This window comes from Alosa alosa, chromosome 24 (assembly GCF_017589495.1).
Source record: "Alosa alosa isolate M-15738 ecotype Scorff River chromosome 24, AALO_Geno_1.1, whole genome shotgun sequence".
In the NCBI taxonomy this organism is placed as follows: domain Eukaryota; kingdom Metazoa; phylum Chordata; class Actinopteri; order Clupeiformes; family Clupeidae; genus Alosa; species Alosa alosa.
Genome location: NC_063212.1, coordinates 27,523,389 through 27,595,477, shown reverse-complemented (window position 1 = coordinate 27,595,477; position 72,089 = coordinate 27,523,389). Strand labels below are relative to the sequence as shown.

General features: G+C 43.1%; 1 protein-coding gene, 1 long non-coding RNA gene and 1 pseudogene across 3 annotated transcripts; 2 read left to right on the top strand and 1 right to left on the bottom strand.

The window, feature by feature from the left end:
• Positions 1-29,391: 29,391 nt before the first annotated feature.
• Positions 29,392-45,351, bottom strand: LOC125289636 (C-type lectin lectoxin-Lio2-like). Of its 2 annotated transcripts, XM_048236592.1 has the most exons (6): positions 45,294-45,351; positions 40,277-40,323; positions 31,395-31,769; positions 30,823-31,152; positions 29,876-29,967; positions 29,392-29,781 (listed from the first exon to the last, which is right to left on the bottom strand). In XM_048236592.1, the coding sequence occupies exons 2-6, from the start codon at positions 40,311-40,313 to the stop codon at positions 29,641-29,643; spliced, it is 975 nt and encodes a 324-aa protein (XP_048092549.1). In that variant the 5' UTR covers positions 40,314-40,323; positions 45,294-45,351; the 3' UTR covers positions 29,392-29,640. The 2 variants fall into 2 exon arrangements, with proteins under 2 accessions (XP_048092549.1, XP_048092550.1); XM_048236593.1 differs by lacking the exon at positions 29,876-29,967.
• A 2,827-nt stretch (positions 45,352-48,178) lies between these two features.
• On the top strand, positions 48,179-49,146 carry LOC125289529. The gene is made up of 4 exons (XR_007192645.1): positions 48,179-48,302; positions 48,376-48,449; positions 48,532-48,605; positions 49,116-49,146. It is a non-coding gene; the product is annotated as an uncharacterized LOC125289529 (long non-coding RNA).
• Positions 49,147-49,235: 89 nt separating this feature from the next.
• Positions 49,236-57,048, top strand: LOC125289340 (annotated as a pseudogene).
• The last annotated feature ends 15,041 nt before the right edge of the window (positions 57,049-72,089 follow it).

Genomic DNA, 72,089 nt, shown 5'->3' with positions numbered 1-72,089 from the left:
CCACCATTGAAAAAGCTGTTGGTAGCATCGGCTAACTAGCGCCAGATTTTGGAGTGCAGGGGACAAGCCGAGATGGCCTATGAAACATACGTTCACACGCGGTATCATGTTTCAACACACTTTAGGTCAATATCACACCGGAATTCTCCTTTAAAAGTATTGATACTAATAAAATTAGGTATTGTGACAACTGCTAATAGCTATTGCGACACTTTTGTAGTATCGGTGCACCGTGCAACACTAAATTAGACGATCTCTGATGTTACGCAACCCCCTGTTGAATTTTCACATTGTTGTTGTTTTTCCCCCATTTCTCCTTGCTTGCAGGCTAGTAGAATTAACATTTAAGACCTTCGTTTAAAACATTAAGACTTCGGCAACAGAATTTAAGACTTTTTCAGACCTTAATTAAGGAACATGACATTTAAGACCGTTTAAAGACTTTTAAGACCCCGCGGCTCCCCTGCATTATGTCAGGAATACCAAAAGTACTTCTATACGACTCTGGGCTATACTTCCCTGTCCATAACTCAGAATTGGTTGTGCCATATTTTCTTTTTCCTATGAACAGCACAAAGTGATTTCCAACAAGAGCTATGGATCAATTCATACCGGATTTGTCCTTTAAGTGATTTGTAAACAAGTAGGAGTGCTTTAGGGTCAATCCGGTAAATCAAAGACAATGACTCAATATTACATCTAAATTAGCCCAAAACATTTAGCTCTGATCACTCAAGAGACACTGACAATTGTCAAGAACAAAAACAAAATACAGAAAATACAGTATACACCATACAACAAATATTGTTGGTGAGTTAATCATTTTGGCCATGTCATTTTTTTTTACTTTTGATGCATGTTCAGCCCATCTGTAAAATATCTTAACATTTCGCCTCTATCATTTCTATGACAATGTGATTTTGTAACTTTCGTAGCTACACAGTTTGACGTTAACTGTATAAAAGTTGAATACTTTTACTGCAATAGAGGCCTACCCTTTATAAAAAGCCCACCAATAATGCTCACCACAATTGGAAATAATTTAAAATAAGAGAAAATTACCCCAGCTTCATGGATGTTTTGGAACCTCCAGCCCTCGTAACAAAAGCCTCTTTGACCTTTGTGGATTCCACAGCTGTCCATCCGCAGAGCGTTCCACAGTGCATAACGTAGGCTGCAAATAAAAAGCAAAATCAAGCCATCAGTGTGGTAATAATAGCTCTGAAACTGACAGTTCCAGTCATTGATTTTGACTAGCTGAAACGTGTTCCTTTCTGTTGTAATTCCCAAGTTAACCTTACACAAGGTTACACATCCTTGTGTACACATCCCTACGCAAAGAATGGTAAAAAATGAAGTTGTTACAAGCTGTGGCCAATGTTCCACTTACCATTGTGTGACAGTCTACATAAACTTTATTGGTGTAGGGGTGTCTTTATAAAACCATCAACTGTGCATAAGATAAGACAACCAGGCTGAAATGACTAAAAGAGGAATACAATAATCTGTTGGAAATTTATCTTAATGCCTCAATTAAAAAATGAGGAAAAAATCCAACCTTTAAACACACGAATATTCTTTGTGAATGAACCAGGTATCGTAAATTAATAAATGTTATTCCTTAAAATACAGGAGGCATAAGTAAGGAACCCCCTATGTTAAAATCCCATAGAGGCAGGCAGATTTTTATTTTTAAAGGCCAGTTATTGAATGGACTCAGGATACTATGCATCCTGATAAAGTTCCCTTGGCTTTTGTAATTAAAAGATAGATACAGTAGATAGCCCCACATCACATACCCTTCACCATACCTAGATAGATCATGGTTTTATTTCAGTTAGGCTAATAGCTGGTTTGATTTGCATGCTACAGATTCTATTAATTGCAAAAGAAATGTTGACTGGTAAGTTATTCATGACCGCAGATGCTGACTTGCTTATCTCGATCCCTCGACCGCCTTAACGCTACTTTCCTAGTTTACCTGGGTTACAAGAATGCCCTTTCACTCCTGTTACAAAAGTAATTTATAGCAGGTTAAACAAAAGTGAAAACATATTGTGGGGAAAAATATACTTACCATTTTGGTACACTGTTTGTTCAGCAATTTGATCTGATTGTCTAGCGTAGTCTTCCATTTTTTTAAGAAGCTGCCGGCCTCTTTTCAGTGGCATTGAGCTGGAACCAGTTTAAACCAGTGGCAATAACGTTAGCTTCGTCATCTTGACTGACATCCAAAAGACATTTTAAAATTCCGTGCATTTTGGCTACAGCATGGCTTAACACCATTCAAAACATACAGACTAAAGTTGTATAAGGCAAAGTAAGCTAGCAACGTTAAATTGTCTAACATTAGCTTTATATACAAGCGGCACAGCCAGTGAAGTAGCTAACATTAACTAACTAGCTAACTTTATGTGCTGCTTCGTCAGGTTGTTCAATGATATATTGAGTCTAAAAATATGCAAGAACGTTAGCAAATTACCAAAATGTTAGTGTACCTTCTCTGAGTTTTTGTGGTGGCAAGTTCTGCACAATCCTTCATACCCACACACCGTTTCACTGGGCGCCAAATCTAGACTGCATTTTCTGGAGTCTTCTGCGCGCAAGTTTATCACGTCCGACCATCATAGACCTCTGGAGTCTAACTTGATTTCTCTAACTTGCTAACAAGTCGCAAGTTATCTCTGGGGTAGCAAAAATCAAATTGTGCCGCCTTAACGTACCATTGATTATAATATCTACTCGGAAGGTTGAAGACAAAAGTGCGTTCAGGAAAACGTCTGCCTCTCCGATTTCGTCGTCTCCCTGGCCTGAGCGAGAATTTAACAGGTGATCTCCTTATATGGGCATAGATGGTAGTTTTTTTTGTAAGCGAACTTCAGAGGTCTGTCAGAGCATCGTCATGTGTGGTGATCACATCACATGGTTAGGCCTACTGTTTGCAAATGTGAACTTGAAAATATGTGCAATTAAAACAAATAAGCCAATGAAAATCATTTGAGAATTGTTGTACAGCTAGAAGTTGTCCTCAGTGTTCCGTACAGTGTTCTACCCTCAAAAGACACGGTATTACGTACTCCACACTGTTCCATACAGTTGATCTTTTTTGAAAAAGGATATAATCAAGCATGTCCAGTTTAAAAAAACGTACGTCTCCCTGGAAACCTTGTGTTGTCTCCTTTCGATTTTTCGTCATTCAACGGACATTGAAGAAACAACACCCTCTACAGCCAAGTAAGTATGTCTACACCCACACTTTCACACCGAAGATTTCTCAAAATGGCACCGGGGAGGGTTTGACCTTTGTCCCTAAATGACGTGGGGGAAGTGTTTAAACAAATGTAGCGAATATATGTTATAAGATATGTCCGTGTTATAGATCAAAGGTTAATGTAGACATGTTGAAAAACCTGTATCGGTTTGTATCTAGTTTTCTAGCATAACATTAACGGACAGTTTTTACATATTTTCATGGATCATACATGACATTAACGTTACTGAAGTCCGCGCGATTTATAAGACAAGTCTTGCATGATGAGACAGGGATGTTGTTGATATTAAGTAGCTAGCTAGCGTTGTTTGACAGCCAGATAAGACTATGCTGTAATCACACATAGTAAAAGTTCGTATCTAGTTTCCTAACAGACAATTTTTAAAATGTTTTCATGGGTCATACGTTTGTATAACCTGACACTCGCCAGATGAATTTCGCTCGAGCTAGGCGGAACGAAATTCATCTGGCGAGTGTTAGGTTTGTATGGAGGATAAAGGTAAACCGACTGCGGTCAATGCTGCCATCGTGTGGTGCTTTTCGGTGTTTTTTCCAGGCACTAACAGCAAAACTACAAAAACACATCTAAATCTCTCGTTTTAATTCAACAGAGAAAGAAAGTATTTGTTATGCTCCAGCAAGGTGTAAGATACAAGATGTAATCTAATAATAATTACTATAATTATTACATCAATATACTAATATAGTAAAATTAATAAAAAATAATAAATTATTTTGTTTGTGCCTTTATGTACTTTTTACAGAAAAATGCCACGTCAAAAGACATACACAGAAGAGGACATGGAGAGGGCCTTAAGGGCTTTGGAGGAGGGGGGCAGCCTCACACCACCCTCCAGGACCGGAGGAAGGAGAGATATGCCCTCCAGCCCCACCCCAACCGGGCGTTGATGCCGGACGAGGAGGAGGCCCTACTTCGCTACATTTTCTGGATGGCAGCCCACGCCTTCCCGATCACTAAGTCGGTGGCGTTGGTGCTGGCCATCCAGATCTGTAAGGCGTCGGGACGGCCCAACCCATTTGTGAACATGGAGAAGGGCCTGAGTAAGATGTGGTGGAGCCGGTTCCGAGCTCGCCACCCCACCGTAGCCCACTGGAAAGGGAGCGGCTCCATGGGGCTACGGTGGAAAGGGTGGACGAGCTCTTCCACATCTGCCAGGCCCTTTATGACCAACATGAACTCAGCGGGACCCCTGAACTGATATACAACTGCGACGAGACGGGATTCGGCGACAAGGGCCACTCCAGGCAACGTATCCTCTGCCACAAGGGGCAGAGGTGCGTTTACGCGCAGCAGGTGACCACAAGAGAACACATCACCGTTCACTGCTGCGCAAACGCTGCTGGGGAAAGCATACCCCCTTTTGTCATCTTCAGGGGGAGCTTCCCCAGCACAGCCTACGGCCTGGAGGGGCCCCAGAACGGTGTGTCGGAGAAGGGGTACATGGACAGCGACCTGTTCCTGAAGTGGCTGGGGCTCTTCGTCAAGTACGCCCGGCAGGAGCGGCCCCTCCTCCTTTTCATGGATCAACATGAGGCTCATGTTGGGACGGGGGTGGTCGACTTCTGTCGGGCCAACAGGATCGAGGTGGTGTGCCTGCCAGTGCACATCACCCATGTGCTCCAGCCACTGGATGTGGTGGTGTACGGCTCCCTAAAGGCGGCGTTCTCCAGGCTGGCGCGCAACATGGGGCTGGTGAGAGGCGACCTCGTCATCGGCAAGCGGCAATTCTCGGCGGTGCTAAAGTACGCGCTGGAGGAGGCCTGTACCCCCCATAACATCATCAGTGGGTTCAGACAGACAGGCCTCTTCCCGCTGAACAGGATGGAGGTGGACGAGTCAAAGGTGAGTTAGGGAAAAATGACAGTCTACAATCATGAAAAGTTCATCAAGATCAATTTTACAGCATTTACATACATTTCTAACAATGTCTTAATTTTGTGCTTTTTTTTTGTTGCAGCTCGTCAAAGGCCTCCAGGACCGTTCAGCGGGTGGGGAGTGTTTTGACGCCCCGGAGGACACTGACGAGGACATGTCCACCCCTCCTTGCACCGTCGAGGGCGCCGCTGCCCCTGCCGCCTCCACCAGCACCACAGACAACAACTGCGCCGCCAACGCCGCCTCCAACACCACCACCGACGCCATACCCGCCACCAACGCGATACCCCCTCTCCACCACCGTAGCAAACACCTGCGAAGTCCCCACCACCACCCAGTCTCGTCGCCACGGGGTCCCGCTGCCACGACCACCACCGCCGTCCCGACGCCTTGGGGCCTAGTTGCTTCCTCCTCGACCACCACCACGGCCGCCGGTGGGACCACCACCGCCGCTTCCCCAACCCCCTGGTACGTTCTGGAGTCATCCCGGCGGTTCCAACCACTGGTACCACGCACAGTGCGTTGATGTCATCTTGGTACCAGAGGGTGAGTGGTACTGCCCCACGTGCCACAATATGGCGGCAAGGGAGGTGGCCATGCAGCTCGAGCTGTATTGTAAATATGTACATTTGTAAATAGTTCTAATTTGTAAATAGTAATTTGTTATAATTTTGTTTGTTTGTTATAATTTAGTAGATTAGATAAATAGTAGATTGTTAATGATTGTTCATCAATAAATTTGTTCTTAATTGTTCTCCAATTTTGTACTCAATTATTCCTAATATTTTGTTCTCAGTTTTGTTCTATATTGTTCTGTCTTGTTAAATGACCTGTTCCGGTGAAAATGGTGACTTTCCCCGCTGCGCCTAGCGTCCCCAGGCGGAAAACCAACCTTGCAACATTGAGACTACCGTCCCAGAAAGAGAAGTGAGAAACAAGAAACCTTACCTTGTAACATCCACATAGTTCTACCAAACTTATGCTAACCGTTCGCTAGCTTGTAAACAAATCCATGTGCTTTATCACTACCTTTTCCCACAGTTTGAAATAGCACTTTATTCACTACAAATGTTGCTGTGTTCCTGGTCTTACAAGGCCTACTTGAAATTGCACTTTATTCACTACATCCACTTTGCAGTTGTCTTTGATGGCACAATGAATGTCCTATGCTGTGATGCGTTTCATTCACATTGAACCAGAGTTGTCTTATGCCACACCCGGGTTGGTTCTCAGACGAGGCACAGTTTCTGTTCCTATATTTCTGTTACAAGCACTTGATACACTTTGAAATTTAAATAACATATTTCACTACTGCACCCAGAGTGAGTTGAGGAGTTCCTCAATTTAAAAATGATCCTAACCACGTAATTAATCAACAAAACGCTTCATTAACGATGTAATCTTAAAAATAACAAATCTACATTGAACGATGTAAAAATCACCGTCTACGGTGTAAAGTGTTTGTTTAATTTGTGTCCAAAAGTTACGTATGAAACACTGTTATGACTCCGCGAATAAACGTACGGAACACTGTGGCTGTGGCACACAGCGCATCACACTCAATCATCCTGGCGTAAGTGTAATAGCGCGCCGATCCTGAGGGGGCAGACTGTACGGAACAGCGTGAACTTTTTCTATTCTATTCAGCGCATGAGCTTAGCCCAGGGCAACGCAGCCCATCAAGTTGCTACATACTGTACATCGATAACACTTCAAATCCCAAAATGCGTTGCATCGTTAATGTCGCCTTTTCTGTTCATAAACAAAACACGTGTCCATGCAACCAGACAAACTATCAACGAAAATGGCGAAGCGAAAGATTGATAAATCGGAGCTTTCAAGATAGGTGGGAAAACGATTATACGTTCATATTATTCAAGGACAAACCCGTTTGCTTGGTATGTGGATTCACCGTAGCGGTCACTAAAGAGTACAACATAAAACGGCACTACGAAACTAAACATGAAGACAAACACAAAGATCTGGATGCGAAGCTTAAGCTACAGAAGGTGGGAGAATTGAAAGCAAGTCTGCTTTCAAGGCAGACTACCCAAGCCAAGTTACAAGTGATTATGCTGCAAAAGCGAGTTTTACTGTTGCACAGGATATCGCGCAAACAGCACGGCCATTCTCAGAGGGAGAGTTTGTTAACTGTTAATAGTTACAATTACAATTTTAAAAGTGAAATGTTATTTACAATTTTTATAGTTCACCTGCAAAAAATAGGCCAATATATTTTTTCTATTAGGCTATATTCAGAAATGCCTCCATTCTATTTTTTTCCTTGTGTGTATATAGTTTTAATTCAATAAAAACATCGGTTATTCAATAAATGTTGCGCTTGGCCCGCGACATACTCCCAGTTCTTAATTTTGGCCCCCTGTGAATTTGAGTTTGACACCCCTGAGCTAGAGCTCTTACAGATCAGACTAATTTATAAAACAAATAGGTCTGGATGAGCATTAAATGAGTTCACTTAGAGAGCTCTCGGATGGATAAGCCTGAGTAAAATATGAGATATATAAATTGAGCAAGTCTGAGTATTGTATAAGCCTTTGCTGAGATCTCTTTTGTAAATCAAAAAAGGACTAAACTGAGAACTAGAATGAGAACGGTTCAAGCTTGTGAAGAGATCTCTTTTACAGAACTGATGGAGCCTAATCTGAGATTTACCAAAAAGATCTGAAATGAGAATTGCATGAGTTAACAGAGAGAGCTCTCTGGTGGATCAGCCTGAGTAAAATATGAGATGTATAAATTAGACAACACTGAGCATTATTTAAAATATTGATGAGATCTCATTTGTATATTAAAGGGAGTCTACACTGAGATAACTTAACTCTTTTGCTCCAGAGACAAACCTGAGAAGCGGAGACAAAAAAGCAATAATCTCATTTTTATATCACTGTGATCTCATTATTGTCTAGGAGAAACAATTGAGAAAGAGAGGAGCTCTCATTTTAACATTTTCTTTCCTCTGGGTAGGCCTATCTGACGAAGACCTGGTTGAAACGTCGTACTTGTACACTGGGAGCAAAGACCATCTTCACCTTCACCCCTTTGCAACTGTCAAAGAAATCCCATAAACACAGGAAGGCCTAGGGTAGCCTACATCAGATGGCCTAAAGATTAGGCCCCTCTGCATAGCATTCAGTAATTTCAACACTGACCTTGATCTAGCCTACTTTTGGCTATTTAAAGGTATACTTTATTGCCAAAACACAACACAATGTAAATTAACTATAACATACAATAAAGGACTTAATCACACACAAATTACTATTTTACTGACTTTAAAAAATAATAATTATGTAGGAAGTTTAGAACCCAGAATTGTCCTGCAGACTACAAAAGTGCACCAAATTACACTTGGAGGTCTGTGTCCTTTCTTTTCCAGATATTTTAGGATTTCGCCGTGGTATCGTTTCAGTATCAAGCATCGAGATATTTATGACGGGTATCGTATCGAAGTCATAATTTTGGTATCGTGACAACACTAAGTTATTGTCAACTCAAGGAAGTGTAACACAGGTTAAATGTGCTTGCTAGCCTAGCAGATTTAATGCCCATTTGGACAATGTTAGCATTCGCTAGCCAAGCTAAGTTCATGTCATGAAGCTAAAATTAGTTGATAACAGCTACCATCGCGGCAGTCTACGACCAGTGCCCAGTCTGTAAGTAAAACGTTATTGTCAACTCAAGGAAGTGTTATGTTATACAGGTTTAATGCACTCGCTAGCCTAGCAGGTTTTATTTATGTCCATTTGGACAAAGCTAGCACTCGCTAGCCAAGCTAAATTCATGCCATGAAGCTAAAATTAGTTGATAACGGCTGTCATGTTATGGACGAAAACTACTAGCTGTTAGCCAATCAGAGTCAAGCAGCTTAGCCGTTGAATATGAATGAGAACTGGCGAAAATCGAGCTGAGTCTTCCTGCAGGCTTTCAATAACACGCGGCTTGAAACAAGGTAACCAAGGCATGTTTTCCACATAAATGTTACAGGTGACAAAGGAGTCCATGGTAGAACTTAAGACATTACCACAAAGTAATGAAATACGTGTGGCAGGGCATCTTTAACTAACTATGTAGAAAACATTATGAATTGCATTATTCACACATATCAGCAGCCTTTTAAATATGTTAAAATAGCAAGGGTTCCCTCACAAAGGTCTTAAAGTGACAGACACTCAATTCGACCTATACACTACCACCCCACCCCCTTTGTTGTTCTGTGGGAAAACTGGTCAACCACTTGACATCTGCTACACCACACTAAAGTAGGGGTCATGATAGAGGCAATATTGGCAATAGTTTAGTTCATGCATGAAAACTTAAGTAAAGTGATTTTGCAGTCTGCCCATCATTGAAAATGACTGCCACAAAGTAGTTCCATCATCAATTTCTTGCAGGACATCTGGTTTGCCAAGGGCAGACACTCCCATCCCGCAACGGGCTTCCTGGAAGAGCGCCTCCGAAACATTAGGAAGCGTATCAGGAGCTGGAGGAACGGCACAAAGACGAGAGGCAGAGTCACCATCACCGTCAGCAACCCGCATAGTTACACCAGGTATGTGATCACACAGTTCAGTTAGCCGAATTGATTAGATTAGACTGTCCACACTCAACTGAACTCCCACTGTGTTTTCAAGAATCGCCCATAAAATACAATGGTTAAAAGCCAACCATAAAATACAATGGTTAAAAGCCAACCGCCAGCCAGCCAGGTGGAAGAGTACATGAGGGTGACGGCCCAACACAGGGCAAAATAGATTAGGGACAGACATTGTAGAGGTGTTAAATGAGTTCCTACACCTGACATCACCAGGGATGGTGTGTCGGCCTAATAGTTGCAATTGCAATGTTATGCCACAGCAGACACACCACTAACAACTTTTCTTTTTTTGCACAGATTGCACAGGACTTCCAGATATTATACCCTGGCACCACCAAACACTTGTTCATCAAGTGGCCCCAATGTGTGGACAAAATCATTCGGATGGCAGTTGCAGAGAAGATCAATGGTCAATGCACCAGGCGACCCGTCAGATGGTAATGCAGGAATTTGCCATTTTACCTGCACAAAACTTCATATCCCAGAGAGCAAGGCTGGCGGACCACTGTCCGGCAGATCTGGCGGGTTGCAGGCAAATTGCCCAATATTTGCCTAGGGCTGAAACGATTCTTCGAGTTACTCGATTTACTCGAAGCCTTCTTAAATTCCTTTCACGTGCACTATACGCACAGGGATCTGGTTGTTTCACACGGACCGTTGTTCAGGAAGCACACCACTAGCGCGTGATACATTCTGAATTTAGCTGGCGCGATGGTGGAGTCAAGATGTCCATACATGGCAGAGAATGTCTAAAGCTTTGGGATCATTACATACTCAAAAAGGAAGAGAACAAGCATCTGAACCGAAAACATCCACTCCCTGCTGTTTCACCAAGCGTCGATGAAACAATTAATAAAGGATCAATAAAGTATCTATCTATCTATCTACGTAGCCTATTCATTGATGTTAGCTGACACCCTCATCTTGTCTCGCTCACTCTCCCCCACGCACCGCACGCGTGCACACACACAGGTTACTAGGTTACCATAGCAAATAGGCTCACCCCAGAAATATTTTTTTAGTAGCCTAAATGGTAAATGCTGCAGGTGTAGAAATCTACATAAAACAGATATTTACTTTGATGTCAGGGCTAGATTACAGCATGAAACTTGTTGTGTATATTAATAAATTAAATGGCTTTCCCTCTCAGCACTTCACAACATAGTATGGACAGCTTTGTTCGCACTTAAACACTAAATGGGTAAATTGCAATAAATGGGCTTAGTTTTGGAGCCAAATGTTGGAGTTAGAATAAATACCTCTGTGCCAATTACTTGATCATTTTACAGCCACATCACTTTCGTTATGCATTGTCTGTATTGGTTGTTGCAATGCAAAAAAAATTATTGATTAATCTATCGATAAAGTGCTAGATTAATCAATTACAAAAATAATCGATAGCTGCAGCCCTAATTTTGCCACTATTGGTCTAAAATATTTTTCATTTGTTCAGTTATACACCATATATCATTAATAACTTTTCTCAATATTCATCACAAGTTAAATTTAAAGACATTGTGGTCCAACGGCGGACCGCAAGTGACATACCACCAGCGGTCCGCTATCTGCCAATCTGATTTTGCTATCTGGGATGTCACGTTTATGGCAGGTTCATGTCGCTCTTATTGAAATCCTCAGGTCAAATTACGTTGTACAAACAACCTACACACAGTGAAGCTATAAATCACCCATCTAAACCTCACGCCAATACAGATTCACAGCACCAGCAGTAGGCTATAATCTGCACTAACCAGCGCATCTTGCTGGTTGAGCGTCAACTATGCCGCTATTACGTCTAGTTCTTGCACTAAAAGCGCTTACACGGCGTGTTATACGCCGCTCTTGAATAGCTTTAGAGCGGCGTAAAGGGTGTGGAGCTCTAAACTGTTTAACTATATATTTTTTATTTACATTTCTTTACTTGCAGATACTGACATTTCTGCCGCAAAAGTAATTATTAGACTAGGATAAAAAATGCAATGAATTGGAACACAATCTTTTTTTTTTCAATAATCTTAAAAATAAATAAAAATGAGTAGGCCTATCGAAATAAAATAGGCTATTTCAAACCGAAATGTCACATTTCATTTCATTGTCACCTCTATTTTGCAGCAAGACTTTTCTTCCTAGTCAGTAAAATCAGTTACCAGGGCCCAGTTTCCCGAAAGCATCTTAAGCCTAAGAGCATCGTAAAGTCCCTATTACGAACGTCTTAAGATTTGCCGACTGTTTCCCGAAACCATCGTAGCTTAAGAGCGTCGTGAAAACACTCGTAGATCTACGAGTGCTCCAGAGTTCTCATTACCGGCTAAGAGCGTCTTAACAGTAGCCTACTTCTCACTGAGGTCACCAACAGGACATACAGAGGAATTACAACTTAATACAAAATCCAACTTACGTTCCCTTTCTTTATTGTGTTTACCTGTAATGAATCAGATTTTAGCGTGCAAAATAGCCTACATTTAATGGTCATAATAATGTGATGAAAAGCGGACCAAAATGCAAATGAAACGAGAAGTTGCCAGAATAGTTTGCCATTATCTTTGCTAAGTGAAGGCTATATTTATTAGGCCTATGAGGTAAAAGCAGAGAAAGGAACATGTTATTTAGTCTATACTGCATCAAAATCTAAGCCTACACATTTCCTCACTTTCTTACTCGACTTCTTATCTTCAAACGTGATCTTAAGTGACACCGCAAATAAATATTGCATGGTGCAACAATCTAATCTTAAATAATTACACTTATTTATGTCTGTGTGTGGTATATAATCTACTTGGAATGCTTACATGCAGATGTCAAAGTGTTTCTATTTTCGTATTGATGTGAATTAATGTGTGATTTAAGCTAGGCCTATACAGTAGCTGTGATGTGCAGTCACAAATGCCATCAAATGAGAGGATATTTCAGAACTATTAACGTGGACAGCTCCCTTAAGAGCATCTTAAGAGCAGTGCACGCGTTCACCTACGAGCATGTTAGGAAACAGTCGGAAAAACCAAACGAACGATCGTAAGATGAATCGTAGAAAACCCTCTTAAAAAGGTGCCATGTGTAAGAATTGAGGTAAAAATATCCAAAAAATGAGCGACACGCATCAAACGAATGAGAAGAAATAAGGGCGATGATGTCATTAAAAAAATGCCAAGGTATAGTGCTGCAGAGATATCGACCAGAATTAGCATGCTAAATTACTAGCCACAGCACGACAGATGTCATAATACCAGTTTGACCCATGGGAGGCGGTATGCGGGCAACATAACCGCCAGCCAAACTGCAATACACGATTCTCGGTTGTTACTCTAGGGTAGACCAACTCACTTTCTGGAGGTATACTTCCCCCATCTTTTATGGAATGTGGAGTATGAATTGATTTTTTGGCAGATATTACACATGGCACCTTTAACTCATTGAGTGCCAAAAACGTAATATTACGTTTTTAGCTTCTTTTTTTTTTTAATTACGAAACTAGACACTAACACACCTTATATGTGATTTTGGGAACTCTGTGATATATGACGATCGTGAAACTCATGAAAACGCACAATCTGGACATTTTATCATAACTCGGTTGCTGCTTTGGGTCGAATCAGTGACGCATGCACGTCAGGTCAAAACCAGGCCATTTTTCGTGGGTCCATCACTAGGTGGCAGTTTCGCCAGGTCTCGCTGATCACTTCCCGGAAAGTTGACACAAGTAAGTAACAGACAACACTTCATATTTCATGAAAGACGTTATATCTCCATTTCTAGAAAAAAAAAGTGATTTTGATGAAAACTAGCCACTGTTTAGCTTGGGATTTCTCAGGAACAGAGGCGTGTAGAAATACACGGTTTGCACCCACCAAGAGCTTGAAGTCTCACCTTTTAATCGAGCTATTGTATGTGTTCATAGCTATAACACAGAATATGCTGTGGCTGTACAAAAATCATCAACAATGGTCTAGATTGCTGGCACTTTCGGGAGCTACTAGGACAAAGCTCCCGAAAACAGCTTGGCATTCAATGAGTTAAGAGTGTGTCTCCATCGTTATCGTAAACTGGGCCCAGACCATCGTCTCATACAGGCTATCCTCAGTGTCAAACACAATAATGGTTATGGTTATGGATTTAGCAGACGCCTTTGTCCAAAGCGACACATAAATACAAAGCAACATAATAATATTTAAAATTGAACAGGGAACAGATTAGAATGTAGGTCAAATATAATAAGGAGAATAATTATAATACACAATAATATCAATAGCCTAATAAAAAGCAATGGAAAAAAAGGGGAAAGGCAATAATAAATCAATAATGTCCATTGAATCAATAATATAAAAACAATGACATGCTAAGACTACATTCACTAGTTCACATTCCTGAATTTGCATAAAGACATAAAAGCATAATAGAAAAGCATGTTTGGTGAGGTCTCTGGCCATGGTCGTGAAGGGCTTCGCGGAATCGTGCCGGAGTCGACTGTGCAGGCAGGAGTCGGGCAGGATTCCGCCATACACCCCTTTATTCTTTAAACATGGAAGACGGGAGGCGTAAGGGGAGGTGGTGGGTTGCGAGCAGAGTAACACCAATGCTGCAACTTCGGCAGGTAGACTGAATAAATAACCTGACTGATTGAAGGAGGCGTGGCAAATTTCGTCACGCTCCTCCCGAACTTCCGTTTGTAAAATGCCATTTCACTAGTTCACATTCCTGAATTTGCGTGTTTGTTGAGGTCCAAGTGTATGCAGAGCTGTGGTGTTTATCGCCAACGGTGTGAGCTGGGCTACATAGCCTGAGAAGCTGAGCATCGTGAACGCCACTGTTTAGGTCTCCCGTTTCATAGTCCATATCAAAGCTTACCTCGTTGTGTGCATCATTGGTGTGCGGGTGGGTTATATGGTGAGGCCCATCGGGCGCTAGAGGGAACCTTATTGTCTTGGGTGGGCATTAGGCTACTACTAATACGCAGTAGCCTATTTGTACCAACAGTAGGTCTACGTGTTGTAATTGTTTGGGAGCTTGTCGCTGTGATGTGCTTCGATTGCCTTCTAGACCTCACAGTTAAGTCAACAATCCAGGAGGTAGTGGAAACCGGTCATTACAACAGAGCCCGAGTAGCCTTTGTAGCCTAGTAGAATTTCCCCATTATGGGTCTCCATAGCTGGCGGTTGACACCACAGGTGCCCCTGCTACAAAGAGTAGAAGTCCGATATAAACCATGACCACCTAAAGTCTTTAATTAGCTGCTTACGGTTATCATCACATTACCAATATGAACTGTTACAGACAGCTGTAGGCCTAGTCCATGCCAAGGTAACACGAAGTTGCCACCACAACAGCGGCGGTGAAAAATGTCGGGAATTACTAAATGTGAGCACGAAATACATATTTCCAGAGCTCAATTTAGGCCCTAGCGACGGGTCCGTTGTATTAATTCGAGGGCTCAATTAAAGGAAAACGTGCTCAGGTTTTATTAATTCGAGAGTTTAATTAAAGGAAAACATGCTCACAAATCATCACGACCAGAAAAAATATCACTTAAAGTGAGCTCTCCAGGGCTCCGTACACCAGAAGACCGCAGTGGGCGGTTGGGGATGTAAGGCTTGATTATTGAATTAAAATAACTAGGAGCAGATCCAGTTAGGGTCCTATAGGCCAAAGTGAGAGATTTAAATTTAATGCTGGCTACTATAGGGAGCCAATGGAGAGTAACTAGGAGAGGATATAATAATAATATATACCGGTATGTAGTCTTTAACTTATACACAGGGACAATGCACTAACTGGCAGAAATTAATAAAACCATTGCAGCCGAACTATGTTCTAGTATTATAGGCTAATGTAGGCTACACGCAGTGATAACACCTGGGTGATCAGTCGTCTCGTGTGTTGAACCGTGCAAATAAATAGACAAACAATTTTGGAATTTGCAATGAGATGTTTTCGGGTAGCCATTGCATATTCCGCCATCAAAGATAGCTAACAGGTGTTTTCAAAATATCTGGGAACTTTCCGGAGCTCTGGGGGTCGTTTCTAGAAAAGTTAGCAACAACGTTGCTCAACCACCATGGTACGACGCAACTTGTGACCAAACAACGACAATGTTACACCTGTTTCCAGAAAGCATTGTACCTGTGTCGCAATTCGCTACCTCCGACGTTCGAACACTGTAGTTCCAACAACGTTGTTTATGATGCAGCGATACATATCATTGGTGGAAACAGTGGCAACTTGTAATACCCCACCCCCTAGAAATTCTCTGCCACAGCCTATGTTGACATTTTTCTAATTTAAACCGAATGATTAATGCTGGCATTGTCATCTGCAAAATCCGAAACCTATTGCAAGTAAGTGTTAAATATCTATGTTGGAAAAAATATATAGCCTGGACGAATGTCTGGGTATCGCATATGTTTTTAATTGTCTCGTGGTTTAACGGCAGCGCGTCAGTGCACTACGTGTTCGGCCAGAGTTCGCATCCTATCTCTTCTTTTCTCCACCTAGGCCTACGAGACACAATAATAGGTTTTGACCATACATATTTACCCGACAAACACGGGACGTCCCCTGGACCTTATGCGGACATTCACGACGTCCCCGATTGGTCCCGAACATCATGTTCTCTAGCGGACGTTCCGGTGACGTTATTGACGTCCGGAGCAAGTTCTCCTTGGTTATTGCGCGGCGTCGGTGCAGGACTTTCTGGGGGCGTCACCGTCAGGTTCCTCGGATGACATTTGCATTTGGTCATTTCAAAGACGTCCTAAGGACCCGACAATAACGTTATACCGGGGACATCAAAGGGACGTTTGTTTATTCACACATGGCAGAGTTGAGAGCGCTCTGGCTAGCAAGACGGAGACATCACATCCATGCACGACTTCACGTTACACATCATTACGTAGCAATATTGAGATCAGCTAGGGTCAACTCCACACTGCATTCGGAAGAAATGCACCATTGATGGCCACCGATGAAAGTAAAATTTTTGGCTGTGTATGTAGCTGATAAAGTTTTCAATAACTGAATGAAACGGAATGAAAAGTTGTCATAATGTTAGCTACTAACACATAACATAACGCTCTGTAATTTTCCTCTGGGGATTAATAAAGTATCTATCTAGAATCTAACGTCTCTAGCAGTAGCTGCATTAGCCTAACATAGTCTAAGGCAGCGTTTCTCAGACTGTGGGTCGCGACCCACTACTGGGTCGCAGAGACATGCCAGGTGGGGCGCGAACTGACGTAAAAAACAGGAGTTTTTTTTATTTTTTTTCTAATCTGTAGCCTGGGCCCAGGTAGCACCCGATGCACAATGGACGCACTGTGTTATTCACAGGGAAGCGCTCGTGTCAAGGCAGCTTAGTTAGTCCCGACCTATATGACATTTTGAACGTTGTTGTGAGTGGTGAATTTCATCAAAACCCGGCCCTTAAAAGCGTCTATTCTCCGCGCTTTAAGAAAAAGATGGTAGCTGACTAAAGGCTGTGTTTTCGAGCGAGGCAAGGTGGCTTTCGAGGTAAAATGCTGTCGCGCGTGTTTGAGCTCGAGTAAAAGCCTCTTCTTGGAGGAAAAGCGCATGTTTGAATCTGCAAGCACGTTCACTAATGAACATTTCTTGACGAAGCTGGCCTATCTTAGCGATATATTTGATATATCTTAGCGATACATTTGAGTTAAATGTCCAGTTACAAGGCAAAGACAAGCACCTACCTCATAGCAAATAAGATTAAATTCACCAAAAAAACTTGAGTATGGGACAGGCGCCTTGATCGCAACAGTATTATGCCTTTGAGATTTCTGAGCGAAATCGCTGAAACTTCTGATTGGGAGCCACTCTTGTGATCCCATGTATTAAACAGTAGGCCTACATCACATCCCTGCAAAATTTAATTTAAAAATATTTCCCAACCAGCAGTGCTCAGTATGACTGGATTATGGATCCATTAATGCAGCATGTTGGTATTTCATTGGAAATATTGTCCAATGCTGTAAAATGGCCTATGCTTCCTAATATGTTGCTGGAAAACAGAAATGTGTGTGTTATGTATTTATTTATTATTATATCTGCAGCACCAGCTGATTTTAACTCTGTTGAAGAGGATTTAGAACTTGTCATTATTTCAATAAATTTGACAAGTTTAAGCTTGACCTACCACTTTCTTAGAGCGATGAGGGACAGGTGGGGCTCGAGAATGCCATCTTGATCAAAGTGGGGAATGAAAGATTGAGAACCACTGATCTAGTTTGTTAACTACCACAGTCACGAGTTGGGTCGCGATAGTCTGTCATTTTTAAAAAGTGGGTCCCCAGAAAAACAGTTTGAGAAACACTGGTCTAAGGCAACATATCATACAGTTTATGCAGTTGTACGTCCATTAACAAAGCAGAACCATGCTAGGTTCACTGCAGATATGTGAATTATGTAGCACATACATTTTGAGTTTAACGTTAATGTATAACGTTACAAACTAGGGAAGGGATTTTATCACATTCATGTTAGCTGATATGCTTGGTGTAACGTTAGCAAAGTCGCTGTTCTTAGCTTCTAGCTTACAATGCACATTTTTTCAGATAACCGTCATTACGTGATGCATGTAACATGCTCTAAATAGGCAGTGGTTTATCTAACCTAGTCACGTACTTATCCTTTTTATTTTCATAAACACACACACGGCCGAATTGACCGATCCCAAGCCCCTCCTCCCATTGTCAGTCCCATAGTTACTGTTGCTAAGTCGGACAAGTTTGCAGGAAAGTGTGCGAGAACGCGTGTTCAACATGGGTATGCAGCACCATTTAGCAGAGTGTAACAGTGTATGCTAGATTTCTGGGCGTCAAGTAATATTGATATATTCAAAAAACAGAGGCCAGAAAGGCCTTCAGTATTCGGAAGGACACATTCACAATGTCTGCTGTTATCAACGAGGTGGAACACCACAAATTGAGGACAAAACCAATCTGGTGTTTACGGATCTTAATGGGATGCATGTTAACTGGGGATAAACAATTAGCACGTTATCACAAGCAGGTAGTTACCTTATTTGCTGCAGATGTGACTGATTCAATAAACAGGTCTGTGCAAACATATGGTGTTGACGTGTCCATAACAAAAATCTAACCATATTTGAGGGATTAATTAAAGACAGGTCCAAGATCCAAGTTCCCACGCAACTTGGGAGAGTGGCTAGCCTGTTAAGCAGCTCATGTTGGGGAGGTGGAGAGATAGCTTCGCTTCGGTAGGCCGATAGCCTACTTATTATTTTGAATGGCTGCTTTAGAAGGAAGAGTTCAAATAAACATGATACAAATGTAGGCTATTGAAAAGAAACCACTAGATCTAGGCCTACCCGAGTTTACCCATACAACGCACGACATATCTGCAGTTTGCAGACGTGATTTGTCTTGCACAAGACTTCATCAGTGCCCGCTTATGCTATACTTAATTTAAATGTGGGCAATGTAGTAGGCCTAATATTGTCGATTTCGAGACTGCATAGCCTATACAGCAAGGTTTTCAATCGGCACATGATTTGATCTTTAGAAGACATTGGCTATCTCTCGTTCAGCCATCAATGATGCAGTAGTCTATTCCGTTTGTTGAAAAAATGGTTATGGTTATGGATTTAGCAGACGCCTTTGTCCAAAGCGACACAAATACAAAACAACATAATAATATTTAAAATTGAACAGGGAACAGATTAAAATGTAGGTCAAATATAGTAAGGAGAATAGTTGTAGTACACAATAATATCAATTCAAGCAATAGCCTAATAAAAAGCAATGTAAAAAAGGGGAAAGGCAATAATAAAACAATAATGTCAATTCAATCAATAATATAAAAACAATGACATGCTAAGACTACATGAAGGAGAATATCAATAATAAACAATAATGTCAAATTAATTAACAGCCCAATTAAAATAGAACAACATTATATAAACCATAACACATAAGCGCTTAAACAACTAAGTATATGTTGAATAGGAATGTCTTTAGACCCCTCTTAAACGACCCAAAACTACCACAGGAACGGAGAGCACTGGGCAGTTCATTCCACCAACATGGAACCACTGAAGAAAAGAGTCTGGAATTAGACCCAGTTTTCATGACTGGTCGACAACAACATCACCACCAGAAGACCGCAGTGGGCGATTGGGGATGTAAGGCTTGATTATTGAATTAAAATAACTAGGAGCAGATCTAGTTAGTGTCCTATAGGCCAAAGTGAGAGATTTAAATTTAATTCTGGCTACTATAGGGAGCCAATGGAGAGTAACTAGGAGGGGAGTTACATGTGTCCTCTTTGGCTGATTAAAGACCAGGCGATTTTGAATCAGCTGTAATGATCTTGTTACACAAGCGGGTAAGCCAGCTAATAGTGAATTACAATAGTCCAGCTTAGAGATGACCATGGTCTGAACAAGAAGTTGTGTGGAATTTTGTGTCAGATAAGGTCTGATCTTCCTAATGTTGTAAAGCATAAACCGACATGATTTTGCAATAGAAGCTATATGCTCAGAGAAGTTAAGTCGGTCATCAATTACAACGCCCCAAGTTTCGTGCCGATCTAGTTGGGGTCAGTGAAGTTGAGTCAAGCTGGATGTTAATCTGTTGGGGAATAGCTGTTTTAGTTGGAAACACCAAAAACTCTGTTTTTGAGAGATTAAACTGAAGGTGCCGATCTTTCGTCCAGGCTGAAATATCATTAAGGCATGCAGAAATCCGTGGGAAACACTAGAGTCATCAGGTGGGAAAGACAGGTAAAGTTGAGTGTCGCCTGCATAACAGTGATAGTCAAATCCATGGGAGCCAATGGTATCACCTAAGGAAGTGGTGTAAATAGAGAAAAGCAAGGGTCCTAATACTGATCCCTGAGGCACACCTGTGGTGAGGTCATGAGACTTAGATACCTGTCCCTGCCAAGACACGCTGAAAGAACGCCTTTAAGGTAAGATTCAAACCAGTCAAGAGCTTTTCCAGAAATTCCCAGTTCAGATAGTATAGATAGGAGAATGTCATGGTTAACAGTATCAAAGGCTGCAGATAAATCTAGTAGAATTAATACTGATGACTGAGCAGAGGACTTAGCTACTCTCAATGCTTCAGTCACAGACAGAAGAGCAGTTTCAGAAGAATGACCACTCTTGAAACCAGACTGCATAGGGTCTAGTAGATTATTCTGATGAGTCACAAACTTGCTTGAAGACCACTTTCTCCAAAACCTTTGACAAGAAAGGAAGAAGGGAGACAGGTCTGTAGTTCTTCACCTCAGTTGGATTAAGTGTACTTTTCTTTAGCAGAGGTGTAAGCCTAGCCTGTTTAAAAGAATAAGGAACTATTCCAGAACTGAGTGAAGCATTAAATACATGTGTGACTACTGGTAGAACAGCGGGTGAGATAGACTGTAGAAGACGGGACAGGATCTAATGGGCATGTTGTTGGACGACATCGCTGAAGCAATTGAGAGACTGCTTCCTCATCAAGAGGAGAGAAAGAGTCAAATGATGCGGTCATACTAACACAAGGCAAAGCCCTCCTTATAGGAGCATCAAACTGAGCACTTATTTTAGCAAAATGGTCATTAGCTTATTTCTGTGAACAGTCTTCTATCCCAAGTTAAACATGGCAAGGTAGCCTATGTCTAAAAGCTGAAAGTATTGTTATTGTGTGTAAGGCGATACGTGATTGAAGTGTAGCCTATTTGAGCGTACTTCCAATTGTATGAGTGTGAGTTCAGTTCCTGCAAGGTAGCTATAGGCTTATGTTGTCGTTTCAACAGTGGAAACCAGGTTTAGTTATGTTTTTGTATGTAGTTATGAACACAAAAAAGGGAACATTCGTACACACTCAGATTTGTTTACTGAAAAGTAGCAGCTTATCCAAAGTTATGCAAAGTTAGGCCTATGTCTGTCAACGTTTCACACGGTCAGGATATCGGATGTCACTTCTACAAGTATCTCAGGCATATATTTGAACCTTTTTGAGCTCTTTTTAGTTATTTAGTTACTTAGGCTACTTTCAAAAAGAAGCATTATCATTCACATAACCGGCGTATTGTAGGCTACAGAATGGACACTATAAAATTCAAAATTGACCGAGGTTGACCGAGGTCCTCCGACGTACTCATTGTGACATAGTAAAAGGGGGCGGGGCTTGGGATCGGTCAATTGGGGCTGAACCGAGGACTTTTGGAGCTGAATACGATGCAATAAAACTAGAGAAATGTTAAAAACAGACCACGTAACATTTGTTTAGGGTTGCCTAGCAACAGAAGTGACTACTTAACTTGTAAAGCAAAACGATCTAGCTCTACATTGCAGAAGAATTAAGGAAACTGCTTCTTCATGACTTGTTTAAATGTCATTGTAATTTATTTGACGCATGCTCGCGTTTAAAAGCGTCACGCATTGCTGTCCCCGATGTCACAGCTTGTGGAAACAGCAAAGAAGAGTGCACATATCCGATGAGATTTCTGACGAGGAGCAGAAGATCTCTGCCTTACCAGAGCCTTACTGTTTATGAATAAAAAATGATATGGAATAGAAACATCTGGAATCTATTTATTTCAGTTGTTTCAGTTCAAGTTGGCTACAAAGAGCATTCATAGCCTAGAGAAAACATACATTTTTCTTTATCTGCAATGTTCCAGGAAGATAGGCTTACAGAGGCTGCTGTCCCTGTTTGATCACAGGTCCAAGAAAACGCCTTAATGCTATGATTTTATGAGAATTAATATGCAGTAACGCACTCCCCAGAGAAGACGTTAGTTTGGCATGTTCTAAGACACGAGCTGAAAGTGGAACCCTTTCTCTCATGGTTGGTGACAGAAAACGTTGGCTATGTTGTGCCGTCAACCTGGCAACACTGCGCTCTTTCTCTCCCTCTCTCTTCTTTTTTTTTCTTTCTTTCTTTCTTTCTTTCCCTCGTTCTTTTCTCTCTCCTCTCTTCTTTCTTTCCCTGTTTCCTTTCTCTCTCCTTCTCTCCTTCTCTCTCTTCTTTCTTTCATTCTTTTGCTCTCTTAATTGAAATGTTGTTTTCTGTAGCCCACACTACTACATTTGGAGGCAGCGACCTGAAGGGGAAGGAGAAGCTGCCACTGCTCGGAACCGGAGTATGCAGCTGCAGCACAATAAAACGTAAGTAAAACTTCGGGACAGTCTGCACAAATTAAAAAAAAAAGTGCAGCTCTTACCTGAAAGCTAAAGGTTTTCTTCTTTGCTTGCAGGCCCGGCAGCAGCAGTAGGAGGAGGGGGAGGAGGAGTAGCAGCAGCAGCAGCACGTCAAGTCATCGGCAGGAACTCCCAAATTAAATGAATTTAAATAAATGGTGTATCAAATCAAATGTGAAATGTCGCTCTGTTCTTCTTAAACCAAGTGAGTGGGCAAATGAGGACTGCATCTGCAGATCCGCCCAGAGCTGGTTTTTTTTACATCCTAACAACATTCTGGCGACCTCCAACATGGGTTTCAATGTTGCTATAACGTTGCGGTTACGTGGCCATTAAGTTGCAGGAAGGTTGCCTGGGGCCTATTGCACAAAAGCAGAATTAAGACATCCGGGATAAGTTACTGAGCTGCGCTCAATGAATCCAAAACAAGAGTGTACAGGCTTAATTGGTTGCACAACGAGCAAGCCAGGATGAGCAGACACGGATTAATCAAGCCAGGTGAAACCTATCCTGGATAAGTGTGCGTTCACGGCTCCCTCAAATAGACCCCGCCACCGATCACAGATTCACTGATTCACCATGGCAACTAGAGCGGCTTCATTGCTTCTTCTACGGTGTGAAGTAGGTAGCGATAGCGTTTTCACAACAGCAACAAACAGCAACACCTCTGTTTAGGAGAATATTGCAACTAGTTCCGCGACCACCACGTGCAAGGCACGCCTGTGACGTCACATTGTCGCATTACCGGTCAGGAATGGCGAGTAGGCTATGTAAAAGTTAATTAATGATCACAAATGTTTAAATAATGACAATGGGTCTAGGTATATGTGATAACAATGTGTAGTGGGCAGTGGAATAATTATTGGTTTCCGTTTGTGGTGACTGCTGACTGAGATAAGGGATAAGATTAAATAGATCCTGGAATTTAGCCTGGTCTGGAGCAGGCTAGCTCCACAGAACAAATCGCCATGGTAACTTATACCATAACATATCCTGATGCCCCCTATCCCGCTTTTGTGCAACTGGATCACGGATAAATTGAGCCAGGATAAAGATATGCCGGCTTAATCCCTTATCCTAGTTTTGTGCAATAGGCTGCATGTCGCCGATATGTCGCGGTTGTTAAATAACGTGGCAGCAACATCAAGGCGTCTTTCACTTTTCCGGTTGCCGCCACGTTGGAAATGAACGCTATGCAACGTAAAACATTGGTTGAAAATCCCGCTATGCCACGGATTTGGCTACGCTAGTGTGTGTGCTGGGTTAGAGTGGATATAACGTCAATGCATTCTAGTTATACTTCATGTACTTTATTTCATGTTGTTTTCTTCCCAGCATGCATTTCGATTCATTTACGTATTTTTGGCTATTATTCGTTTTTTTTTTTTTTAATAATATGGTTTGAACAATTTAGCTTAGGCTAGCCTAGGCCTACTCTGATGATGTTTTGAACAATATGCTACGGGATATGCCCATTAAAACGTTGTATTAGTTTATTAAGAAAAAGACGCCGTAGATGTGAAAGCAGCACATCCTAGCCCATATAAACGTCCATGTCTACGTGAAAACATGAGGTAGGCTAAGTGTAATTGATTGTGTAACTGTAGTGCAAGTCATAAATGTGTGTCCACGTTCCAACAATCTCTCTCCTATATAAGTCATACCTGACAACACTCCCGTTTTTCCCGGGTTTCTCCCGTATTTCAAGGTCATCTCCCAGCACCCTCCTGTTTTGTTATTTCTCCCGGTAAACTCCCGTAATTTGCATGGCCATCAAACTTCATTTTAAAATCATTGATCCATTCAGGTTGCCAGATTGTGTATAAAATACACCCTACACATACACGCTCACTTAGTTTCAATTTCAACCGTTTTGTCATAGGCTAAAACCTGGCAACCCAAAACCCAAATAAGGAAGCGGGTGCCAACTGCGCAGCCTGAGTCTCGTCGTAAGCAAGCGGGCTAGTTGAATGGCCTACTCCAGAACTAGCTGTTGTGAAATTGTTGGGAATTGAATTGATAAACACATCACATAAACTGTTATTGAGTGTTATTGATACACTGAACTTGTGCCCTCGGAACCAAATCTGACAGCAAGCAGCTTTGGAGTTTTGGAAGTAGGCTGCAGGCAGGCAGCTGGTGGATACATAACTGGCATGCGTAAGGTAATGGTAAGGTAAAAGCAACGACCCAAATGTAGTGTTGAAACACGTGTATGAAACGTATTAAATATGCAAACACAGATCCGGTATAAACACTGACACCCCCCCCCGAAAAAAAAATCTCCCGTTTTTGGAAAGCTAAATGTTGACAGGTATGATATAAGTCTATATATTATTTTGATCCCGTGAGGGAAATTTGGTCTCTGCATTTACCCCAATCCGTGAATTAGTGAAACACACACAGCACACAGTGTACACACAGTGAGGTGAAGCACACACTAATCTCGGCGCAGTGAGCTGCCTGCATCAACAGCGGCGCTCGGGGAGCAGTAAGGGGTTAGGTGCCTTGCTCAAGGGCACTTCAGCCGTGCCAACTGGTCGGGGTTCGAACCGGCAACCCTCCGGTTACAGGTCCAATGTGCTAACCAGTAGGCCACGGCTGCCTAGCAGCGATGAAGCATTCAGGATGTACTAGCCTACCACTAAATCACGTTTCATGTTATTTTATATATATATATATATTTTAATTTAACGTCTTTAATGGTAAGAGATCGCACAAGGATGGGTGGGTGTTGTTTAAGATTAAATTACAATGCCAGACACCTTCAGATATGAGAGACCCCTTTAGATTTGTGCCTTTGTTGCTTTCATGGGAGCCAGTCCTTACTCTATGGGAGCTAGGCTCCCTCTGGCTCCCACGTAATTCAAGCACTCTTTTAAAGCAATTCTCTCAACAATTCTATGAATATTTATCATCAATTCATGGTGGTGTATTTTTTTTTAAGTAATCTAAAAGTAATCCTAAAGTAATCAGATTATGTTACATGTTTTTGGTAATCCAACTGATTACGTTACTGATTACAAAAATTGCCATGTAACTGAGCTGTGTGGTTCAACACAATGCAGGTCACACTTATTCCCGTCTACCTGCGTCATCTGGGAGAGCTGACACCACAAAGAATGTGAATCTAACTGACTACTTTCAGCCACACCCCAAGGTAACATCTAAAAACATCTGACACCATGGGCTGTATTTTGCACACTGGCGCATGGCATAAAACTCGTTTTCCACCCGCGCAAAGTTTAATTCGGTATTTTGCACGTTTATTTTTTTAAACAATGCGCCCAGGGGTGTGGCAATTAACAACCTAGGGAGGGACCTGGCGCATTGTCTAAAAATCGCTATTGTGGGGGCGCTGCTACAGCCAAAGATGGTTGATTACGAAGATACTTCATGAGAGGCCATTTCCTGTCCCTGGAAATTTATGCAAATAGGGTAGCAGTACACGCCCCCGCACATTTATGCAGTGATCGGGCTCCCTTTTTAACATTGAGGTCTATGGCAGAATCCAAGAATTTCCCAGAATTTGTCCAAGTCTTATTTTTCTGAGCAATGGATGCACATTTCGGACATGGTATCATGATCTCCAAACCCTCCTCCCTATTTCAGTAGAATGTCGTAATAGTATGACGAAAGAAAATCAACATTAGTCAACATATAGTCGAGAGAAAATCAACATTAATGAAGGTGTACACCAAGTTTATTTTGTACTCCGGCTTGTCTGGCGTGGAACCGAGGCGTTCAAACATAGACATGAACTAGGATGACCCATCTTGCTACGCATTCATTATCTTTGCTACAGCGTCCGTACCATACACGGGTCCGAGTCCCCAAGGGGACCCAGGTTCGAGTCCGACCTGTGGTCATTTCCCGATCCCACCCCATCTCTCTCTCTCATTCACTTCCTGTCTGTCTTCACTGTCATATCATAATAAAGGCAAAAAGCCCAAATAATATACTTAAAAAAATAAAATAAAAATCGCTATTGTACACCTGGTCAGAAGTCTATGGCGATGGTTGTTTATATGTTATTTTAAGAGCGCATTGTCAACAGTCATATTGGCAGGTGCACGCACCATCCTTCTATCATTCATGAACGCACACCAGCGCACGTCCATGCAAAACATTACAAATTGCACTATTACAATGGGAAGCATAATTAGAATAAAGATATTACGAAATACTATACATCTCATGATAGTTATTCACCATCATTTGCAAATTGGTAATGACGGTTAAAAGTGATTAGGGGAGAGGCGAGAGACACGTATGGAGCACAGCTGAAGACGCACCGTCACGAGATATAAGCAACTCCTCTGCAGGATAAATGTTGTTTTATTCAGTCATTTGAGCAATATTTGGGTAAGTGTTGCTTTTTCCAGCCTATGTTTTCGATGGTAACCCATTGTCAGTCAACAGTGAAAGTAACTGCATATACCTGTCTTGTCGTTGACTGACACCTTGGTGAAGTTAGTTTCACTTTGCCAATGAGTTCAAATAATAGACGAGTGCAAATGCGTGAAGGCTATGCTAGGTTTTAGTAAAGCATGGTTTAGGAATGACTATTCCATACGGTCTTGCAAGCAGCCTCCTTCAAATGCGTCGTTGAATGCCAAAATACCGATGCATTTATTTGACATATCACGCTTTGCGCCGTTAAAGGGAATGACAGATGTAATTCTCATTGGTTTAAATGATGTTACGCCCCAAACACACCCATATGACTGATTAAAAAACCTAGGAACACCTTGTTGCGCCATGCACTCCACGTTTGATAACGAAACCGCTCCCAATGTGAACTGGACATCCTACTAAATTTGAATAAAAACTTTTGACGAGTGACGATGCACTTTAGAATGTCATGATAGGGCCCCATGTCATGTTCTGATCCATTAAGTGTGTGTGTGTGTTTGTGTTCTGTCTACATGTTGCTGTGTACCATTACATAACCAGTCCTCTAAAATCAAAAGGGGGGAACATCACTGGCTTATATCCATATTATCTCAAGACATAATTCCATATGCATATGTTCACTAGCTTCTCATAGCTGTGCTGGAGCGCTTGAAGAGTCCGTCTGGTCTGTCAGTGTAGTGCACTCCACCGCCCCCTGCTGGCCCCTGGAGGTGTAACATGAGCAGCATCCCCAAGCTGACTCTGAGTGGTCCAAAACAGGAACAATTCTACAACTCTTTCCTGTTTCAAATCTACACAATTACACATTATTGTGTGTGGAGGGGGTTGATTGCAAGACAGTGGATATGTTTTTTCTGTTGACAGACATTGTGACAGTATAAAGAAAACAAAGGCTTTTACAGCATTGTGCAAATTAAAAATGACCAATATACCCCCTCTTGGTCAGAGCTGGGTACCACTGTACATTTATCTATACATCCTGACGTCTCTGTCTGTCAGGTCACATATGTTTATATTTGCCTGACAACTGGTGAAGGCTACTGCTGGACACAGAGCGCCACACTCAGGCACTGGACTGGTCAATACAATATCTTTGCACAAGAGATATTGAAAATCCTTTCAAAGTTATGAGCTGACCTCTTGCTGCTGTTGTTGTGGTGGCTCTGTGTGTGTGTGTGTGTCCTACCAGTAGCAGTAGCAGAAAGTAACCCAATACCCAATCTGTTGCTCTTCATGTTAGGCCTACTCAGTTTAACTCCACCAAATAATCCATAACATGGAGAGCTGATCAGTAGGCAGGCCATGCACATCTTCCCAAAGTTAAGAGGAATTTTGCTTTTCATTCAGTTATTCTCATTTGGAATCTGATAAGAGGAAGGTGGACCCCATATGGTCTATGTGACATGGCCTACATCTGCAGTGCTGGAGAAACTCTTTAGCAGGTTCAAGTGACATGGCCTACATCTGCAGTGCTGGAGAAACTCTTTAGCAGGTTCAAGTGACATGGTCTACATCTGCAGTGCTGGAAAAACTCTTTAGCAGGTTCAAGTGACATGGCCTTAGTTTGCAGTGCTGGAGAAACTCTTTAGCAGGTTCAAGTGACATGGCCTTAGTTTGCAGTGCTGGAGAAACTCTTTAGCAGGTTCAAGTGACATGGCCTTAGTTTGCAGTGCTGGAGAAACTCTTTAGCAGGTTCAAGTGACATGGCCTTAGTTTGCAGTGCTGGGGAAACTCATGTTTTATTTCTGTATGTATTGTATCACCTTGCATTAGTTCAATGTTACGGCTCCATTACTGTAACCTGCCTATCTTGCAATGAACTCTGATCAGTTCAATGAAATCTGATCAGTTCTGATCAGATCAATGTTCATGGGATTTTATATTTAGTCATACACTTGTTCAATTGGTGAAAGCTACTGAGATTAAAAAAAAAATGTTTAATTCATTATCACTGGAGACTCAAGGACTTAGTAGAACAAAGTGTAGAGGCTAACACAAATGACTCTGAATAGGAACAGAATATTATTTTAGTGAGTAGATATTTTATTTAATTAATTCAATTTTCAAACAATTACAATTGTTTCCCCAAAAACCATAGCCCTAAATTCAGTATTACCAAAGCAATCACCAGCCAAGAAGACAAAATAGAAGTTAAAAATGAGACTTTTTGTCTTCATAAGTACAAACTGGACGTGCTGAGCACTCAGTTTACTGCCCTGTGTGTGCCGACAGTGTGTCCATCTCCCAGTTTACACACTTCATACATCACATGAACAGCAGCAGAGTGTTTAGAGCTCAGTTCTCTTCCTCCTCTTCCTCCCCTCTTCTTTTGTCTCCTTCTTCTCTTTGAAGATCTGTCCATCCGGTTGCGTCCTCCAGGTCAGTTTGGCGCCTGCTGGCATCCCACTCTCCCTCAGTCTCTGCTGAATCTGGAGAACAGAACCCAAGTCATGCAGAACCATCTCTCACCATGGACAGTCACACGTTCCCAGCACAGACTCACTTGTAGGGGTCTGGACTCACCTGCTGTACGAAGGCCTGCTGCACGGCAGGGTCATTGATGATTACATGAGAAGCTACCTGAAGCTCCACTCTCACAATCTGACTCTTCACCTCTTTGGGGTATGCAGGGCAACACACACATGCACATAGAGTTTCAATTCAGATCGGGAGTTTTTATTTCAGATTGATTTTAACTAGTGCAGTGCCCGTTTAAACATGTCATTCCTGTAAAACACCCATAGCCAAATTGAATAACTTCCTGATCAGTCTAGATACAATACAGAAGCGTTTTTGCCAGAGGATCCAGGACTATAGCCAGAGAAATGGACAAATGATCAGAGACACCATAGTACGCATGTAGTCATGTCATGTACCTTAGACGTAACCTTAGCAACCACAGTAAAGTAGGCTAGAGAATGTTGGGAAACGCCTGCTACGTTTGAAATCAAACAGACTAACGGTTCCACAGATATGCAGTTAACACACTGACACACAGACAGACAGACAAACTGCCCTGTACCCCTTTACATTGTGTGTTTAAGGTCATGTCATATGGCATATTTGTTTGTTTGGTGTCATAAGTCTTCCACTTCATTGTCAGAATATATCTAAGAAAATGAAGTATCAAGCATTCATAGTAAACACACCCACATGGGTGTGTGTAGATGTGCGATCAGGTGGTCTGCCATAGAGCACGGCTGTGTTTCCCCATTCAAAACTGAAATACTTCATTTCTCTACCACAACCTGCTCCCTTGGTGGAATTGACACTATGTCACCAGTTATGTCTCTCTTTTCTTTATGATAAAAGACTACAACACACTGCATAACTCACCCACTGCACCATCTTTAGGTCATCAGCAGCTCATGACCATACTGTTGTCTGACTGAATTCCCATCAAGCAGAGAGAAGGAATAGTGAAGGGACAGTGACTCACCTCCATAGCAGATGAAGGGACAGTGACTCACCTCCATAGCAGATGAAGGGACTAGGATGGCCACAGCCTGCATCATTCCACTGACCACTGGGCATAATTAGAGTGCATGCCACACCCTGATCATTGGGTTCTCCAGTGTTCCAGTAGCGGAATGAGGAGCTGCTGCCATCTGACCACTCCCAGGCATCTCTGAACAGGCCGATCCAGACACGTCTACCTCCACTAACATCCTTTATCTGGTCATTCTCTGTCTGATTCCTCACACTGGCCAGGTCTGTGTGTTTCTCTCTGCAGTATTTATGAGCATCTGTCCAGTTCTTGTACTCAGTGACCAGCACATAGGGATGTGTGGAGTTTCCCCCTGTGGTAATGCATGGGTCATGGTTAACTGGGAATCAGCACAGCTTTACAGTCTGAACTAGTGTGAGTGAGACAAACTGTTTAGTTGTACAGTGTGGCTGCCTGTATTCATGAGTGAGTCTGAACTAATGTCAGTGTACATGAGGTCACTACACACTGATCTGTAGATCTGCAAAGTTTGGATGCATGTGTTGCTGAGAGAATTAATAATCTTGATCTGAATGAAAGGAGTTGGATTCTCACCATCATAGCAGATGAAGGGACTGCTGCTGCTGCACCAGTAATCATGCCATGTTCCAGCCATCATACCCACACACTCTTCACCACCTCCTCCACCTGGTTGGCCTGGATACCAGTTCCTGAACTCTGCTTCATTCTCTCTGTAGAAATCCCTGTCAGCCAGAGACCACTGCCACTCTCCCGTCTTCAGCCCAATCCAAGCGTCTCCAGCACCTGCTTCCTGGATCATGCTCTTGACCTTCTCCATCTCTGTCATGTCGTCTATGGTGGCGAGGTCAGTGAACTCCTCTCTGCAGTACTGCTGAGCTTCTGTCCAGTTCTTCTGTTCCTTCACCACATGGAACTGACGTGGCACAGAGGAGGAGAGACTGCCCAGACCTGAGAGGAGAGAGGAGCGCACACACACACACACACACACATAAACAAGCAAACACATACACGCACATACACACACACAAATACACAAACATTACAGTGGAGGTGGAAATTGGGAAGGCACACACAGAGAACCACACACACACACACACACAAACACACACTGATCCACAACAGGTCCACACATTCTACTGGCTCTGCTAAATACCTAAATGCACGCACACACATACACACACTGATCCACAACATGTCCACACATTCTACTGGCTCTGCTAAAAACCTAAATGCACGCACACACACACACACATATACACACACACACATATACACACACACACACACTGATCCACACATGTTCACACACTCTACTGGCTCTGCTAAATTCCTATATACTATATACACACACGTACACACACACACATGCACACACACACACAAAGATACACACACACAGAGATCCACACAGACACAGACTTCAGCACACACACACGAGCACACACACACACAAGCTCTCTCTCACACACACACAGGGACTCATGTGCACACACACCCACCACCACTCTACAGAAACACTCCCCCCTTCGCCTCCTAACCCCATTTCATTACATCAGAACTCTTCTCATCCTGCTTCTTAATTTTATCTGATCTGATTTGATTTCTCACAATGTCCTGTGTGTGTGTGGTTCTAGTCCTCTATGCGTGTGTGTGTATTACTAGTGTGTCTATGTATGTGTGTATTCCAGTTCTCTGGTGTGCGGTGTTCTCTCTGTGTGTGTGTGTGTATGTTCTAGTTCTCTTGTGTGCAGTGTCCTCCGTGTCTTTGTGTGTGTGTGTGTGTGTGAGAGAGAGAGAGAGAGTGTGTGTTCTTGTTCTCTAGTGTGCAGGGTCATATGTGTGTGTGTGTGTGTGTGTGTATTCTAGTTATCTGGTGTGCAGGGTCATCTGTGTGTGTGTGTGTGTTTAACCAACTCACTAATTAAAACAACATACAACTAATTGCTTTTCAAATGCAATGTCACTGAAATCAGTCAAATTCCTGAAAGCGACCTCTATCATAATTAAAAATTAGTGCCTCAAGATCCCCATTAGCGGCCATTGTAAACGTTCCAAACCCCCGCGGCTCGTGAACAACATGGTGGTGAATGGCGTGAGGGAGGAAGCTCCTCCATACTCTACCCAGGCGCCTTCATCAATGAACCAATCAGTGGAGCTGATTGTGCTGCCAATATCCAATCAAAAATTCAGAGTAACTATTACCATGTCAGAAGTTCTCATACTGCAGGAAAGACGAGCATGGGGATCGACAATTAGCTAGTATTCATTTAATACATTAACTAGTACTCTTTTAATACTTTAACTAGTATTAATTTAATACATTAACTAGTACTCATTTAATACTTTAACTAGTACTCATTTAATACATTAACTAGTACTCATTTAATAGATTAACTAGTATTCATGTAATAAATTAACTAGTATTCATCCCTCCAGGAATTCGAATGTTGCGATCGCAACAATTAATGCAAATTCAGCAAATCCTCGCAAATTCTGGGCGACCTCACAATTTTGTCCAAACACTGCAACTTTTTCGCAAATTTGACCAATCATCATGGTTTCCCCGTGAAATTTCATCTACCACAACAGTCCCTCGCGCAGAATATTGAGTCAGATGCCACACTCACTTCTGCAGACACCAGAGACTGCCCTATAACTGGTTCACTCCTCTGCAGTTTTGATGACAATAAATACAAGGCTAACATTAATGATCTGCTTTACTTGCATCTCTCAACCTGGTGTTGCTAACCTACCTAGGCTATGAAAGTAAGTTAATTAAGGCCTACTTGGTTTACTGACATTTGAGTAGGCTATGCAACCCATTGGCAAACATTTACAACTTTTAGCTCATGTCTTGTTTGCTAGCTTGTGGGCTCAGTTTGTGTAGTGCTACCAAAATCATAGAAATTAACAACATTGCAAGACATTTACCTCTTCTATGATCCAAGAATGATTTCATTCGAGTTTTTTTAACATTTATTTTAACTAATGACATAGAAAACATCCCAAATTCATTCCATCCACATATCGCAATGCACTATGCAAAAAGTTATTTCCACTCGTAGCCGAACACAGTGAGATGCAAGCCTTCCAATCCACTCAGAAATGTAATAGGCTATTCTCACGTCCTTAAAGAGCAACTTTCAAGTTAATTGTATAACTTAATTTATACAGAATCCTGTATGAAAATGTCAGGTAACACTTTATTTGAAGGGGTCTACATAAGGGTGACATGTAACCGTCATAAGAATGACATGACACATGTCATGTACATTAATTACACATTATTGATGTTTATGACTTGTCATAATGTGTCATTCGGTTTTTGGAATGTCAAGTTAACATTGTTTGGGTGTCATCATTATGACAATTTGACATTAGCCAAGATGACATTATTTGACAGGTCTTTGTCATGACAACTTGACATTAGCCAAGAAAATGTAACCCGTTTACAATATTGTCATGACGACTTGACATAACCAAAAAAGAAAAGGTGTTTGGCATGATATTGTCATGACAACTTGACATATAACTGTGTTTGGCCTGACTTATCTTCTAGGTTTGTAAAGTGAAGGGCATGAACAATTTACTGTCATGACACCATTATAATTGTCATGAATACTTTCCTTGACCTCAACTACAGTGGTACAGTTTTAACTTCTCATTAAGCTGTCACAAACAACTATTACACACCAAAATAGTTTCCTGACAGTGTCATGAATTGTCATGACAACTTGACATAATTGTTTAATATTTACATAAACAAGTTCATATAACTGTGTTTGGCCTGACTTATCTTCTAGGTTTGTAAAGTGATGGGCCTGAGCAATTGGCTGTCATGACGCCATTATAAATTGGTCATGAATACTTTTCTTGACCTCAACTACAGTGGTACAGTTTTGACTTGTCATTAAGCTGTCACAAATAACTATTACACACCAATAGTTTCCTGACAGTGTCTTGAATACTTACCTTTGACCTAAGGTACAGTGAACCATCTGAGATGTTTCCTAATGTCATTAAGGGCTCTATTTTGCACATCAGCTCATCACTTCATAAACCTAGAAGATAAGTCAGGCCAAACACGGTTATATGTCAAGTTGTCATGACAATATCATGCCAAGGAAAGTATTCATGACACAATTATAATGGTGTCATGTCAATCAAATATTCCGGCCCACCACTTCACAAACCTAGAAGATGAGTCAGGCCAAACACAGTTATGTGTCAATTTTGCATTTCTTTCTTGGCTAATGTCAAGTTGTCATGACAGAGACACCCTCAAATAATGTCATCTTGCCTAATGTTAAGTTGTTATAATGATGACACCCAGACAATGTCAAGTTCCATTCCAAAAACCAAATGACACTTAATGACAACAGTCATAAACATCAATACTATGTCATAAATGTGCATGACATGTGTCATGACATTCTTATGACGGTTACATGTCACCCTTGTGTAGACCCCTTCAAATAAAGTGTTACCAAATGTCAATTTTAAAACACATACATAACAATACATATGTTTTACAACACCCACAGGCAGAAATTAAGAAGAAAGTGTGCCTATTCTAAGCTAGGCTACCAGAAACCGCCCTTTTCACCATACATGCCATATACTCCATGGTTACTATTTTTGCAATTTACACTTTTAAGACCGTAAACATTAAAAATGATGAACTTCATAATATTAGAAAAAGATATTTTGTACTGGGTTGCATTAGATATTGCATGTGTTGTTACCAATGAATGTACAATGGTGAACAATTATTAAGATAAACGTCTTTCATCTAAGCTGTTCAGGTAAAGCCTCAGATGGTGGATGTGGGGACTCAAACCGAAAAGTTTGAGAATCGCAGATCAACTCCACTGGCCAGTCCTGAACAAAGTGATGATGAATGGTCATTTTCTGATATCATCAACCATTCTGGTGATATGTCATGGAGTCCAGGGGAAGAGATGGCAAGCGAGTCCTCTAAGGAGGAACCAGAAGAGCTGGAATCTCTCAGTGACCCAAAGTAATAACCTTTTTATTAATAGAAACTGTTTCTGATTGTGTATAAAAAAAATGTCATAGTCAGAATTTCTGTGTTTTTCCTTTCCTTGTTTTCAGTGCTGTTGACAAGTTCATCGTTCGTCCTTGTTTACAGTTTGCCCTCCATGCTGTGGGGAAACCCAGGGACACATAATGCATCCAGAAGGAACTTTCATAAAAGTCAAGCAGGTAATGTCTTTGTCAACTGTCTGTGAGGAGCTGAATTATAGTCTGAATGTACAGTATGTATATTAATGATTTGTGTCTTAACTTTATAGGTATTTCACTGCCTCCCATTTTAAAGCTGCTTGAGTCTTGAATATTCTCTCATCTTTCAGGCCTGCGGAACTTGTGGTTATGAGCGTTACTGGCAAAACCAAGAGAAGGTGCATCGAAACATGCCTGCCTGCAACCTTTTACTCAGTGGTGCCATCCACTTCTCAGGTTGCATGGCTACTCAGACTATCAGGATGCTGAAGCTGTTTGGACTGCAGTGCATACAGTGGGCAGTGCTTCGACTTGGCCAGCTTCCCTCGCGGTCCGCACGGGGGATCATGCGGCATCACGCAACTTTAATTTGTATTTTTCCAGTGACGCTGCAACGACGCTGCAACAACCGGCAGAGGTCTCAAGTGAGCAGGGTGTCTCGTAAAAAGAAATGGAGCTGGAAAACCCTACACAGACACATGTTTAAAGGTGCCATGTGTAAGAATTGAGGTAAAAATATCCAAAAGATGAGCTACACGCATCAAAAGAATGAGAAGAAATAAGGGCGATGATGTCATTAAAAAATAACAAGGTATAGTGCTGCAGAGATATCAACCAGAATTAGCATGCTAAATTACTAGCCACAGCCCGACAGGTGTCATAATACCAGTTTCGGCCTTGGGAGGCAGTATGCGGACAACATAACCGCTAGCCAAACTGCAATACACGTGTCTCGGTTGTTACTCTAAGGTAAACCAGCTCACTTTCTGGAGGTATACTGCCCCCATCTTTTATGGAATGTGGAGTATGAATTGATTTTTGGCGGACATTACACATGGCACCTTTAATGGATGCAACCGCGAGTACGGTGTTCATTTTAGGACATCCTCAGACTCAGGTGTCAGACTCAGAAAAACATCGGTCATCTTCAGACAAAACTGCCTCAGCGTCAGAAAAACCTCTGTCATCTTCAGACAAAACTGCATTAGCGTCAGAAAAACCTCTGTCATCTTCAGACAAAACTGCCTCAGCGTCAGAAAAACCAGACTCAGGTGTCAGACTCAGAAAAACATCTGTCATCTTCAGACAAAACTGCCTCAGCGTAAGAAAAACCTCTGCCATCCTCAGATAAAACTGCTTCAAACCAAACTGCCTGTTAGGTGGAAGGTGTTAATAGACGATTGGCGTAGCCTACAGTGGACTAGGGCTGTCAAAATTGCTCAAAAATGACGTTCGAATATCCCCTCTAAAATAAACACATGTATTCGAATATATTGGAATATCTAGGCTATATTATTTGTGCATTATGTCAGTGACGCGCATCATGTCATCTGTTTTTAACTTTTTGTATGGTTATTGCTTGACAGGGGGGGATCCCAAGCAGCTTTCAGCCATAAGGCATTTCCTAATTCACCCGACATTGATATTCAAAATGTTGAAACTATTTCGGCATAGCCTATAAGCAGTTTAATTAAATGTAATATTAGTTGTAAACAAACGGGCTACTTGGTGAGGCTTGGCCTCACTGATGCGCTCGTGCCTTAAATGGCAATACAAATCTTCACGATAGGCCTATTAACTGACTGCCCGATTCACGTTGGCTGGGGGGCATCAGACATTTGTTCACAAGGGTCTATGAACTGTTAATCCGGCCCTGCCCCCAACGAACGCAACTTTCCACCTCTGAGACAGCTTAAAAGAAGTCTAGAGGACTAGAGGAGTCTAGAGCACTAAGACCTACTTACTGTAGGCTGCGCAAACCACAGGCCTTTTTTTTGGGCAAGCCTGCATTCTAGGCAGGCATTCTGTTGAATAATTTTATATAAATCCTGCGCTAACAGTAATCCTCCTACCCCCGCGACCACAGCTGTGGATAGTGTGGCATGCTCATGCTTTATGTCTCCTTCTTGCAAACAAGCCTATAGCCCAACCATTTTACGTCTTCAAAAAATAACAACTGCCAGATATGCCTTCATGTCTGACAGCATTTTGTTCTTCCACTGGAAATTACTCTTCTACATTTGCTGCCTGCTGCATCCTTTCTATTTGTATTGTTTAGAAAATGTTTGACGTCTTGAGTTAATGCATTAAACATTGTTTGCTGGTAACCAGGCTTCATAAGAGGTACGGCCATCGTATCTGCCCAACTTCAGGAAACTTCTATTACGCACAGGTTCAGGTGCAACCAGAGGGGTCAGGGGGGACAGACGGCCCAGTCTCTGTGGCTGTAGCATGCCCGCCGGTAGAATGACTGACCCCCCAGTGAGGCCCAGTCACTGGGGAGTTAGCACACTGATGGGGTGAAGGTCGAGTATCTGGCAACTGTGTGGTGTTCTCTCTATGTGTATAAAATAGACGGGTTGCCTCGTCGGAGCCTTTTTGCAGAGTGTTTGCCGCTATGCTAGTGTGTTCGGATGGGAAATTAGCATGCATGCTAAGGGGCTCGATATCAAGGAGCTGATGGGAGTTGCAGGCGTTTGGTAATGGACACATAAAACTGGGTGGTGTGGGAAGTGAAGGAGCAAAAAGGGCTTCTGTAGAAGAGGACTCGACTTTATTTAGAAGCCAATTGGGATGTGAATCAATTAAGCAAACAGTATTGCTGCTACCGGAGTAGCGACTAGCTTCTCCCGCTAGCCAGTTAGCTTCCGACAGCGCAGGGCAGTCACCACTAAGCGCCCTATATACTATTGGCGTACTAGCGAACCGGATGTTTTATTGAATACCTTCCGGTTGATCTCTTCGCCGTTGCCAGTAGCAACAGGAAAACGAACGTGGAGTGTCACTGTCAGGGGAACGCGGCGTTAGAGTCAGGGCTTAATGGACATTCGGTTCGAAGTAATGGCAGAAAGGGGTTATTGTGAGACCATCTAGCAATAGCTCTCTGTCCCTCCGGACCTCGGTGGTCCTGCCCATGTCGGGACACATCCTTATCAGGGTCCCTAGTCTGTCCAAGTAAAGGGAACGACCTTACCAGCCCAGCGATGTCATCCATTTTCGGCAGAGGAAACGATCCCACTTCCAGACACCTGTGTAATGCCGAGGAGTAGTTAGGAGACGGGGAGGCTGAGGTATCGTTCCAGACTTCGGTTATTTATTAGCAGGAGGTGTCCACAAAACTGATTTCATGATTCTCTTTTGCATTTCGTCCACGTAATAAAATTATCGTGACACATAATTAATTCTGTAAACTGCTGACTCACGAAAAGTATTGCAGCAGGTCACAAAACTGATTTCGCGATTCTGTTATGCATTTCGTCCACGTAATGGAATTATCGTGACACATAATTCATTTCGTAAACTGCTGACTCACAAAATGTATTGTACGTGATTCTATTATGCATTTCGTCCACAGAATGAAAGCATGTCACTGAATGCATTTCGTAAGTTGTTAAGTTACTATTGCGTGGACGGAATGCCTTCTGTAACACATCACAATACTTCTGTGGACGAAATTGAAATAGGATACACAGAATGATGCGTGTAGGTGCATTCCGTATTTACGTAGACAGAATTACTTTTGACCAAACATTTCGTCTACGACAGTGAATACTGCATTCAGCATTGTGTCCATGAAAGGAAAAGGCCACCAGTCAATTTCTTCCACGTAATGATGTGCTCTCTTCAGTGTTTCGTGGACACAATGCAAACCAATTTGTGCATTCTGTGGACAAAAACGTTACGATGTAACATGGTTTCGTAATGAATATATGTATTTCGTCACACGAAAGTCATTCTGTCCACGAAATAAGGCATGTTACATTTGGCGCCCCATATGTCCCGCTTGCTATGATTGCACTTCATGCTACCAGCCTCTGTCACGTACCGTGTGGAGCTATGATTGCACTTCATGCTACCAGCCTCACGTAGGCTACCGTGTGGAGCTATAATTGGAACTTCATGCTACCAGTCTCTGTCACGTACCGTGTGGAGTTATGATTGCACTTCATGCTACCAGCCTCACGTAGGCTGCCGTGTGGAGCTATGATTGCACTTTGTGCTACCAGCCTCTGTCACGTAGGCTGCCGTGTGGAGCTTGTGCCTATTGTGCAAGCGCGCAGCTGAGAAACACAACACACAGCACTTCCTCCACTACTTCTAAAACCACCAGCCGCCACTGATACATACACATACAAACACACAAACATGTACATACAGCTCACACATGCACACACTCACACACACACACACACACATGCACACACACTGACCTGAGACCAGCAGTGTTGTTAACAGAAGTAGAGTCATGACTGAGGGCCTGAACAGTTCATTTGGAGACACATTAACAATGAACAATGATGAGAACACACACAACATAACACACTGTTTGGTGTTTCTGACTAACAACACACATTTGGTGTTTCTGACAGAACAACACACATAATAGAATACTGTTTGGTGTTTCTGATAGATAACACACATAATAAAATACTGTTTGGTGTTTCTGATAGATAACACACATAATAAAATACTGTTTGGTGTTTCTGATAGATAACACACATAATAAAATACTGTTTGGTGTTTCTGACAGATAACACACATAATAAAATACTGTTTGGTGTTTCTGATAGGTAACACATGTACAAGGTGGAATTGCCCCAGCCATGCATTCATGGGCATAGGTTTGCATGGGCACCATGGGCACTTGTCCCCACCAATATTTTGGGATGTCAACATTGGCCCTAGCAATATTTTGGAAAAATCATTGGTATTATGCTTGTTGTGAAGACGTAGCCTGTTCATTTGGATATTCTCATAGAGTGTACATCTCCACGACAACCAGTTTACACATGCATCATTTGAGTGGCTGAAACCCAAGTAAGGGATAATGGCCGCCGAGGTGTCCTGTTATACGGAATTAATGGACGAGGGCGAGGGGCAAAGAACTCCCTGACGCGCAGCGGAGGTGATAAGTGGATTTATCTAACACACGTGAAAGTGTCAAAGCATAACAGCATAACACGCACACACACACACACACCAACATGTGGCCAATAAATGGAGTAGTATTACTGCAAACTGCTTTTCACTCTCCCTGGAGAACGCTTACAATGTCAAAATGCACCAACAGCAGATGTACTTGCGTTACGTTATGCTACTCCATGTAATTGGAAACGCATCTTGAGGGCAGAATGGGAGAGTGGCAGGTTCCAGCTAGTTTGTCATTGTTTATAATTGTTATCTCATTTTAATACTTTTTTACAACTGTTTACACACATTTTCAAATGTTTATTTTTCAAAACTTTACACACAAAACCCACTATTGCTCACAAAAAATAGAATAACCACCAGATGTACATGGAGTTTTTGCCATGACCTGAGGATGTACGCTATTCTGTCTCCTAAACATTCCTCACCCTTTATCCAGACACGCATGAAAACATTTGAAAACAAAACTCAGCCATACGTTATATTGAGAGTGATGACTTTCTCTTCAGCATTGTCCTAACCGATTGTTACAGTGTTTACAGAGATACACTGTAGGCCTAAGGTTGGCTCCAAAGATTATGCAGACTGTTACAATTGACTGACTCAGTGCTCTCAAAATTAAAGGGGTGGTTCAGGATTTTGGACATAGGACCTCATTTCCAAGTAAGCAAGTGTGATATTTATCAGTGCAGACCGTTTTCAACACGTTTCATTCAGTCCTTCTAATTGCAGAGTTCGCAGGTGCTAGGCTAGCGCAAGTCAACGGTATGTGCTAGCCTGCCACTAAAAACAGTCTAATTAAAATTAAGTAAGTCATAAGCTATTTTAAGTTAGAATGAAAAACTCAGAATGCAGTGCATATTTTAGAGATGGGTCTAAATCAACACGTGAACTAGGCTTTGTTTATTGATTAGCAAAGACTGCGTAACCGATAGGCCGAAGTAAGCTATTAATAGTTACCAGCACTTACCTCACTCCTAATTTGCTCTGCAAACAGTCATTTCAGGGTCTCCGAAGGCGCGTCCATAATACGCGCTGGCTGCGTTTTGACGGGTGCAATGTGAGGCTAGTGCAACACGGCGGGGCTTGGATTTAAACATGGAAACAATTTCATCATAGATTGCTTTCAGGGGCTTCTGGGAAATGCATGAAGTTGTCTTAATTTATTTAGAGAGTGAATAAACGTATGAAACAGAGAAGTATTATCATGTAATCCATTGATTGTAACTGTAACGTGATACGGTTACTCATAATTTGTATTCTGAATACGTAACGCCGGTACATATATTCTGTTACTCCCCAACACTGAATGCCACTTAATAGTCCGGTGTAACTTTTCCTCTTCATGACAAATGTTTGACTGATGCGACTTAAAGTTTGGAAAATACAGTAATCTCCTAGCTAGTCCACGGAGAATTTGCGGCACTTGAAGGTAGCCTATGGAACCGCGGACCGAAAGAAAAATAAACTAAACATTTTCCTGATTAGAAAATATTTCTTAATTTAGTGTTCTGAAATAAAGAGACATGCGATTAAGGGGTAGTGGTGTCAGCGCTCATCCAATCTGCACGTCTGCTGCGCAAGTAAAAGTGAACCACTGGAGATGGCGAGTGTAAGCAACTGTTACGAGCCCATCAAATGATATGAAATGGTGCAACATAACATACAAAGGCCATAGAGAGTAAGCAACAAACAACGTTATTTAAAACAATGAACGAAGCGGATCTTGCTGTCCATGAAAACAGCATAGAGACTGGCTAGTCTAATCTAAGCCTAAATTAAAAATTGAATGGGCATAAGTCACGACTTGTTGTAACAGAGGTAAATATCGTAGCAAATAGCCTATGGTGATGACACAGCCTTTAAACATTTAGCCTACCGGTATTTCACTCTCACTGGAGTGAACGCAGAACGGGCTGTTGCGCAAACAAATGAATTAGGGTGATCTGCATCTCCGTTCACCAAATGCTATGGTTTTGCTAACCCATTCGCACAATAAATAGTTTCTGAAAGGTTCATTGTTAACGTGCGACATTTCTCCATGTGGGGTAGTGTCAAGCAGTGAAGTGATAGCCTATTGCAGGTAGGCAATGCTCAGACAGATGACGGGCACTGCTTTCTCTGTTGGTATTTCTGTCCCTCAGAAAACTGTGTTGAAATGGTGTTTTGAGCAGTCAAAATGTAATTTTTTCAGGGGGCGCTCACATCATCCGCACCCACTCTCAGAAAATACTTCCCACGTCCCTGAATCCTGGCCATAATTTGAGGATTTACGGTACCTACTGTAGGCTATTCATCCTGTGTACCTACTGTAGGCTATTCATCCTGTTCGGTTTTGTTACCTACCCGCGCACGACCTTTTCCTCCTCTCTCAGGTTTAAAGGGTAACCGTGACTGGTGGTCTATTTTAAGTAAAGGATGAACCAGAGGTTGGTGTGAAAAGGAAGAGGACTTTTATTTGGTCTAGTAAACAATATAATATAATATGTATATCCTCTGATTGTAATGTTTACAGATATCTAGGCGATATTTGTAACATTTATTTTGTATTTGGCCTGTTATAAAATCATGTATTGAACAATTTAAACACATTGTGAACCCCAAAGTTGGAGACATGCATATAGACATTGCTGCAAATTCAAAACCGGATTACTCTGGAATGGCTAAATGTACAGGGGAATGCTTTACACCTTTGTGTAAACACCTTTGTCTTAAATTTACAGCAGAGAGAATCCTTGGGATTGGGAAGTCTTGCGTGTTGTACACAGTAATTCGTTGATTCACGTTGGCTGGGGGGCAGGGGGGCCCATCAGAAATTTGTGCCCAGGGGTCTATGAATTGTTAATCCGCCCCTGCCCCCAACAAATCGCACCTTTCCAGCTCTGGGGCCGTATTCACAAAGACTTTTATCTTACCACTAGGAGTACTCCTAGTGCCTTACTCTTTATTCATTTAGGCTAGGCCTTTTTATTCAGTTCAGTTTATTCATCATCTTCTGTCCTTCGCACTACCTGTGTAGCGCACGCATTCTCAGACCTGTCACCTGCCACTCATCGTAAGGGAGGTGTTTGGAATCATTCCCGCGTTACAATCATCAGCCAATCAAGGTGGTCAAATCAGTCAAGCTCGTGCATGAGTAATGACATCATCCATAGCAACGAAGACTCACTCTTCGTTTAGGAGTTGTCATTTTTCCTTAATAAGAGTAGGTCTGAAAGGCTTTGTGAATAACTTTTAAGAGAAAACTCCTAGCTAAAATCTTTTAGTGCGATTTGGCCCCTGGTGTACGCTATACAAGTACCACGAAGGATGGAAGATTTAGAATAAATAGCCTACATGAATAAAGATTAAGACAAAGTAATGAAATAATGAAATACACTGGATTGATGCAATATCTTTGCAACATGTTTTGAATTAATCTGTATGAAGACACATAGCCTACGTTTGTGAATAGGAGAAACAATTTACATTGTTACATTTACAAAGTTACATTTAGTTTACATGTTGGCAATGAATGGTTTTGGTTGTTGTTAGGTTGCCAGATTGTGCATGAAATACACCCTACACATGCCTACACGATCACTTACTTTCAATTTCAACCGATTTGTCATAGGCTAAAATCTGGCAACCCAAAACCCAAATAAGCAAGCGGGTGCCGACTGCGTAGCCTGAGTCTCGCAAGCAAGCGGGCTAGTTGAATAGCCTACTCCAGAACTAGCTGATTTTTGGGAATTTAATTGATGAACACATCACATAAACTGTTATTGAGTGTTGTTGATACACAATAGTCAACTTGTGTCATTGGAACCAAATCTGACAGCAAGCAACTGGAGTTTTGGAAGTAGGCTGTAGGCTGCAGGCAGGCAGCTGATGGATACATAACTGGTATGCGTAGGCTTTCGTTAAGGTAAAAGCAACGACCTAAATGCAGTGTTGAAACACATGTACCCCCACACACACACACACACACACACCACACCAAAAAAAAACAAAGAAATCTGAAAAAAATTAGGAGTGTTTTTAGGAGTTGCTCCTAAATTCGCCAGTTAGTAGCTACTTTTAGCCTTAACATTCTTTGAGAATAAGGCCCATGGTGCGTGGAGTCAGGAAATTGGTGTTGGAAGATGGCAGGGCTGTTACATCAAGCTTTTTAATCAAGAAGCTGTGTCATTGATGCATATAAAAATAGCTCTAAAGTCTATTTCATGATCCTGTATAAAAGCACATTAGGTTCCTCAACATTTAAAATAACTCAGGTTTGGTTATATTAGAATGGACATTAGTTTAAGGAGGTCCTACCTGTCAGACAGCTCTGGAGTTGCGTCTCTGTTGTCACCCCTTCTGGTTACGTTGCTCATCTCTGTGAGAATGGCACCGCTGTGACTAGTGCAGCTGTGTACACCAGTATGACTTACACAGAAACTGACTAGCTGTATTTTATGCAAATCCAGTTTAATAACCCTTCCACAGAAACTATGATGCACCACTAAGATGGTCATGCTGGTTTGCTAGAATGTCCAACATAAGCTGGCATGGCCAGTTAAACCAGCAGTGTAGACCAGCAACACCAGCTAAAATGACCAGCTTGAGGTGGTAAAACAAGCAAAACCAGTTGAATTACAATCGTACGCTGGGTAAACCAGCTGTATGTTTTCGCAAGAGTGTCTAGCAGGTCAACCATCATAGGGTGGTCAAACAAGCTGGTTAACAAGCTGGTCAACCAGCAAACCACCTTAAGCTGGTCAAGCTGTTTTTTTCAGCTGGGTTATGTGTCCAGAGTGTGTATCAGACATAGTCTACGTAGCCAGAGTGTGTATCAGACATAGTCAGTGGTTCTCAAACTGTTGAGGGGCTAAGGCACACCAAAGATTAAACCAAAAGGCCAAGGTACACCGGCTTATGGTTACTGATTATAATGCCAGTAACGCATTCGCCAGAGAAGCTTTACTGCAAACTGCTTTTCTAGACCACTAGAAACACTCTCAAGACCTCCTGTGTGTGTGTGTGTGTGCGCTAAGGTTGCTAACCGTCCCGAATTGTGCGGGACATCTCGTATTTTGGGGGCTTTTCATTTGTCCCATCAGGGACAGCTCCAGTCCCGATTTTCAACCACAGCCTCATCAGCCTTGTCTAGTTGTCAATGGCCAATAGTAGCCTACTGTAAACGCAGCTCATCAGCCTTGTCTAGTTGTCAATGGCCAATAGTAGGCTGCTGTAAACGCAGCCTCATCAGCCTTGTCTAGTTGTCAATAGTATCTACTGTAAACGCAGCCTCATCGGCCTTTCGCTAGTTGTCAATAGTATCTACTGTAAACGCAGCTCATCGGCCTTGTCTAGTTGTCAATAGTATCTACTGTAAACGCAGCTCATCGGCCTTGTCTAGTTGTCAATGGGCAATAGTAGGCTACTGTAAACGCAGCCTCATCGGCCTTGTCTAGTTGTCAATGGGCAGTAGTAGGCTACTGTAAACGCACCTGGAACAAAGTGTCCAGTGCCTCCGCTACCACCATGCGCATCTCACACTGCATACGGCACCAAGGGACAGAGGGGGCACCACAAGTTAGCAAGATAAGCTTTACTGCAAACTGCTCTTCACTCTCCTTAGAGAACGTGTACAATGTCAAAATGCAGCAACAGCATCTTCCATAGGGATGATACTATTTGGGTCCTTTCTCAGTCTCCATTATGCAGCAGATCTGGCTAGGTGGCTACCAGGTTCATCATTCACTTTTAATTGCAAACAGAACATATTTAGCTAGCATCATGTCATTACATGCTTCTATTTCCAAAGGAATGAAGGTTGTTTAAACCAACTTAATAGTATGCGTATTATTGTTAATAGTGTGCTATAAATGTGGCACACACAATGGCACAATTTTGTGGACTAGACATAGGCTAATTGAATGGAGCTGGCAAAATATGAGTACCGTGTGTGTGTGTGTGTGTGTGTGTGCAGTGTGAGTGGAGGAGGCTGATGAGACCTGTGTGTGTGTGTGTGTGTGTGTGTGCAGTGTGAGTGGAGGAGGCTGATGAGACATGTGTGTGTGTGTGTGTGTGCAGTGTGAGTGGAGGAGACTGATGAGACGTGTGTGTGTGAGCAGAGGAGGCTGATGAGACGTGTGTGTGTGTGTGTGTGCAGTGTGAGTGGAGAAGGCTGATGAGACGTGTGTGTGCAGTGTGAGTGGAGGAGGCTAATGAGACGTGTGTGTGTGTGTGCAGTGTGAGTGGAGGAGGCTGATGAGACGTGTGTGTGTGTGGATCTTTTAGAAAACGAAAGACAACATTTTCATTCTGTGTGACTCAAATGGAAATCACCTGGACCAAAGACATCTTTTCCCAGGACAAAATGTAAAAAGGCTATGGTGTATACCAGGGTTTCCACGACAAGGCCCCCCAAATACCACTAGCTTCTGTTCAAGGACCCCCTTGATCTGTTATTAAACCCTCGACAATAAAAATGTAAATGTAAAAAAAAAAAAATACAGGCAGGCTAACGGTATATATTAGACCAGACGCTGTTAATGGTTACAACAATGGAATAATCAGAGTAAATTGTTTATTTCTCATCTCAAATCTACAAATCTAAGCAAAATAATGTCACAGCAGGGGCGGACTGGGACCAAAAATCGGCCCTGGCATATTTGGCCCAAGCGGCCCTCAAATCGGTCGGGCACACCTAATTAAATACAAAATCTTTGCATTACCCTTAAATATATATATTTTCAACTGCACTGAAAGTAGGGTGACCAGATTTGTCGGAACTAAAACCGGGACACTTAGTGCGTGACCGCGTTTAACGTGAAGACAGATATCTTTTCCTTAAGCCCAAAAGGTATAGGGGGTTCGGGGGTATCACCCCAGAGAAAATTTATGAAATATTGTACGTAAACACACAAGTTCTTTCAGTCAGAGAAAAAGGTCCTGTACTGTATGCCTAACGAGTGCCAGACATGCATGAAAACATTTAACTCACAGTAATTTTGAGAATGATGACTTTCTCTTCAACATTGTTGTAGCATAGCCTAGCCGTTAAAACGAGGCAGATATGAAGAGGCATGCAGCATTGTTTACGGATACATTGTAACATTGGTTGCAAATGTAGCCAGTTGCATTCTCGCTCTGTCTGTCTCCTCCTGCTTACCTTACACACTGGTCTCTAACGAAGGTTGCGGGGCAGGCATGTAGCTAGCCATTCATTCAGATCCTGGTATTAGGCCATGGTATAAAGGTGCCTAGTAGGTCGGACTGTCTTCCTCTCTGTCTCTCGCTCGGTTTGTCCCTGGGTTTCACGCAGGAGCCAATCGCCAGGTATGTTGCAATTTCGCTGCATTGGTTAAGCTATTCATGGCTAGTTTTAATACTTTACTCTTTCCATCTGTAGCTCTGCGTCTCCCTTACTCTGCCGTGGCTGTATGGAACCTGACCTGTCTAGCATTAGATAACTCTCCCCTGCAGGTATGCATTTCCAAATATTTATTATCTCCCTTTATTAGCCTTACGGAGTCTTAATTGCTCTTTTGTTTATGTATGCTTGCAGCTTATGACGATGGCACGGCGTGTGTTTTAAGCGTTCTTTAGGCCTACTGGCTAATCAGTGACTGCAAGTGTTTGGTATGTATGAAACCGGAATGTTGTAGCTTTTGGTGTGGCATTTGAGACACTGATACACTCTAAGTGTTGACTATTTATGTTACAGGTAGCATGGCCGTCAAGTTTGCTTGTTTAGTGTGGCCACGCTGCTGTCTTGTCCATAGCATTAGTTTTCATTTATTTTTTTTTTACGTCATCACAGCTCCTCCGTGTCGCGGTAGCTGACCTGTTTGTGTTGCTCTTTGCTTGATTGGGATTTCCCAGGCGGGTTTGCTTTGTTTGTTTGTTTTTTGTTTGCTGGTCTGTTGTGCTTTTGCCTTAGTGTGTGTGTGTGTGTGTGTGTGTGTGTGTGTGTGTGTGTGTGTGTGTGTGATCGTGTTTTCTGAGTTTGTAGTGTGTCTGCATGCCTAGCTTTTATCCCAGCGAGGATTATTTCCCTGGCTCAAGCTTTACATCTCTAATTGATATAACCTACATGCTGGTGTTTGTGGTTGCTGTGCTCCTTTTTTTGATCAGTTTATGTGTTGGCAGGCCTGTGGGTTATCTTCGGCGGGGGGTAGCTAGTCACCTGGTGGCAGGCTTGTGAACTTCACTTTGGAGTGTACTATGGAATATCGGTGGTGGCTTGCTGTGACAATGGTGTAACACTTTTCATCTACAGTCTCACAGCACGTGGAACGACTCGAGGTGGTCCTGCAGCGGCTGCAGAAGGAAGGACTGAAGGCTAAGCTTGGAAAGTGTGCCTTTTGGAGACCAGAAGTGGCGTACTTGGGTCATGTTATCTCCGGGGCTGGCGTTTCCACTGACCCGAAAAAGATTGAAGCCGTAGCCAATTGGTGTCGTCCACGCCAGGTGTCGGAGCTTCGTTCATTCTTGGGCTTCGCCAGCTACTACCGGCGTTTCGTGGAGGGCTTTGCAAAATTGGCGGCACCCCTGCACAGACTGGTGGCAGAGCTGGTTGGGACCAAGAAGAGGAGGGGCACCGGACGAGACTTTATTGAGGCATGGACAGAAGACTGTGAGCATAGTTTTGAGAGTTTGAAGACCAAACTTACCACTGCCCCAGTGCTGGCCTATGCCAATTTCACTTTACCATTCATCCTGGAGATTGGCGCCAGCTATGGGGTTTGGGGGCAGTCCTCTCTCAGGAGCAGGAAGGCAAAGTTAGGCCCATTGCTTTTTTGCTAGCCGGGTTTTGCGGCCTCCCCGAACGAAACATGAGTAATTATAGTTCCATGAAGCTTGAGTTTTTAGCCCTGAAATGGGCAGTCACAGAAAAATTCCGTGAATACTTACTGGGACACAAATGTATTATCTACACGGATAATAATCCCTTGCGCCACCTTGGAACTGCAAAGCTGGGTGCAACAGAGCAGCGGTGGCAGGCTCAACTTGCCCTGTTTGATTACGAGCTCAGATATCGGCCTGGCAAAAGCAATGGCAATGCGGATGCCTTGTCACGACAACATCTGGACTCTGATTCTGGCCTTCAAATTGCTGAAGTCCTTGGGACCCCTCTCCCCATACACTTACAGCAGGTAGTAGCTCCATCACAATCCGTTCAGTGTAGCCAAACTGGCACCCCTGTCTTTCCCTCTCAGGCTGCCTTTGATCTGCGTGCTTTGCAGGCAGAAGATCCTGATATAAGGGTTGTCCTGAACTTGTGGAGGCAGGACAAACGACCGACCTTCAGGGAACGTCAACATCTATCTGCCTCTTCGATACCACTACTCCGGCAGTGGCAGAGGTTGACTGACCTGGGGGGTGTGCTGCATCGGCGGACCTACCGCTCTAATGGTGGGGAGGAGGTTCTCCAACTTGTCTTGCCGGCTGCTATGAAGTCAACAGTGCTCACCCAGCTTCACCAAGACCATGGCCACCAGGGGGCAGAGAGAACTTTGGAGTTGGTCCGTCGACGTTGCTTTTGGCCCGGCATGGCGGCAGAGGTAAAGCAGTGGTGTATGGAGTGTGAAAGGTGTCAGGTGTCCAAGGATTCTACTGTGGGGCCCCAGAGTTACATGGGCCACCTTTTAGCTTCGCGGCCAAATGAGATTCTTGCAGTGGATTTCACGGTTCTAGAGCCATGCCGTAGTGGGGTGGAAAATGTTTTGGTCCTTACAGATGTGTTTACCAAATACACTCTGGCCATCCCCACTCGTGATCAGCGCGCAACCACTGTGGCACAAGTCCTGGCAAACGAGTGGTTTTTCAAATTCGGAATACCAGCTCGTCTCCATTCTGACCAGGGACGTTGTTTTGAAGGATCAGTCATTCAACAACTCTGCCACCTGTATGGCGTCACAAAGTCCCGGACCACGCCCTACCATCCAGCTGGCAACGGACAATGCGAGCGGTTCAATAGAACTATGCATAATCTGCTGCGCACATTGCCTAACACAAGGAAAAGGGAGTGGGCCACTTACCTTCCGCAACTCGTCTTCTGCTACAACAGCACTCCGCATCAGTCAACGGGTGAGTCCCCCTACCTTCTCATGTTTGGGCAGGAGCCCCGACTGCCAACCGACTTGTTGGGTAGAGTTCAAGAGCCAGACATGGGCACAGTACATGACTGGGTCCATGAACACCGTGCTCGTCTCCAGGTGGCGTTCACAAGGGCCCAGGAGCGTCTGAATGCTGCCGCCGTGAGCCGCAAGGAACATCATGATCGTGGCGTGAAAGAGGCCAGATTGATCGTGGGCCAACAAGTTTTTCTGAGAGCACGGAATAAGAGGGCGCCAGAAGATCCAAGACCTTTGGAGCCCCACGGTCTACCAAGTTCTGAGGGCCCCAGTAGGAGAAGGAGCAGTTTACACAATTGCACCTGTGGACGACTTGACCAAGAGTAAAACGGTGCATCGCACCATGATCAAAGCTAGACTAGGAACCTCGGTCCAAGCCACACCTGTACCCTCATTCCCTCAAGCTTCACAGGTGCCCTCACTCCTACCAGATGAGGACCCTGAACCAGATTTATGGATACAGGTGACCAACCCAGACCTTGTCTCCAGGGAGCTTCTACCTACAGTGGAAGCCGCTGAACTTTCCCCAACGAATCTGCTGGCCCAGACCACTGAGTGCGCTGTGCCCACACCTGCATCCGCATCCCCCATCGTGCAAGAGGACTCTCCATGCAGTGCTGCTGATCGTCCCCTTCGACGAACATCCCAGGCCACAGCTGGGCACCACTCCAATGTGCATCACCTGCCCCAGACTGCATGTCCATCTAGTAGTGGGGTGCAACTTCTGCTTGACCTGTGCCTCTTATCCCCCAGCTTTCATGGCTTATCGTGGACCGGCGACAAAACACTGGGGTGGATTGTAGCCAGTTGCATTCTCGCTCTGTCTGTCTCCTCCTGCTTACCTTACACACTGGTCTCTAACGAAGGGGGCGGGGCAGGCATGTAGCTAGCCATTCATTCAGATCCTGGTATTAGGCCATGGTATAAAGGTGCCTAGTAGGTCGGACTGTCTTCCTCTCTGTCTCGCCGGTTTGTCCCTGGGTTTCACGCAGGAGCCAATCGCCAGGTATGTTGCAATTTAGCTGCATTGGTTAAGCTATTCATGGCTAGTTTTAATACTTTACTCTTTCCATCTGTAGCTCTCGTCTCCCTTACTCTGCCGTGGCTGTATGGAACCTGACCTGTCTAGCATTAGATAACTCTCCCCTGCAGGTATGCATTTCCAAATATTTATTATCTCCTTTATTAGCCTTACGGAGTCTTAATTGCTCTTTTGTTTATGTATGCTTGCAGCTTATGACCGATGGCACGGCGTGTGTTTTTAAAAAGCGTTCTTTAGGCCTACTGGCTAATCAGTGACTGCAAGTGTTTGGTATGTATGAAACCCGGAATTTTGTAGCTTTTGGTGTGGCATTTGAGACACTGATACACTCTAAGTGTTGACTATTTATGTTACAGGTAGCATGGCTTCGTCAAGTTTGCTTGTTTAGTGTGGTCACGCTGCTGTCTTGTCCATAGCATTAGTTTTCATTTATTTTTATGTTTACGTCATCACAGCTCCTCCGTGTCGCGGTAGCTGACCTGTTTGTGTTGCTCTTTGCTTGATTGGGATTTCCCAGGCGGGTTTGCTTTGTTTGTTTGTTTTTTGTTTGCTGGTCTGTTGTGCTTTTGCCTTAGTGTGTGTGTGTGTGTGTGTGTGTGTGTGTGTGTGTGTGTGTGTGTGTGTGTTTTCTGAGTTTGTAGTGTGTCTGCATGCCTAGCTTTTATCCCAGCGAGGATTATTTCCCTGGCTCAAGCTTTACATCTCTAATTGGTATAACCTACATGCTGGTGTTTGTGGTTGCTGTGCTCCTTTTTTTGATCAGTTTATGTGTTGGCAGGCCTGTGGGTTATCTTAGTGGGGGTAGCTAGTCACCTGGTGGCGGGCTTGTGAACTTCACTTTGGAGTGTACTATGGAATATCGGTGGTGGCTTGCTGTGACAATGGTGTAACACTTTTCATCTACAGTCTCACAGCCGCGTGGAGCGACTTCGAGGTGGTCCTGCAGCGGCTGCAGGAGGGACTGAAGGCTAAGCTTGGAAAGTGTGCCTTTTGGAACCAGAAGTGGCGTACTTGGGTCATGTTATCTCCGGGGCTGGCGTTTCCACTGACCCGAAAAAGATTGAAGCCGTAGCCAATTGGTGTCGTCCACGCCAGGTGTCGGAGCTTCGTTCATTCTTGGGCTTCGCCAGCTACTACCGGCGTTTCGTGGAGGGCTTTGCAAAATTGGCGGCACCCCTGCACAGGCTGGTGGCAGAGCTGGTTGGGACCAAGAAGAGGAGGGGCACCGGACGAGACTTTATTGAGGCATGGACAGAAGACTGTGAGCATAGTTTTGAGAGTTTGAAGACCAAACTTACCACTGCCCCAGTGCTGGCCTATGCCAATTTCACTTTACCATTCATCCTGGAGATTGACGCCAGCTATGGGGGTTTGGGGGCAGTCCTCTCTCAGGAGCAGGAAGGCAAAGTTAGGCCCATTGCTTTTGCTAGCCGGGGTTTGCGGCCTCCTGAACGAAACATGAGTAATTATAGTTCCATGAAGCTTGAGTTTTTAGCCCTGAAATGGGCAGTCACAGAAAAATTCCGTGAATACTTACTGGGACACAAAATGTATTATCTACACGGATAATAATCCCTTTGCCACCTTGAACTGCAAAGCTGGGTGCAACAGAGCAGCGGTGGCAGGCTCAACTTGCCCTGTTTGATTCGGTAGCTCAGATATCGCCTGGCAAAAGCAATGGCAATGCGGATGCCTTGTCCGCGACAACATCTGGACTCTGATTCTGGCCTTCAAATTGCTGAAGTCCTTGGGGACCCCTCTCCCCCATACACTTACAGCAGGTAGTAGCTCCATCACAATCCGTTCCAGTGTAGCCAAACTGGCACCCCTGTCTTTCCCTCTCAGGCTGCCTTTGATCTGCGTGCTTTGCAGGCAGAAGATCCTGATATAAGGGTTGTCCTGAACTTGTGGAGGCAGGACAAACGACCGACCTTCAGGGAACGCGTCAACATCTATCTGCCTCTTCGATAGCACTACTCGGCAGTGGCAGAGGTTGACTGACCTGGGGGTGTGCTGCATCGGCGGACCTACCGCTCTAATGGTGGGGAGGAGGTTCTCCAACTTGTCTTGCCGGGCTGCTATGAAGTCAACAGTGCTCACCCAGCTTCACCAAGACCATGGCCACCAGGGGGCAGAGAGAACTTTGGAGTTGGTCCGTCGACGTTGCTTTTGGCCCGGCATGGCGGCAGAGGTAAAGCAGTGGTGTATGGAGTGTGAAAGGTGTCAGGTGTCCAAGCATTCTACTGTGGGGCCCCAGAGTTACATGGGCCACCTTTTAGCTTCATGGCCAAAATGAGATTCTTGCAGTGGATTTCACGGTTCTAGAGCCATGCCGTGAGTGGGGTGGAAAATGTTTTGGTCCTTACAGATGTGTTTACCAAATACACTCTGGCCATCCCCACTCGTGATCAGCGCGCAACCACTGTGGCACAAGTCCTGGCAAACGAGTGGTTTTTCAAATTCGGAATACCAGCTCGTCTCCATTCTGACCAGGGACGTTGTTTTGAAGGATCAGTCATTCAACAACTCTGCCACCTGTATGGCGTCACAAAGTCCCGGACCACGCCCTACCATCCAGCTGGCAACGGACAATGCGAGCGGTTCAATAGAACTATGCATAATCTGCTGCGCACATTGCCTAACACAAGGAAAAGGGAGTGGGCCACTTACCTTCCGCAACTCGTCTTCTGCTACAACAGCACTCCGCATCAGTCAACGGGTGAGTCCCCCTACCTTCTCATGTTTGGGCAGGAGCCCCGACTGCCAACCGACTTCTTGTTGGGTAGAGTTCAAGAGCCAGACATGGGCACAGTACATGACTGGGTCCATGAACACCGTGCTCGTCTCCAGGTGGCGTTCACAAGGACCCAGGAGCGTCTGAATGCTGCCGCCGTGAGCCGCAAGGAACATCATGATCGTGGCGTGAAAGAGGCCAGATTGATCGTGGGCCAACAAGTTTTTCTGAGAGAGCACGGAATAAGAGGGCGCCAGAAGATCCAAGACCTTTGGAGCCCCACGGTCTACCAAGTTCTGAGGGCCCCAGTAGGAGAAGGAGCAGTTTACACAATTGCACCTGTGGACGACTTGACCAAGAGTAAAACGGTGCATCGCACCATGATCAAAGCTAGACTAGGAACCTCGGTCCAAGCCACACCTGTACCCTCATTCCCTCAAGCTTCACAGGTGCCCTCACTCCTACCAGATGAGGACCCTGAACCAGATTTATGGATACAGGTGACCAACCCAGACCTTGTCTCCAGGGAGCCTCTACCTACAGTGGAAGCCGCTGAACTTTCCCCAACGAATCTGCTGGCCCAGACCACTGAGTGCGCTGTGCCCACACCTGCATCCGCATCCCCCATCGTGCAAGAGGACTCTCCATGCAGTGCTGCTGATCGTCCCCTTCGACGAACATCCCGGGCCACAGCTGGGCACCACTCCAATGTGCATCACCTGCCCCAGACTGCATGTCCATCTAGTAGTGGGGGTGCAACTTCTGCTTGACCTGTGCCTCTTATCCCCCCCCGCTTTCATGGCTTATCGTCGGGACGACGACAAAACACTGGGGGGGTGGATTGTAGCCAGTTGCATTCTCGCTCTGTCTGTCTCCTCCTGCTTACCTTACACACTGGTCTCTAACGAAGGGGGCGGGGCAGGCATGTAGCTAGCCATTCATTCAGATCCTGGTATTAGGCCATGGTATAAAGGTGCCTAGTAGGTCGGACTGTCTTCCTCTCTGTCTCTCGCTCGGTTTGTCCCTGGGTTTCACGCAGGAGCCAATCGCCAGGTATGTTGCAATTTCGCTGCATTGGTTAAGCTATTCATGGCTAGTTTTAATACTTTACTCTTTCCATCTGTAGCTCTGCGTCTCCCTTACTCTGCCGTGGCTGTATGGAACCTGACCTGTCTAGCATTAGATAACTCTCCCCTGCAGGTATGCATTTCCAAATATTTATTATCTCCCTTTATTAGCCTTACGGAGTCTTAATTGCTCTTTTGTTTATGTATGCTTGCAGCTTATGACGATGGCACGGCGTGTGTTTTAAGCGTTCTTTAGGCCTACTGGCTAATCAGTGACTGCAAGTGTTTGGTATGTATGAAACCGGAATTTTGTAGCTTTTGGTGTGGCATTTGAGACACTGATACACTCTAAGTGTTGACTATTTATGTTACAGGTAGCATGGCTTCGTCAAGTTTGCTTGTTTAGTGTGGTCACGCTGCTGTCTTGTCCATAGCATTAGTTTTCATTTATTTTTATGTTTACGTCATCACAGCTCCTCCGTGTCGCGGTAGCTGACCTGTTTGTGTTGCTCTTTGCTTGATTGGGATTTCCCAGGCGGGTTTGCTTTGTTTGTTTGTTTTTTGTTTGCTGGTCTGTTGTGCTTTTGCCTTAGTGTGTGTGTGTGTGTGTGTGTGTGTGTGTGTGTGTGTGTGTGTGTGTGATCGTGTTTTCTGAGTTTGTAGTGTGTCTGCATGCCTAGCTTTTATCCCAGCGAGGATTATTTCCCTGGCTCAAGCTTTACATCTCTAATTGGTATAACCTACATGCTGGTGTTTGTGGTTGCTGTGCTCCTTTTTTTGATCAGTTTATGTGTTGGCAGGCCTGTGGGTTATCTTCGGCGGGGGGTAGCTAGTCACCTGGTGGCGGGCTTGTGAACTTCACTTTGGAGTGTACTATGGAATATCGGTGGTGGCTTGCTGTGACAATGGTGTAACACTTTTCTGCAGTGAGAGTGCACGTGTGGACACCTTCCTTGATAGTCTGCTTCCCCCCCATCCAGGTAAGCCCCGCCTGCCAGTATAATTTTCTGTTTTATTTTGGTGTGTGCAACATTCCCAGCTGATGTGGGCTTGTGCTATTTAACTCATGTCATGCATCCTACACGACAGTAGAAAGATACAATAAGAACACTAAAATAAAGTAGATTTTTATATGTTTCTAACCCCTGCCAGTTATTTTCAGTTTCAGCAACAGATCACACCACACTCCCCCCTCCCTCTCCCCAACAGTGCTTTCAATAAACGGACATTTGATTTGATTGGAATTCTGGAACCTGTGCATATTGATGACTAAACTGGGTTCAGGATACCTGGTGTATTGTTCTAGAGTCCCTGGGCATTAGGTCCAGGGTGGCGTAGTCGACACAAACAATCTCCACTATTGATCCGGTCACACAAAGATTATGCAGACTGCTACGATTGACTGACACACGCACACATTATCGAAATCATACGCCGCTAGTCTTTCTACATGGGTTTAGTTAATGATCGGGCTATAATAAGACCATGCCGGCTATGTAATCTCTGAAAAACCGGGACACTTTAATAGTGGTTGGTGTAAACCGGGACATTTTAGCGTCCCGACAGGCTTTTGTCGGGACTCAGGACACGCTTCTCAAAATCGGGACTGTCCCGGTTAAACCGGGACGTCTGGTCACCCTAACTGAAAGTGATGTAGGCCTCATTGGCTATCACTCTGACTGATCAGAGGTAGCCATGGAGCACATGATCTCCATATTCAAGTAGGCTATACAAGCAATTATTAAAGAGTTTCTGCTTTAATTCAAAGTATCATTTAAAATTATTCAATAGGCTACATTTAAACTATAAAATGCTCAACTGACAGCAGCACCAAACAGTTACTGAAGCCCATGTGTATTGTGTAAGGAGCTAAATTTCTTGATTGTCGTAGACATTAATCACTGTAGGACAACTGAAATAAACAGGGCTGTTGCTGGAAATATTTTATTCCTGTAGGCTATACTACCTACCTACATTGCTGGTACATTTTGGAACAGTATATTAATTAATTATCTTTAATGTCTTCCAGTAGCCTATTGTAGGCTATAGGTAGCTGTATAGCTTATTTGGCTTGTGCATGAATATGACTTGATGTTTTGTAGCCTACATTTCCATCAGTCTACAGTCTTTTAGCCCATCTTTACCATGATACTTAACCCTTCCAAGATAGAACCCTTTACTTAACCCTTCCAAGATAGAAGCTCTACTTAGAGAGACCAACCACCACTCATGCCATCGATGTTGAATTTTGGGCGTCTGACGGAAACTGATCAATCTGACCAACAATTAACTCGATTTGACACTATTTTGCTGTCCGGGTTTGCAAATCATTCATTTAGAACATTTAAGTTGCGCTATTTGTTATTATAATCACAGCACGGCCTTACTATGTTGTCATTACCATATCATTTCATTATTGCAATTAATAATCATCATAATCATCATCGTCAGCATGGCATGTCACACTTAGCCTACCTGCTCCACCACTGAGTTCTTATCATGTAGCTTCAACTAGGCTCCACCACCTGCTCACTGTCCCTCTGCTCTGGATGCTTGCTTACATCCTCGTTTAAACTCAACAAACTTCAACATGTTGCTGACATATGCTAGCCTACTTGCAATATTGCATTTTTGAAGCTTCTACATTGGTGTTACTTTTGCACTATTGTCACTACCGGCACCCGCCGCAATTTCGTGTAGGCAACTTCGATTAACTTTTGAAGTGCTCACAGAATCCTTAACCTGACTCTGCCAGATGGATTTGCTCTGCATTAAAGAACTTTTGGGAAGGGGGGGAAATACTGGTTAACTGATTGGATAAACCATCTGTCTATCACCACCTTTGGTGGTTATCGACGGGCCAAATCAACCAATTAGATGAACAAAGTGTTCTTCTAATGCCTTTGTTTATCATACAATTAAGTTAGGTAACGTAACTAACGTTAAGATGTTTTAACTTACCATTTGTATGTGACATGAACCTAATCAACGACAATTCCCATCAAGTTTTCACGGTAGGCCCTACACTTCTGAAGAAAGTATATTCCTCCATTATGAACTGGAATCGGCCGTGGAGGATGTCTGTGTCGTTCATTCCTCCCAGCTGCATGGCTGAGACTCATAGCTTCACAGCTTACCCAGGAATACTTTCTAATTTGAATAAAACTTGCTAATAATAGCTATGCTCATCTCATCTGTGGATGCCGTCATGTTGTTCGTTGCGTCACACCTCAACCCGCCTCAAAGCCAACGCTGATTGGACGTTCGTTTGGTGAACTGCTCCAAATTCTCTTTAAAGGAACACGCCACCCAATGTCAGTAGTAATATATGTTCTTACCTTAACTTTCACGAGTTGAGTCATACCTCTCCCGTGTCGGTACGTGCACTCAAACGCTCTGGTGCGCGGCTGGACTGTGTCATGTTGCTATGCTAGCGGGCTTTGCCGTAACTAAGCGTAGAAGTAATCAAAAACATCCACGTTTTCCCGACTTAACTACAGTTGCACGAGTAGTTGATAGAAATGTCTACGGCCACGCAACATGAAACGTGGCGATTTTCCAAGCGAATAAACAGGAGAACTACAATGTGTGGCGCAATAGCACTTGGGAGTACTTCGACCTAGCGTAGTAGTATTGTTAACCATAGACATAATATACATAGACGCCGCATTGGCTGCTGGAAACAAGAAATCCGGCCGCCATCTTGGACCGGTCATACTCCTCGTTGCTTTGCAGCAGAAGACACAAGATGACAGCACTGTGCAGCATGTTCCTTCTCAAATTGGCGGACCATACTCGGGGGATTTACTTTTCACAAGTAAGATTTAACATAACCGTACTATTGGTTATATTTTGTGAATAGAATATTACCAGAGAGCTGAGAAGGAGCAATCTTTGATATTACTGTATGAAAATCGTAGCCATCTAGCCAGGCTATGTTTACTCGGTGTTCACCCGGCTATGAACTGAGACTTGATAAGTCATATTCCATAACACTGACTTAGATTACAACTGACACAAGAAGGCTATTGTAGAAATAAATCATACTAGATTTGGCCGGCGAATTTTACACAAGTGACTAGCCTATTGGGCAATCGCTAGCTGCTACTTGTAGCCTAAGTGTGTTGGTGGTAGCCTCACTATTTCCTGAATAAAGTAACTTTTCAATAGCTCAACTTCTTTATTTATCAAGTAGCTTAGCCAGACAAGCTACACTTTTCTTGTCATGTGAAATTAGCACAATTTAAAGTAGCTTCATATGTAGTAAACTAGCCTACTGCTGTGTTTGTGTTAGGCTACTAATACATTTGACTGGGTGGTAGTTTTGTGTAGTGTTTTATTCATGGCAGAGTAACTGATAGTTTAGCTCACTAAAATTTCGAAGTAGCTTGCCCAACACTTTATTATTCACATGTCATTTACCCTAACCCTAAGAATAAAATGTCTCTCAAATTCCTTTTCATTCATTTATTTATTATTTTGTATCTCTCCAGAACAACTGCCTTGTTCAAGAAGACTGTTAATGAACTGAACGGTCTCCTCACACCCCTGGAACTGAGGAAGGTGCAGCTCTTCATTGCAGTACTGCAGGGTATCTGCTACACTGTGACTGAGTGTTTGATTTATGAGCTCCACCTTCATCACCTGCATTCGCCACTCTGTGTCCCATTTTCCCATCGTCTGGTTGACTCAGTCCTCTTTTATGGAGTTTACCCAGTTTACTATGCCATCTTATTTGCCCACCTGCTGTCTGAAGCACTTTTGTTCTCAGCCAAAGTGTACCCAAGCAATTTTAGCAAGGTGGGAACATACAAAATGACATGCACCAGTTGTCGAAATCATAGAACCAACTGCATGACGGTAACTCTGTCTCACTGAGCCTGTGAAGACACTCCCTGATTCTTTACTGATTGCAATGAACGGGTTGATCTTAGCAGTTTCTAAAATGTTTCTTAATTCCTTTTTTCATTTAATCTCTTCATTGGGGCTGGAACCTTTATGTGAACTGTAAATAACAGATGCTGTTGATGAACCCATTGACACTGTACAAGTGACAAGTCACCTTTTTGTCTTGAATTGATGAACTTACTATGCCAAACCAATGTCTGTTTTTTAAGGATCAGAAACAAACCTACAAACTTGCACTTTACAATATTTATTGAACTTGTCTAACAAATGCTGTTGATATTTAACCCAGTTACTCCATTTCCTTTATGCCACACCAATGTCTGTTCATCACTTTATTTTTGATGGCACTGAACTGAAAATGTTAATGGATTTTTTTCTGTAAATTTAACTCATTAAAACTTGTATCAAACCAGTTTTTGTCTATGCTGTCAAACGTGGATTAGTTATGTTCCCAGTTTTTATATTGGATGTCATCACTTTATAATATATCATATATATCAGAATATTCTATTACTGTTAAGCCCACTATGAATATTAAAATACACACAACCATGTTTCCTGTATCATACAGCTTTTCTACTGGGAGGTTTACAACTTATTCTGAGTCAATTTACCCAAGTTTGTCACTAAACCACATAGGCCTACTTGGAATACCCCTCAGATGTCTGAATGGCACTGATCTCACTTAAATGTTTATGGAACCTTTCTGTAGACTGTGAATAATGCTGTTGATGGAACTTTTCTGTCAACTGTGAACTATATTTAACTCATTAAACTTGTATCAAACTAGTTTTGTCTATGCTGTCAAACATGGATTATGTTCCCAGTTTTGATATCGGACGTCAGGTCACTTTATATCATAGGCCTATATCAGAATATTCTATTACTGTTAAACCCACTATGAATATTAAAATACGCTAAATCATGTGTCCTGTATCATAGCTACATGTATGACCTTTGCAGCAAAAAAAACCGCGTGAGAATCTGTTCGGTATTCAGTGAGATATGATTAATTAAGTGCGCTGACAGCTCATCTCACCGGCCAAACAGATTACACTGAGTGGAGTGGATGACCGGTCCAAGATGGCGGCTCCAAATCTCGTCAGCGCTAGTAAGGAGTAGCGGTCGATGCCGCGTCTATGTATATTATGTCTATGTTGTTAACACCTTTGTAGATCTTATCCACCACAGAGTTTAGAATCCATGCTGGATCGACCCTCAGCCTTTCCCTCCCCTCTGAGCGAGAGAGAGGCACACACACTAGAGATGCGCTGATGGGCTATTATTTCAACCATAACTGCATAGCAAAACTTATCATCCATCAGCCATCCATCAGCACCAACGTTTTTTGACCAATTTTCAAAACCACACCCGCCCACCATCCGCTGGTTGTTTTAATGTAGGCCTAGGCTATATGGGTGATGCAGCGGTGCTGACGTGGCTAGAAAGCCCTTGCCTGTTCTAGAAAGACTGATCTAATGCAGCAAATATATTAAAAGGCTAAAGTCGTACATTGGCTATGTTGTAGCCTATCCCCAGAATATCGGCAGCAAACTCAGTCTCTGTCTCGCAAAACAGTCTCCAAATAAAACGCACATCGGCCTGTTGCCTATTCTGCCAGCTTGTGACAATATAGGCTGTCGTCCAAAATGCTTGATTGCATTGCATTCTCCACATTTTTAGCTAAATTTTCATGTACCACATCAGCATTTTTGTTCAGTGAATCTTTTGTAAATTGCTTTACAATTAGCCTACCGTCGGGCCTATAGGCCTATTGCCTGGCTTGCCTCAGCTTCGGTCACGTCCTTTTACAATTTTATCATTGTAATAAAAAACGCAATTTGCCACATAATTTCAGCATGCTCCTGGCCTACTAATTAATGCCTATTGTACTTTATTTTTTGCAAAAAGAAAGAAATCCTTGATAAAATAACAAGTCATTCACATTATAGGCTACTTTACACACTGTTATGTCAGGTTGACTGACAAGCCTGTTCTGAAGACTCCCATTCATTTTGACTGCACGAGCGCGTCTTTTTCAGACAGACAGCGCAATTCATTTTATAGCAGGCCATCGGACAAATATGACGCCTCGATATTAAAGAAACTCCGACTCCATTCATTCTGAAAGTCCACCGCACAACAGTACAACGTGCATGTTCAAATTTTAACAACCGCCAAACTTGCTTGTTTGCCTTACACATCTAAGTTTTCCCACTATTTTTCTTACCTTCTTTTCCCGCTGTGGATGTTATTGAGTTTGTAGAAGTTTTAGCTCTTACGTTTTGAACATCTCGCACTGCCATCGCCCGATGTCATTTCTGAGTCATATCACTCTCTGTCTCTCTTTTAAATTCCCTGAATGGTAGGCTACAATTATGTGTTATATATATAGGCTAATATCGAAACAAAATAACCCAGGCAGTCTCATCTAGGATATAACACAGGTTGAAGTCAACGTCAAGTTCGTTCTATTTAGGGAGGTGAATGTGTGTAAACATCTGTAGATGACTCGGAAATGACATCGGAAGACAAGGAGTGAATAGTGGCAAGAGGCAAGCCGAAGGCTACTGACAAGGGCCCGACGCTATTGTAAAGCAATTTACAAAAGATTCACTGAACAAAAATGCTGATGTGGTACATGAAAATTTGCAATGCAATCAAGCATTTTGGACGATATATTGTCACAAGCTGGCAGAATAGGCAACAGGCCGATGTGCGTTTTATTTGGAGACTGAGTTTGCTGCTGATATTCTAGGGATAGGCTACAACATAGCCAATGTACGACTTTAGCCTTTTAATATATTTGCTGCATTAGATCAGTCTTTCTAGAACAGGCAAGGGCTTTCTAGCCTCACGTCAGCAGCGCTGCATCACCCATATAGCCTACATTAAAACAACCAGCGGATGGTGGGCGGGTGCGGTTTTGAAAATTGGTCAAAAAACTTTGGGGCTGATGGATGATAAGTTTTGCTATGCAGTTATGGTTGAAATAATAGCTCATCAGCGCATCTCTAGTGTGTGTGCCTCTCTCTCGCTCAGAGGGGAGGGAGAGGCTGAGGGTCGATCCAGCATGGATTCTAAACTCTGTGGTGGATAGGATCTACAATTAGGTGTTAACAATACTACTACGCTAGGTCAAAGTACTCCCAAGTGCTATTGCTCCAGTTTATTCGCTTGAAAAATCGCCACGTTTCATGTTGCGTGGCCGTAGCATTTCTATCAACTACTCGTGCAACTGTATTTAAGTCGGGAAAACGTGGATGTTTTTGATTACTTCTACGCTTAGTTATGGCAAAGCCCGCTAGCATAGCAACATGCTAACACAGTCCAGCCGCGCACCAGAGCGTTTGAGTGCACTACCGACACGGGAGAGGTATGACTCAACTCGTGAAAGTTAAGGTAAGAACATATATTACTACTGACATTGGGTGGCGTGTTCCTTTAACGAAAAGTTGCCAGACTGATCTGCGAGTGAAACCTTGAAAGCTCGCGAGATCAGGATGGTCTCACGAGGCTACAGAATCCTGGCTCTGAGCCAAAGATTGTTAAGGCGGAGCAAGATACTTCGTCGTAGTTCATGTCTATGGGCGCGAAATGGGGATCGAATACTGTCTGCATAAAGAGGCGTGTCGATGACGTATTGACGAGCGTAAGTTGCAACCGGCCATAGACTGTATATATAGAACTGGACAGTGTGGTTGCATTCAGCAGTGTTCTATGGAATTGAAGCCGCCGAGGCGACGCCATCTTGGAAAATTTGCAACCAATTTGAAGTGCGGCTGCGCAGCAGAAGTTGAAGCATGCGCAGTGAAGAGGAGTCGTGGTCAGGCACGCCCACTCAGTGAATTAAACACGCCCCTTGTCGAGTGAAACCCGCCCCCTTCTCCTTTCCACAACACAGGTCGATAATGAGGTCGACTCGGCGCCGAAGGCTAGTTGGCTGAATGAATTTAGCGGCTGTGAGTTAGCTAAACAGCACAAACAACAGTCTTCGGTTTGTTCTTGTCTGGTAAGTTTTGTGTATCAACTGAAAAGTTTTTTTGTCTATTGTTCTTAAATACGTCTAAGAGAGCTTATTATGTTGATTACAGACTGTGAGAAATTAGTATGGTGAATACTAATCAGCTAACAACAGAAATACGGACAGCAAATTACATGCTAACGTTAGCAGCTACATTAACGTTACTGTAAACGGTAGGCTAAATTGGTCATTGAGGTGAAGATTAGCAAACAGCTCCCGTAAGAGTCGATGCATGTTTAGTCGGTTTTATTAGTTTTTGCTGTTTTCAAATATCTCAATCTGAATGTATGCCATCTCAACATGGAGTAACCATTGACTGTACATGGAGATTACACAGTCAGTACAGTTTATGATGTGATAAAGCAACATAAGTTAACGTTATATGAAGCATGGACCTCATCAACTTGTCATATTAATGTAACTAGCCTACTAGCCAGTTTACCAACGTTGCATTTTTTCTAACGTTAACGACAAAGACACCTCCGTTAGAGCTACACCTGTGACGGTAGGTCGGTAGTTGTAGACCGCATAAGTGAATGATCGATAAATGAAACGCCTGCATTAAACACTACGCCAAGAACCAGTCACAAATTCCCAGGGATATCGGTGAAAGTAACACCTCAATTTGTCATCTAACGTCCATGATCAGTCATACTGATAACGTTATTTTTCAAGATGACGCAAGTTGATAATTCACATATTTAAATATAGAATTTAATATTAAAATCACATGTTTAAACGTGTAGTTAACATTAGGTAGGCAGTGACATTTATTGCACACATATATTTAATTAATTGGTATTACTAGTGTTGTTGAGTGCCTCATTATATGCTTTGTAATATTGTAAAATTGTCTGACTAACTTTATTGTAACTTTCCTTTTTGCAGATAAGGTATGGGTGATTGCTGAATGTACTGGAGGTGGCGGCAAGGAGGTCTCCATTAGTCTGCAAGGGAATGCCTACGTGAAGTGGTTTGGCTGGGGTGGTCTGAGGTGGCATGTCCTCCCCCTTTCTCCAAGTTCCCAGACATTCATCTCCCTGACACCACCCACTGTCACTGGATCAACCTGAAGCCCCTTATACATGGGACATGGCACAGCACCACTCACTTAAACACATGACTTTCAATAACTTGCGGGCACCAAGATAGGTCTGCCGCTGCTCTGAACCTTCTGTTAACTTGACATCATTCATACTTGAGGCTGTACACATCACTTTGTTTCTATTTTCTTTATTGATGCCACCCAAACTTCAACTTTCTGTATGCCCCTGAACTCGAAATTGTAAATTGCCATTTAACCAGTGGTGTAGTCTAGTTAGCTGTAGTGGTGGGTATACTGTGAGCAATCCTTGCCTATTTTAAATGGGTATACTGAGATGGTGATGCTTTTTAAGTGGGTTTACTGTGTAGTCCTGTTATTTATTATTGCCCCCCCCCCTCCTCATTTTCATTGTTTATATTTAATTAGGCTATTGATTGATCCCTGTTAAATTGAAGTATTATATTGTTTTGTATTTGTATATGGCTTTGGACAAAAGTGTAACCTAGCCATCATAATGTGGTATTTTCTTATGCACTTGAAGCAAAAAATAAAAATATGTTTCTTTAAATGTAGTACCACTTTAAACACATGACTCACTGAACAGCAAAGTAGCTTCCTGATTATGTGTAAAATGTCTACAAAGTATCCTGATCAGTGTTGCGCGGTCTGCCCGAAATTAAGCGGTTGCCCGCGGATGACCGGTTATGAGTCATAAACAAAATATTTTAATGATATTCGGGTCATTTGCGGGCGGGTCAGTTAAAATTAATTAAATATATATTTTCTACAAATAGGCCTAGGCCTACTTAAAATATCACAAGAAGGCTGGCATCAATACAGTAAAGCATCAATAGGCCTACAGTAAAGTCAACAGTAAAAAAGCTGAAGACGCGAGTTAAAAATAATAGACACCTCTTCAGGAAAAGCGATATAGGCTATGGGAAATTTTGGGAAAAGTTCTTAAAGAAGATGACAGTAAGTTATGGTCTATGTAGGCCTGCTTTTCTTGCCATTTAAAAGTATGACAGCCAAAACGGGCAGCCTGCAGGAATAAATGTTATGGCACAGACTACACATCCTATGTATAGGTTCCGCGATGCATAAAAGTTGTTCGTTGTGTTTGTGACTTTAAACAGTGGATGTGCTTTTGTAAAGCTTTGTGCTTCATTCAGCATTATAAACCAGTTCTTACGCTAACGTTTTGACCAGCAATGTATCTAGCCTACCTTGCCTCACCATTTCTGTTTTCGAAAGAAAGATGTATGTCCATGGCCTTCAAATCTTATCCTAGTGTTCTAATCCTTGGTGGTTGTGTGCGTGCTTGCGCTCTTATTCTCATTCTCTCTCCTGTGCAAACATTATGTTCTGCATGCCTAAATAAATTAGTTTGTTTTACAGAAATGGCCTACTGTCACACTGCATGCAGACTATAACCAAAAGCACACATTTTGTAAATAAGCGGGTCGGGTATAATTTTGTCCTAATTAATATTCGCGGTCCGAGTTGCGGTCGGGTTGATTAAAATATCGGGCGACCGCGGGCCGCTTGTGACCAAACCCGCGCAACACTGGCGCTCGCATCACTCTTAACAGACGGCACACTGTCCAGTTCTATATATACAGTCTATGCAACCGGCCAACAGCAGCGGCAGAAATAACCGACACCTGATATAAGGTTGATTTTCTCCAGACTGGATTGCTCAAAAATGCTAAAAATGTACCTGAAATGTTCAGAAGGGTTTGATGATCATGAAAATGTGCCCGAAATTCACATTCCTAACTCTATAGAACCAAGACCTTAGCATATGTGGTGAAATTCTGAGCTATGCCCATAGACTTCAATGGAGCAGTCGCTGCCTCTGCTCTGCATAAAGGGGGATTTTGACACCCCCTCGTGCGATCCGGGTTCCCGGAAGTGGCTCCTGATGAAATATCTTGCTCCGCCTTAACAATCTTTGTCTGAGCCAAAATGCGAGGGGTGGGGCCTGACGTGAGCTGTTATTGGATCAGTCGAGTGTCAATATGGAAATGTAACCAACGGGCCGCTGATTGTCCTTCCTTTGGGCCAATCGTTGGCTAAAATTATTTAATTATAGCCTATTCTATCGGCCCAAAAGGTGCGTCGGCCCACGGGGAAATGCCCGGTATGCCAGATGGCCAGTCCGCCCATGTGTCACAGTCATCCGCCATGTTTGATTACTTTTCATAGCTGCTTCAGATGTTGCCGCAAGGGATTATGGGTAGGAGGGAGCATGACGTGTGTGTGTGTGTGTGTGTGTGCAGTGTGAGTGGAGGAGGCTGATGAGATGTGTGTGTGTGTGTGTGTGTGTGTGTGTGTGTGTGTGTGTGTGTGCAGTGTGAGTGGAGGAGGCTGATGAGACGTGTGTGTGTGTGTGTGTGTGCAGTGTGAGTGGAGGAGCCTGATGAGACGTGTGTGTGTGTGACAGACAGGTGTCAGGTTCATGGCCCTCGGTGTCAGAACAAGCCTCCCTGCTGTTGATCATCTCAGCGATTTGCATTGCAAAAGAAAAGGCAACTCACGTCATGATCCTTGCAAAACAGACATAAAGATATCATTTGAACAAAGCAATAAAGAGCAACTCATTCTGAAAACACTGAATGTTCACGTTGAACACCTTTATTGTGTGTGTGTGTGTGTGTGTGAGTGTGTGTGTGTAGATAGATAGATAGATACTTTATTGATCCCCAAGGGGAAATTCATGTGTGTGTGTGTGCTTCCCTGGAAATGGTAGCCATGAGACAATGTTTACAAGATGCAAATATGTGCTGGCTGTGCCCAAGAGCCCAGGCGTATGTGGGGGGAGTGTGTGTATGTGGAGGGAGTGTGTGTGTGTGTGTGTGTATGTGGGGAGCGTGTGTGTGTAAGGTGCATCATCCGCCTTGACATATGCAAATTAATCTGTCCCTATGCTTATTATGTTCCAATGAGCAAAAAAACATTCCTAGTAAATTGGATAATATTTAGGTGGCCCACCATTAACCTTTATGAATGGTCAAAATCGTTGCCAAATTCAGGAAATCGCCTGGCAATATGGGGGACTATGGGGGTATATTTCACATGATTTCACTATTATCAATTTGTTAGCCAGTAGTTATTTGAATAATAACTGTATTAAGGGCCTAAAGCACACAGCTCATTGGATAAACATTGGGTTTCTTTATGTTGTCATACATATTTTGGTGATTTTTCTCAGAAAACACATTTTTTTTTTCTATTTTGAATAATATGTTATTTGATGAAAAACACCTTAATGTACTGTAACACTTGTCATTAATCTTTTATTTTAACTGTTGTTGCTATGGTGTTATAAAATCTCATACCGGTAATTCCAAATCAGATATAGGCTACATGTGTGGGAATGTTTTGTTTAGTGTAGAGTAGTAGTTGTATCACACAGGATCTTTACATGAACTTTCTTGCAACATGGCTTCTAGTGGAGAGTGTATTAGTAATGCCAATCCACAGTCTTCAAAATGTACTCTGTCTACAAGACAATCGTCTTGGATATTTGGTTTGGGCAGTGGCCTTGTTCAGGATGACTCGATTATCACTGGATCCCGTCTTCCAAACTGTCGCCAAGTTCACAGGTGCTTCATGTGGTATCTTTCGGATGGTTCATCAGAAAACAGAACAAAGTGGGAATCAGCAAATATCGTGTGAATGTGAAGTGATAATGACTGATCGGATTAAAGTATAAACGGCAACTTTCAAATATGATACGTATTTTACATCGACTTGGTGGGCCACATATATATTGTTTTCCAGCCTTCAAATTTGGTACTGGGCAAACCCATGACAGCAAGCTTTTATTGATAGTTTACTTTCATGCTGTTTATTGAAAATGCCTGGCAAAGGCCATTTTTATGGCATCTTCCAACAACAACAACACGTTACATTTATATAGCACTTTTCTCAACACTCAAAGCGCTTCACATGGAAAGGGGGACCTCACTAACCACCACCAATGTGTAGCACCCACCTGGGTGATGCACGGCAGCCATTGTGCGCCAGAACGCTCACCACACACCAGCTTGAGGTGGAGAGTGAGGGAGTGAATGAGCCAATTACAGTGGAGGATGATTAGGGGGCCAGATTGAATGAGCCAATCACAGTGGGGGATGATTAGGGGGCCAGATTGAATGAGCCAGGTTGGAAATTTAGCCAGGACACCGGGGAATCCTCTACTCTTTGCAATAAGTGCCATGGGATCATTAATGACCCCAGTGAGTCAGGACCTCAGTTTAACGTCTCATCCGAAGGACGGCATCTCCTACAGTGCAGTGTCCCCGTCACTGCACTGGGGCATTGGGATCGATCTTTTTGGCCAGAGGGAAGAGTGCCAACTACTGGCCACCCACCAACACCACTTCCAGCAGCAACCTAGTTTTCCCAAGGAGGTTTCCCATCCAAGTGTGTGTGTCCCATCCAAGTGTGAGAGTGTGCGTGTGTGTGTGTGTGCATGAGTGTGTGTGCTGATGCAGCATGAGTGTGGTTAGGAGACTGTAGCATCTCCGCTGTTTCTTCAGTAAATATTTGAATAGTCAACTTAAAATAGTAGAGGGCACAGAACTCAGAGAAACCCCTTAGGGGAGCTGATCGCCTCAACAGATTATTACAAAGAGAAACGTTTTGGATTGATAAACTGAATGACCTCTTGGTCTAAATGAGGAAATATCCTCTGCTACCTGATCATGTGACCCTAAAACTTTACTTACCTGGGCAGGCACCTGTCGTTGGCCACGCTCTGATGAAGGCCTAGGCGCTGTGTGTGTGTGTGTGTGTGTCTGTGTGTGTGTGTGTGTGTCGTTGACCACACACGTTGACCATGTCGTTGATGAAGGCCTAGATGCCTGAAACCGGTCTGCGTTTTTAATTTGATACCCCATAATTTAAATAAAGGGGTTTTAAACATGAATTCCTTGACTCGAAGGAGAGTGCCTAGGGTACTATTATTTGATTGAAGACCTAAAGACTTTATTTGAACAAAGCAATGAATCAGGTCAACCTACGTCATGATACTTGCAAAACAGACATAAAGATATCATTTGAACAAAGCAATGAAGCAGGTCAACTCATGTCATGATACTTGCAAAACAGACCTACACATAATTTGAAGAAAGTAATAAAGCAGGTCAACTCAGGTCATGATACCTGCAAAACAGACATAAAGATATCATTTGAACAAAGCAATAAAGCAGCTCATTCTGAAAACACTGAATGGTCCCTTTAATGACCTTCATTGTGTGTGCTTCCCTGGAAATGGTAGCCATGATACAATGTTTACAAGATGCAAATATGTCCTGCCCAGGCTGTGTGTGCGTGTGTGTGTCGGGGGTTGGGTTAGTGTAGTGTTACTTCAATACCATGATTCAGCATGTTTGATAATGCCTTACATGGTCCTACTGCACCTCTTGGTCCATTGAAATATCACCAGCTGTGTACCAGACATAGTCTATGTGGCCAGAGTGTGTATCAGACATAGTCTGTGTGTCCAGAGTGTGTATCAGACATAGTCTATGTGGCCAGAGTGTGTATCAGACATAGTCTATGTGTCCAGAGTGTGTAGTCTATGTGTCCAGAGTGTGTATCAGACATAGTCTATGTGTCCAGAGTGTGTACCAGACATAGTCTATGTGGCCAGAGTGTGTATCAGACATAGTCTACAGTATGTGTCCAGAGTGTGTATCAGACCATAGTCTATGTGTCCAGAGTGTGCAGAGGAGACAGATTTGACAGAAATGAAATTTTAAACGTTTATTGAGTTTTGTCTAAACAAACAAATAAAAATAAACATTCTTAAACAAATTCTTAAGTGAACATTCAATGCAGAGGAAACTAAGAGCTGATATCATTATATACAGTTTGCTTAGAAAAGCAGCAGCCAGCATGGAGACAGGACCAGCAGCCAGCATGGAGACAGGACCAGCATGAAGACAGGACCAGCAGCCAGCATGGAGACAGGACCAGCATGGAGACAGGACCAGCAGCAGCCAGCATGGAGACAGGACCAGCAGCAGCCAGCATGGAGACAGGACCAGCAGCCAGCATGGAGACAAGACCAGCATGGAGACAGGACCAGCAGCCAGCATGGAGACAGGACCAGCAGCACGTCTGGCTGGGGGGGCAATCGCAGAGCTGGGTGGGG

Bases quoted from the DNA above. Each gene is read 5' to 3' on its own strand.
- LOC125289636 (XM_048236592.1), bottom strand. From the start codon at position 40,313: ATGACTCTACTTCTGTTAACAACACTGCTGGTCTCAG. The intron at 31,770-40,276 runs GTCAGTGTGTGT...CTCTCCTCTCAG, and splicing joins AACAACACTGCTGGTCTCAG to GTCTGGGCAGTCTCTCCTCC. The intron at 29,968-30,822 runs GTGAGTCACTGT...CATACCCCAAAG, and splicing joins TCCCTTCATCTGCTATGGAG to AGGTGAAGAGTCAGATTGTG.